At 40.7% G+C, this 72,089-nt stretch overlaps 2 protein-coding genes across 14 annotated transcripts; both read right to left on the reverse strand.

Moving 5' to 3' along the window:
• Positions 1-13,089: 13,089 nt before the first annotated feature.
• On the reverse strand, positions 13,090-39,385 carry MAPK9 (mitogen-activated protein kinase 9). 13 transcript variants are annotated; one of them, XM_053957052.1, is made up of 12 exons: positions 39,309-39,385; positions 35,325-35,499; positions 31,317-31,446; positions 30,183-30,241; positions 29,146-29,284; positions 28,773-28,938; positions 27,450-27,521; positions 23,450-23,632; positions 22,813-22,937; positions 22,242-22,305; positions 20,688-20,759; positions 13,090-19,960 (listed from the first exon to the last, which is right to left on the reverse strand). In XM_053957052.1, exons 2-12 carry the CDS (start codon positions 35,444-35,446, stop codon positions 19,818-19,820), a joined length of 1,275 nt encoding a protein of 424 aa, XP_053813027.1. In that variant the 5' UTR covers positions 35,447-35,499; positions 39,309-39,385; the 3' UTR covers positions 13,090-19,817. The 13 variants fall into 13 exon arrangements, with proteins under 13 accessions (XP_053813027.1, XP_053813029.1, XP_053813026.1 ...); XM_053957054.1 differs by lacking the exon at positions 39,309-39,385 and adding an exon at positions 38,873-38,946; XM_053957051.1 differs by lacking the exon at positions 39,309-39,385 and adding an exon at positions 38,710-38,946.
• Positions 39,386-40,869: 1,484 nt separating this feature from the next.
• Positions 40,870-57,858, reverse strand: GFPT2 (glutamine-fructose-6-phosphate transaminase 2). The gene is made up of 19 exons (XM_053956671.1): positions 57,821-57,858; positions 53,242-53,349; positions 52,533-52,631; positions 51,708-51,833; positions 51,080-51,138; positions 50,437-50,571; positions 48,967-49,028; positions 47,660-47,739; positions 47,273-47,390; positions 46,347-46,510; positions 45,733-45,828; positions 45,537-45,634; positions 45,079-45,199; positions 44,752-44,909; positions 44,500-44,614; positions 43,753-43,880; positions 42,916-43,083; positions 42,324-42,485; positions 40,870-41,729 (listed from the first exon to the last, which is right to left on the reverse strand). Exons 1-19 carry the CDS (start codon positions 57,825-57,827, stop codon positions 41,685-41,687), a joined length of 2,049 nt encoding a protein of 682 aa, XP_053812646.1. The 5' UTR covers positions 57,828-57,858; the 3' UTR covers positions 40,870-41,684.
• Positions 57,859-72,089: the final 14,231 nt, after the last annotated feature.

The following is a 72,089-nucleotide window of genomic DNA, read 5'->3' on the forward strand; positions in this document are numbered from 1 at the left end:
AAACCCTGCAGATCCCAGGTCTGTGGCTGATCTGAGGGAAGAGATCCCAGTGCCATGGGGTGAGCAGTGTCTGGATGAGAGCCAGCAGCTGAGATGGGCAACAAATTACTGTTTCTTGGAAGCTAACCTGGATGAGCTCTGCAAAGAGCTCTAAGATTTAAATCATTATTTGAAGTATTTTCACTTGAAATGACAAAATAAACAGCTCCATGCCTGATGAAACTCTGCAATGTTCATCATTTAAACAGGAATGAAACTGGAAAACCTTTAATTGGTTCTGCCAGCCATTTTTCCTGGAAACATATCCCATCCTACAGACTGCACAGGCACTGCTTGAATTGCTGATGGAAATGGCCTTGGAATCTGATGTACCTGGTGGCTGCTGAGCCATGTCATAGCTTTTCCTTTTTACCCAGATGTTAAGGATGCAAAGAGATGCTAATACCTGCTAATAGGCAATTTTAAAAAAGCTTTCTATAGGAAGTGTAAATTTAAATCTTCATGCTTCAGTATCTTTGAGCCTTTTCTTTATAGCTGCACCCAAAAGTGATGCTCAAAGAGATGAGCTGGAGGCAGATGCTGTGCTCAGGTCAGTCCTCTTAAACAGTTTTCTACAAGTGTTGAGGTAAAGTTTTTGTTAGACAAGTAAGGACTCATCTGGATCAGATTTAGAGGCTGAAGTGCTGGGTTGGGTTTGGCATATGATAATAAAAGGAAGAACACCCTCACACTACACTGATGGGCCCTACACTGAGCCCAGTCTGCCAAGGACTCTCCTTTACCTCCAGTGGGCATGGATGGAGAGCAGGCTGCTGGAGAGGCAGGGGAACTGAGCCACTGCTGGCTTCACATTTGTGGCCCTTTCTTCCCTGCTTTACAGGCAGCTGTCATGTTCCTAAATCCTCTATATTTCTGTTAGAAGGGCACTACACCAATACAGCACATTGTCCACCCAGCTTCTCCAGAAGCTGGGTGAGAATGAGGAGACTTCCTAGGTCCAGAAATCCTGAGAATCTGTTTAAAACCAAGTCCAGTGACACAGGCACCTGCCCACACAGACCTCTCTGTGTCCAGCTCCGTGGGGCTTTTGCAGGAGCTGCTCTATGGGACACACAGAGCTTCGCACAGAAATCGCTGTATCATTGACCTGAGCTTGGCTTTGAACCAGGGCTTGAAGAGTTTATACAAGTAGTAGCTAAAAGGCATTTAATAGTGCACTACAGCCAGTAAGCAATGAATTATTTAGAATATTTTACTAAGAATAATTGCTGGTTTTAAAGAGATTTTTTTTCCCAGTCTTCCCTGGGGCCTAGAAATGCTTTCATGGTAGTAATAGCAAGTAAGGAAAAAAACCCCAAAATACAAAGCCACCTAATAGAAGCTGCCTGGGATCAGCTAAACCATGATGCAGAGGAGGAAGAGTATCTGAAATGTGGTTTCAGCATTTGTTTCTTAATTAAAATAAATGCACAACCACAGACAATAAAGCAAACAGAGTGCCAAGAGCCAGGCTCACAGTTCAGCCAGTCCAGGCAGAATTGTGTACACTCTCACACACTTAAAGTTGTTGTAACTCCCCCAAAATGCCAAGAAAAAATAAATCTGAGGTCCTCACCCTCAGCCTGAGATCCAGTGGGTTCTCCCCAGCACAAAGCCATGGGCAGTCCCTGCCCTGGCGCAGCTTCACCTCGGCATAGCCATGACACAGCTGTCCCTAAACACATTTGCTGCATTTTGTCTTCATTTGAGTTCACACAACTGTCAAAAATAAGCAAAATAACTGGATATTTTGCAGTTAATTGTGTACTTTCCTCACTGCTGATCTATAACTGCTCTTTGCAGAGGGGTCAAGGAGGAGCAGCCAAAGGCCAGAGCACCAACCCTGCCTTGGATTGTGCCATGAGCTGGGGATGGCAGCACATGCCACAGCCTGGGGACAGCTGGGGGACAAGGCTTTTTCCTGGGGGTTATTTCCCCCATTATAACACAACAAGAGTTACTCCAATTGCATGGAAGCCAAGGCTGGTGTTCATTTTACCCACCCAGCCCTGGTCCTGCTCAGGCCAGGGCTGAGGCTTCCAGCAGTACTTGGAGAATGCTCTGCCTGCCCAGAGCCCCCTCTCCTGGAAATCCATCAGCTGCTGTTGCAAAAACAGTAGAAATGTTTGTTATTTATGTGCTACACCAGGCTTTGAGCAGTGCTGGGGGAAAGGGTGCAGGAGAGGAGGATCAGAGGCTCACTGCCCAGTGATTTGAGAGTGGTTAAGCTCGAGCACAGCTGTCCCTGGCTTTTGCTCACATGTTTTGGAAAGTCATCCTTTCCCATAATTCCAGGTGAGAAAACTTTCTTCAAAGCACAGGTGGGAAGGAGATGCTTCACTCAGGACACTGAGGAGTCCAGAAGAGAAAGGGAAAACAAATCCACCTCCAAAAACTCAGTTTAAAAAAATCCAAGGATTTTCCACCTGCCAGTCATTTCCTGTGGACTGCCAATGCTTCCTCTAATTAATAGTACTCTGCTCTGTGAGTGTCTACTAATGATAAGCTCCAGGCAAAAGACCCAGAGCAGGGAGCTCTCCATTGATCGTGGTATTGATTTTTTTATCTTTTTCCCTGTTGTTATTGTACATGCAAATGGCTGGTAATGACTCAACATTACGACCACTCTCTTCAAGTGACATTTAGGAAAAAATGATTGAATCAGAGGCTCTAATATGCTGCTGTCCCTCTCTGTCCCCCAGGCTGGCCCTGCAGTGCTGGCTGTGCCTCAGCCTCCTCCTTCCTGGCAGCCTCAGAGCAGGACAGGACTCACTCACTGTTTATCTTTAGTCTCAGCAAAATTTTGCCCTCATGTGGACTGAACCAGGCACCCCTGGTTCCTCATGCTCCCCTCCAGCCATGAAAACCCTCCATGGAGGGAGGGTGAGGTGAGAGGGAGGCACTGACCCACCCTCAGCATCCCTGACCCTGCAGGCAGGTCCCGAGCTGGGGGGAGAGTCCAACTCTGCAGTGAAGCACAAAGCTCCAGCACTGGGTGCAGAGAAGAGCAAAGTCATGTTCACAGGGCAGTGATTGCACAGGAACCACTTTCAGCCATGTACCTTCACACCAATAAGTTGTCAGGGCTTTTTGGGGCCATAATTTTAAGCACCCTAAAGCAATCACTCGCTGCATTTTTAATATGCATTTTACTTATCAGTTTGAATAAGAACATGGATTTATTCCTTCCACTGCTTTCTGTTACCTGCTTGCTTTGCCTAGGAAAAATAACATGTTAAGTGACATATCTCTCTCTCCTTCCTTCTTTCTTCAGTACCTTTGCTTGGGACTAGTGAATTTTGTGCTGTATTTTCCAAAAATGATAGCAAAGAACTGCTAGTTATCCATAAGCCTTCCCATTTTCTTGCTGCTTTCCCCCCTGTAACATGCAAACAATGAAGCCGTGTATCCAGCCCAACATGCTCCTCTCAACACAAACCAGAAGACTAAAAAACCCAGAAGCACCAAATAAATTTTGTTGAATCTTGTTAAAAGAAGAGCCCTGTGAGAAATGCCAGGTCTGGGTGTTGGAGGAGAGGCAGGACACCTGCAGTCTCTGGTGCTCCTCCATCCCAGACAGCTCTAGAGTTCAGCTGGAAAGTCAAAGACTACAGATATTCTTGGGAAATTCCTGGCATTTTCTCTCTCTGAATGGGCCAGAAGTTATCATGAAAGCTGTCTTTCCTCTGGTGTTTTGGTATTTCTTTTTTGGGAACCTCCTCAGTGCAGACAGAGCCAAGTTTCCCCCGTGGCATCTATCCCACAGCTCAGCTGGTCATGAGGGATGGCAGAAAACCCACTCAGATCCCTGGCTTTGCACTCAAGTAAATTACTTGCTAAAGAGCAAGGCATTGGGTTTTTTTTCCCCAAACTTTTGTAATGTTTTACAAATTGAATCCTGCAACTGGGAGATGGCTTATTCTTACCCCAAAGAGCAGCCTGGCTTGGGAGGTGGTGGGGACACTTGACTGAGAACTGGCAGAATGAGCTGCCCCATCTTGGGGTATCCCAGCACAGCAGTTTTTGGAGGAGATGGAAGAGCAGCTTGTGGCTGGGGGAAATATTGTGAGTGGGGTCAGACCTTGGCTTTGTTCCTTCACCACCCTGAGGAAAGGCCCAGGGCAGGGGACAGTGGAGGTGTCCGACCTCCTAACTGCGTCCCTGAAGCTCCCCCAGCCTCAGCCCTTCCCATGGCCACAGGGCTTGGCCAGAGTGAAGGGACCACAGCCCTGCTCCAGGAGCATTTGCAAAAAGCCCTGAGGTTTGAGCAAAGCGTCAGCGAGGTTAATGACACTAAAAGAAATTCATCATCACACGCTGTGCCTCATTGAAGAGGTGACCCCTGGCACCCCAAGCCGGGCAGGAGAGAAAGCAATGGGTGAGAAGTGGGACAGGGGACAGCAGGAGCCCTGAGGAGCTGTGCCCATCCCTGGAGGAAAGCTCCCTCTTCCCAGCTGTCTTTAAGGCACGCAGAGCTGTAAATGCCTCACGCACATCACATTGGTCTGATGACTCTCCGAGATGTCTAGACTGCTCTTGGAGCTGATAGGAAGCTGGCATCATCTGAGCTCTTTGAGCCTTTCTTGCTTTTTCTTTTTTTAATTTGGTAATAAGATTCTTTTCATATTATGCACTGCTGGAAAGCCCCGTTTGCATGCAGACAGCTGCTGTGTTTACAGACACCATCCAAAATGCAGCTAAACACGACAGCTCGCTTCAAGCCGAGCAGCAGGCATTTGTTACAGTGATCATTTCCAGAGGGATCCCAGGAGCTCTTAGCATTTTCCCTAGTTTAAAGTCAAAGCCTCGTCCTTATGCAAAGACAAAAGTCCCACATGGAAACATGTCTTGGGGAGAACCTGAAAGGGAAATAAAATCCTTAAAACTGAATGACAGCCTGAACACCAGCAGCTCCCATTAGTGTTTATCAGAAATACAAATCCTGAACTAAACAGGCTGTTCCCTGTGAGGGTTTGAGGGTCATTCTGAGAGCACAAGAAAGTCTTGAGCTTGTCTTTAGTGCTGAACAAACCCAATACTTGAAATCCTTCCTTGTGGATCTGTAGAGCTAAAATAAAACTAAAGTAGGGAATTGCATCAAAACTGCCTCCATGAAAAGCCAAGTCCATGAGACAGGCAGTTTGGGAGGGTTCCTTCCAAGCAATTTTCCCCCATTATAACACAACAGGAGTTACTTTACAGAAGAAAACAAAGGATAAGAGAGTTCATTTGAACACACATTTCCAGTGAAACTCCATTTCCCCCAGATGGAAACCCTGCATTAAAGCAAACAGGTAAATTGTGGTTATGGTACAAAACACAGTTCCTGAGAGGGGAACACATCTCAAATTAAAGGTATTTGCATACATTTGGTGAGGATGCTTTTGTTGCAGAGCGATGCAGATGCTGCCTATGATGAAGCCTTGTTTCCCACCTCCCCTTGCTGGCTTTGCCTTCATCCCAGCCCATTCCTTCAGCAGCCCCTCTGCCCCTATAACTCGGCATCAGGTGCAAAGCAGATTTTAACCCAAACCAGCGTGGTGTGGGAAAGAGGAGCAGGAACAGCTCCCGAGCTTTGTCCTCGGAGCGTCTGTCCACGGCACGGGGCTGTCACACCTCGGGGGCAGTGGCCCTGCGGCTGCACAGCTTTCCACCCAAACTGAGCGCATCCCACCTGCACGCTGCCTCGGAATAGCCGAGTACACAGTGCCCTCTCCTGCCAGCAGCCTGTGTTTTTCAGATATTCCCCCACACCTGTCTTTTTGCCCCCTTTTTAAGGAACGAAAATAATTTAATGGCTTGTTTTTATAAGATGTTGGTTACAAACTGTCACAGAGCCTGAAAAAAGGGTGGGATTTTTCCTCTCCGGGCGTTTTGGTTGCGACAGCGCCCGCAGCCGCAGCCCAGCCCCAACCGTGACATCTAGCGGGAGATCGGCTGAGCGCTGCTCTTCTCTGGAGAGGAAAGGAGAGAAAAAAGGTCATTTCCCCCTTCCCACGCACCCGGTAAATGTGACAGCTGTCCCAGCGGGAAGGGCTCCGGGCAGCCGCAGCCCCGCGGGGCCGGTGCGGAGCCGTAACCCGGCACGGGCAGGATGAGGAGGATGCCACCTTCAGCTCCAGCCTGCGACGAGCCAGAGAATCTAAACCTGCCCACGGCTCTTTGCTGGGGTCACAGCAAGGAGACTCCAGCTCTATTTTTCAAGCAGCTTGCAGCTGCCCAAAGGCAAGCACCCTCATTTTCTGTGATGCTGTCTGGCTGCAGCCCTAGACCTTTATTTATGCACAAAAGCATTATGTTATGCAGACGGGCAATCTCCAATATTCCTGACAAGCCCCAAAGCTTTAAAAGATCAGGTCCTTATGGCATCAAGCCACACACACCTGTTCCTTCTCTACTGGAATGGGGCAGCACCTTTGTATAAGAACATGCATCATAAAAAGGCAAACTAAGATTAGAAGTGTAATCAGATTTCAAAATCAAGTTTTGAACTTATGCTTTTTATTACTTTGTTTCTATTTCTTTTTTGGAAGAAGATTGTTATCAAACAATACAAGATTGCAGCCAGGAGTTTAACAGAGGTCAGACTCAGGACATGAGCAGGTGCCTGGGTCCATAGCCTGCCTCAGCCAGGGCTGGTCCATCCTTATTCTCTTTCTGCAGGTGCACAGAGAACATTTTCTTTGCTTCCCTCATATTTAGCACAATAAATAGTTCGTTCAGAGTTAAAGCCCAAGTGGGATTTGAAAAAAAAAAAAAAGCACAGGAAACCATTTTAATTTTTAATTCAGCTGCAAGAGGAAAACAAGTGATGAGGCTATGACATTGATTATTCCAACATCATGGAAGTCCAGGCTGAAAAGAAACCCAGTAAGAACAAAACTTTCAATTCATCAATGGCAAAGCAAGAGAGCATTAAAGACATTCATTCCACACACAGCTCTGACTGCATCCTGCAGAAGAGGGCAGCAGTGTTTCCCCATTCCAGAACGTGTTCTCCAGCCCAGCTGCACAAGGGGCTCATGGAGAGCAGGGTGGTTTGGGAGCACAGTGCTGGGTTCAGGTCATTCCAAGCCATTCCAGTGCACACCTGGAAGTGCATTTTGAGCAGCTCTTGGCTACCTGCACAAACCACGTGGCTACTTTAACAAACTGGAAGAGCTGAGCCTGGTACAAGGAGGTGCCCTGCTGTGCGCAGCTCTCTCAGCTTTCTCCCTTGCTGGCAGCTGAGCAAGCTCTAGCCCCAGGCTGAAGGTGAGAAAGGGCTGATTAACCCAGGTTACAACAACACTCCAGTGGTGTAGCTGAGAGGGACTTGGACAACAGCAGGTGGTGACCAGACAAGAGGGAATTGGGAAAGGGTGGGTAGATTTTACATATTAGGAAGAAATTCTTCCCTGTGAAGGTCGTAAGGCCCTGGCAAAGGCTGCCCCATCCCTGGAAGTGTTTAAAGCCAGGTTGAACCAAGCTTGGACCAACCTGTGAAAGTGGAAGGTGCACAGCCCATGGCAGGGCTTGAAACTGGAAAACCTTCAAAGTACTTTCCAATCCCAACCATTCTATGACTCTCTAACTGTGTCATCAGTTTTTGTGTGCAGGAAGTTGTGAGCTTTTATCTGGACAGTGACCCCAAACATGCACAGTCCCAGGGCTGAGCGATGTCCCTTTTGGAACAGTCATATCTCATCTGTCTGCAAATGAGCTGAGCAAATGATAGCCCACAAAAGGCACAGTGAGGGGACTCTGGTCTCTCTTCTAGAGCTCAGAGGCGATTCCAGGGGGACAGGCAGCTGGCACAGGACCAGAACTGAGGGAGGCTGAGTCCCACAGCTCGCCTGGAGGAACTATTTTAAGCATGTTAAATTTTAACCACACATGGCAGCATCTCTGCGCTCCAGGGAGAGGTCATAGCAGAGAATCACAAGCTCCATCCCAAGTCAGTCCAAAATAAGAAATAATTTTTAAAAACATCCAATTTCTCTGCAAGCTGAGAGTCTGAACAGAGCTCTTCCTCTGCCTTGGGGCAAAAAAACCTAAAACCACAGCTCTTTTAGTTGCTGACCTTTACATTGTCAGGAAACGAATACAAGCAATCTTCTTGGAGAAGCCATAGGGAAGGTGAAAGGAGAACATGGCATATGAATAAATGTAAATCCAGAGGGGTGTGGGGGAGGAAATCAACATTATATGGTGCTGTGCCTCATCAAGATCATAGCTGGGAGAGGAAGCACAGAGTAGATGAGATTCTAGCTGTGACACCCCATTGATGTTGCTCTGGGGTACTTTGAGCTCCCAACCTGGAGCTTGGCAGCCACTGTGTAAAAGAGGCACAGGACTAAGGGCTGCTTGTCCCCAACTCCCAGCCCCACTTGCTGCAAACCTGCTGCCTCCAATGGCTCTCCCCATGTGAATCAGTTCCAGTAATACACAGGCTTGGGGACCAAGAGCAGAGGTCAGCTCTGTGAATTTCCCATTGAACTCCCTGATTTCACCCACACCGTGTTGTTTTAACAGTGTGACTGCAATGGGGACCACGAGGTCGGACTCCTCCCAGTGCCTCAGCTCTCAAATGGGGATCCCTTGGCTGCCCTGCTTCTCCATCCTGCCTTAGCAGAATCACCAGGCCAGCTCCCTCCCTGCCTCCCCACGGCAGCAGTGCCTGGCCAGGCAGGCAGATGTGCCTGTGGAAATCAGGCCTGTGCAAGAGCAGCTGCTGGTCCACACAGCTGTGCCTGTCCTTTGGGACAGGGAGAAAAGAGATTCATCAATGAAACCAAATCTGCTTCATCAGAAACTGCAGCCATCTGTCAGCTTATTAATAGGCACAGAACTCCTGTAAAGCACTGCCATAAATACTCCAGGAAGATCTTTCTTTGGAGGAAAAGTTTAGGTTGTAGCAACTGCAGCATTGGGTGGGGAAGGGTGGTTGATGGTGGAATTTAAACCAGTTTATTATTTCACTTCTGCAAAATCAAATTAGTGGATTCCTCCCCACCTTCCTCCAGTACAGCATCTCCTCCCTCAGACAGCTAAAGCCTTACTTACTTGGCTTTTACATATTACACCCCAGGCCTTCTTTAGATTCCCAAAACACTCACATGCCTGCTCATTTCTAAGGACTCTTCCTACAGAAGGGAGTGCAGGTTAAGGTGGGAAAGCATCTCAATAACCTCCCAAACCCAATTTCTGCCAGGAATACATCCCAGCTTTGTCAGGTGGGCAGAGGGAAACCTGAAAAGGTTTTCAGAGAGACCTGTAAAACATTTACAGAAACACAGTAGCACTTCAAACAGCTCATTTTAATTTCTTATATCATGAGACTGAAGATGTGGGGAGGAGGGAGAGGGAACATGTTTCCAGATTATTTTAAACCATCTCCATTATTTCTGAGGCATGCATTTAAACTGCAAGGGTTGCTCTTCCTTTAGTAATAACCGAGGTATTTTTGTGCTGTGCTTGATTCTCTTGTGAGAACAGGCAGCTAAAATAAACACTCTGTATCTATTCACATCAAAGTTTTTCCAAGAGGAATTGAAATATTGCTGATGTGGCCTATTTTTCCTTAACCTCCAGCTTCTTGTCCTTGAAGCAGCGTGACCGGGGGAGTCGCCCCCCTCGCTGTGATTTGCTCGCTCCGAAGATGAGCAGTGGATGCTCCAGGGATGAGCAGCCTGAGCCATTTCACATCCATGCAATTTTTCTCATGCCTCACCAGCTGGATACAGTGCAGCCAAAACACACGTTACAGGTCTCTCTCCTGAAGTGTGGGAAGGGGAATGCAAGGAGCTGTTTCCCTGATGCCTGCAAAGGGGGCTCCCTGCTCCCCCTGCACAGCCCTGGGACTGGGACACTGCTGCAGGATTCCACTCCCAGCCAGGGAATTGAACCATTTAAGAGTGATCAGCTGTCAACTGAGCCACCTGCAGGTGTCAGACAACCTACAGTCAACAGAGCTGGTGCAGGAAAGCAGCAGTAGCTCCTGGAGATGACAATAAACCAGCCGTGGTGACAATGGGAGTGGGCAGCAGATGGTACAGCAGCTCAAGACCTCAATCTGCTGTACACAAAAAGTAAAGCTGGAGGCTGAAATAAGATCCCAGCTTCGGCAAAATGGACCCTTTCCAAGTACTTGAAAAGCTCCAAACACCTGCAAGGAGGAAGAAAACTCTGAGGACCTGTGGCAAGGCAGAGCAAGGCACACATACAAACAAGGTCCCTTCTCGAGCAGAAGAGACACCGAGCTGGTGACAGTGCTGGAAGGCCTGGGGACAGAAGGCTGGGCAGCTCACAGGCTCCTCCTGAGGAACCACAACTGAGGAAAACTCTCAAGATATCTGACACAACTTGCCTGGCCAGAAGACTCCCAAGAAACCAAGACAGCTCTAAGTCATGTTTTGTGGGATCAGAAAAAGACAGGACAGGTCCCAGGGAATGGCAGTGACAGGTTCCCTTGCCCTGGGGACTTCCCAGCAAACCCTCACAGCACCACCTGGCAGCTCTGAGGATGCTGATGGGCAGATAAAAGGCTCAGTACAAATCTGTACTTGCAAGGTAAAGGATTTTAAACCCTATGAGGCTTCAGGGAAGGGATCCCTTCCCACTGTGTGTAACCAGGAACAGGGTCTGTGGATGCTGCTGCACTCACTGCCTCGCTGTACCAGGATCCAGCATTACAGGATTAGGTAGGCAATTATTCAGTCATCCAAACTCATTTTCATGTAAGGTGCTTGAGGAACTCCAGAGCATCTAAAAGATTTTCTGCAGGACTGCACAGAGCTCTTGAAAAGCCTCTGGTCTATTGTGTATTTTTGCCTTTTTGCCTTAATCCAATATCAAGCATTTCTCCAGGGAATAATGTGCAGGCTGCTCAGCAGCATTAGCAGTAAGTCATTATTCTTTACAAATTGCAAGTCATGAATTTTAACAACTCTGAGGAAAGTGTTCATTAGTATTTTCCCAATTTCTAAGATTAGAAATTGAATGGAGATTTACTCATAGCGTGTTATCAAAGCCAAAAGGCAGCAACATTTCCAGGCTTCACTTTCCAAAGAGTGCTGCTCTGCTATTGTGTAGTTAAAAGGAATGAGTGTTTAAAATATAACATTGTTAATTAGCTAGAAGTTACAAGTATGTCATGCAACTTGACATAAACCAGAAAATACCTCAACATGCTGCATTTCAACAGATGGCAAGTGGGTAACGTCAAATTACACTTTGCCTTGTGTAAAGAAAAAGATCCATTTAATTTCTTGAAGTATTCCTCAATTTCTTCTTAGTAAAGAAACTGTTTGTAGGATTTCAGTCCTTTTTTTTTTTTTTTAATATATTTGCTGTACTCTTCTTCTATTTTCCCCTGCAGTGCAAGGGAACTGCAATTTAAGCAGAATCATCAGTGTCTCCTAAAATATGTTGCATTGCCATTTGCTGTTACACTACTGGAGGATTCCACTACAAAAACAAAACCCTTAAAAAACCAATCAACCCACAAACTGACTCCATTTGCCATATGGTTATTTATACTTATTATAAATTAGGATAACTAAAAATTGCAGCTTTTAATACATAACACTAAAGACTGGAAACGTATTGGGGGTGCCAATACTTGTACTTATGGGAACATATGTTTAAAAAGGCTAACTTTAAAAGATTAGAGCTTTTCTAAGAGGGAAATTAATCTTGTGCTTTACAGCATCTATGTTTCTACTGGCCTGGAGCAGAACAGAGCACTGCAGTTGGAGTTTCAGGGGATGCTTTGGAAACTGGGACAGCAGCCTAAGTGGTACAGGCTGGGGGAGATGGGGATGAGAAATGCAGAGAGAGCAAAGGAAGATGTAGAACCCTTTGTGCCTCCTGACCAACACCTTCCATGCGCTCATGCGTGTGCATCGCTGAACAAGAGCTTGTTTCATTGCCACCTTCACACCAAGCAATCACAAATGAGCAGCGTTTTCATTTGAATTCCAGCATTTGCATTCACTTTTTTAGATGTTATGAGAAAAATCAGATTCCTTAGTCCCATTTTCCTCCAAAAATATTTGAGGCTTGTTTAATCACATCACTCCCTCCTTACTTTTAAAAACTGTCCTGCCAGCATCAAGAACTTGCAGGAAATATAAAGAAAAGGTATTGCGTAAGTGAGGAATGTTCTTAGATAATGCTTTGCAAAGCACTTCCCTGCTCACATATCATCATCCTGCTTAATTTTTTTGTTGCTGTTGGTGTGTATTTAATGGATTAGATCTTCCTTGTAGCTCAAACGGCACCCTGAAAAACATCCCATCATCTAATACAGGGATGTTTGGATGTTTTGGGATGTCCTGGGCATCCCTGCTTTATCCAGATACTCTGTTGCAAAGCCTTGTAAAGAAGAGGTAAAACTTCCACCTTCTCCACACAAGAAAGAAACATTGCTGTAAAAATAATTTCAGACTGTTCCAGGTGAAGCTTTCACAACACCAAAAGCTGGCTGAGAGCCCCTGCCCTGGATGTGGGAAGGCAGCTGTTAATGCTCCCTTTAATATCAGAAACCCTTCATTAAATCCAGTAGATCAAAGCAGCAGTTCAGTTTTAGTTCCCATTCCCTGGAGTCAGAGCAGACAGCTCTGCAAAGTGCCTGGAAACCTCATCACTGTCTTTGCAAAAATACTCAGATCATCCTCAAAAGAAGCATAGTGGAACTGTTTTTTTTCAAGCTTCTGCCATTTAAACAACAACAACCCCCCCCCCCCACCCAAATAAGTTTCAAAACACACTTGGTAGTAAAACCAAGTGCTGTTAACGTGTCCAAATGTGTTCCAGTTGTTCAGGAAAAAGATGCTGCAATCAATTTAAGTTTTATTCATTCATTTTTCATGCCAACACCTACGTTTCCATTAAGTGGAAGCTAAAGTGGTAATTGAAACTTCATGTTTTGAAAGAAGTAATCTATACAAACATATATCATTGGTTACATAAAACATTCTACTTCAACATAGGAAGAACCAAGTAAGTAAGTAAAATATAAGTAAATAAGTAAGAAAAAAATACAATAAATAAGACAGACTGCTCAAATCTTTTATGTATACATATTTATTTGTAATTTTACAGTGGCTTTAGTACTGTTTTACAATAACGTTTTTGGAAAGAAAAAAAAACAAACAACCAAAAAGCTTCAGAACAAGGCTTTAACTAGAACTACAGAACTAGTTATTGACAGTTTTCCTTATGAAATTCTAACTTCCTAAAGAGTATCAGTCCAAAAAAACAATGAAGCATGACTGCTGTCCATAAAAAAAAAACAAAAACAAAACAAACAAACCCAAAAAAACTTTCTAGTCATCCTGAAACCAAAGTCCAGCATCAGACAAAATAGCCACTGCATAGAGAGGAATATGTTCCTATTGCACAAGCACTGAGAATGAGATATGACAATCAAAGCCTAATTCCATAGGCAGAAGAGGCCACATGTATCTATAGTTAGACTTCAAAGCACATCTTCCTTCTGAAATTATAGACCAGACTAGAACTAATGTTAAGGCCATAAAACCAGAACACTGTAACAAGTGGATAGGGCTTGATGCTACTTTTGGTGACATTTGGTAAACAGAAGGTGGGAAAGAGGAGACCAAACCAAAAATTGGTTCTGAGGGGAGTTAAACTTGAAGGCATTCAAAAGAAATTCTCAAAGAACTACATTTTGGAGGGGGTTTGAGTCATTGGATAAAACTGGATTTCATAACTAATCACTTAATGAGCCTCTTACACTCCTTAGTAGCCCATGTTCTATAATATATTAAATAATATATTTTCTGGAATTTACATTTAATTTGTATGAAAACAGTTAATTATTTCTGCTTCTTATTCCCTCTTTAAAATAGATGAAGATTTGTATAAATTACCATAACAACCAGGTAAGGCTTCAATAGACTGAGTTTACTGCACACAGGTATCTCTAATTTGCTCTTAATTAGGCATCTTAAACTGCTAAAACCACCTGGGGAACCACGTTGTGATTTACAGGAAGGGATAGTTAGGTATTGCTGTCTGTTCTAATTGTGTTCATTTGATTAGTGTATAAAACACCTGAAAGCAATGGCTCCAAAGAAGCAGTAGCTACCATGGAAGTTTAAACAATTTACTTTAGGAAAATTTGGGAATCTGATGAAGCTGAAAATGCACATTAGTCATTTTATAAAGTTTGGCTTGCTACCAGTTAAGAAAATATAGGTATCAAAAACAGACAAATACAGTGCTAACCATCTGTTACATTTTCTTTTAAAAAATTAGCACCAATTTAAGCATCTGAATTCATAGAAAATGTGACACACTTGGGTTTTCAAAAAAAGGTTTTTCCCATTAGAAGACAAGACAAGAGCACATGCTCAGGGGTATAAGGAGCTCTGTGATCAGCAACAAACAATCTCTGCTTCAGGCAGCCAGCACCAAACACTCTTGCACCCGACTCCTTCCTCCTCTGCTTTTGTTATCCTAAGGAGCCTGTGGAGTGCTGAGCTACTGCCCACCAGGGAAAGAAACACAGGGCTTGCTCCAGCACACCCCACAAATACCAGGGGTTTGGAGTTTGGAGCACTGCAGAGCAGGGACTGTCTCCCCGTGGCAGTCACAGAGCATCTGCTGCAGGGGAGTCCCACAAAGCGGCTGTCCTGGCCTCACCACAGCACGTGCACCTTCATGATGCATAGCCAAGAGTTAAGAAAAGTTTTTTTGTTTAAAAAAAGAATCCCAGTGCTCACAGCAAGCTGCCCTTGCTACAGGAACTGACATTGCTGTGTCTTTATTTAATAGATGGCCAGGTAGTCACACTGCCAATCAAGTCACCCACTCAGAAGGTATTTCTCAAATGATTCTCTTATCATGTGTTAAATTTCAGCCCCCAAAAGGTTTCTGATTCCTAATCTCTGAAAACAGGTTTAAAGAAACATGCTGATCAAATCTGTCGGAATAGCAAAGGCTAAAACCAAAATTTAAACACATTAAGCATGTTATGTCATTCCTTTTCACACCATATATGGTTGTATTTAGAAGAATCCTAAAGTGCTTCAAACCCAGCAATTAATAAAGTTGATTTATTTTGTGCAAAACTGCAAGCACCTTTTAAAAAAATAAGCAGCAGCATCACTGAATAAACTTAAATAGTTAAATGTATTTTCTCTATTTTGTTTTGAATTCTTGGACCAAAATGATTTGCCATGTTTTCAATAACAAATTGCAGAAGAGTGCATTTTATTAGTTTAATTTTATACCGGACTTGTTATACACATTTGAAATAGCGGACCCAGGAAATTCATATCCACAAAGCAACACTGTGGGATTGAAATCAAACAACTGAAATTTTAGCTGCAAAAATAACCATTTTATAAAACACAAACAGAAAAAAATCGTTCTCTCTCCAATTTCCTCCAAATCTAACATGAGAAAAGATGGTTTACTTAAAACATTATTTTAGCCCCAGACATTATTTTAGCATGCAGAGTGGGCAAAAACCAAAATTGATTTGACAGCTTGTGTAAGAAGCTTTTAGAACATCACTCATGTAAAAGACAATCTAAAATATGTAAAATAATGAACCAGAATACACTTTTTTTGTCATATTTCAACACATAAAAAAAATAATTCAAGACACTCTGGAAAAGCGAAGAAATCACTAGATTCATTATAGAACTCAAGTCCAAATTCTGCATCTGGATGCAGGTGTCCCTGGATCAAAACCAGTTTTGAGCAGGAATGACACAACATACATCCCAGGAAAGAATCTGGTTCCCAGAATATGACCTCACTAGGTTTAGCATCCAGCCCTGCTAGAATCCATATGACACATGTAGAACATGCAGACAAATGCAGCTCAGCACTTACCCCAAACACTCTGTGCTGCTGCAAGGCTGAAGCCACGCTCCCCAAGGACCACAAAGGTCTGTGTGCACCTGGAGCTGTGACCTCCCAGCTGGAGGGTGGCCCTTGTGACAACACAAGGCTCACCCACCGCGTCCTTGGAGACTCCGTACATCAGCTGTGCTTGGAATAGCTAAACCCTACTTCATTCATAAAATTCTAATTTTAAGGAAAGCAATTTAGCATTTAAGGTCCTTCCTTTAAGAAAGAAAAATTAAACATATGGAATAATTTTTTTTCTTTTAATTGATTTGGAATAAACACATATGCTCTGTTAGGATTTAAAAAAAGACAAAACCTCTTTCAAGAGCCCTCTGGTTCCTAACAGCTTTTAAAACTCTCCAACCAACTAGTTAATTTCTAGTCAAGGTTGAGTTTTTCATTGTTTCGACAAGAAAATGCAAGCCCTTGCTGGAAACGTTACAACACTTCAAAGGCTGTTTGCAAACTGTAGTTTCCAGTCCTAAGACTAGTTTAGTTTGTATGATCCGTGCAGACAAAGCCTTAATTTTGACATTCGTTTCTTGTCTTTTTCCATAAAGACCTAGACTTGTCATATCACAGTATTTCCTCAAAGTACACTTACAGGCTGATTACCCAGATTGCAAAATGCCAAGCTTCTATTTCTAAAGGCTTTTTTGAGGAAAAATGATATGAGCACAGATGAAATGAACTGTTTAAAACATACTCCATTTCTGCAATGCCATTCAGCTACTCAGTGTTCAGATGTTTAACAAGTTTTTGGTAAAGTATCTATTGACAGCCAAAGATCCCTTTCTTTTTCAGGTGAGCAGTTAAGATTACAGATTGTATCTACATTGACCACTATTTATTTTAGTCATAGTTCATAAATTGTCTATGTATGCTGCAGTAGTGTTAAGACTATACAAAGTCTCTCAAAGGAAAGTAACATTCATGTTTACAAAACTGAGCTGTTTTCTTAGTATATATGTATACACACAAATATTCTTAATCTTTAAATGCATATAAATATTTATAAATGCCAAAGTGCAAAAACACGGTCAATTGCATCACTTTACATACATAATTTTAGTATTAGGAATAAAAGTGATTATATTGCACACCAAACTCTCTTAATTTTTAAACCCCTGTCAAGTTACATTGGATTTTGTTTTCCACCAGCGAGGAGGTTCTCGTGGCAATGACAACCATGTCACAAACCTGACACTGAATTTCCCCTGCAGTCAGGAGCAGTGACATGGGGAGAAGCTGCATGCAGTGCATTGAGGGCCCACATGAGCACACTGGGATAGCCTGGGAACTGCAGCATGCACCTGGCTGGGTTTGGTGGGTATTGTCTGCATATGTGCATTTGCACTATGGTTTTGAATTAAACTGGAGTCAAAATCCACAATATTCACAGGCATCTCATGCATGCTCTGAAGGCATTCTGTAATTAAGCTTCAATGTATGCCGTAGCAAAGAGACATAAAAATAATTAGGTATGAGACAGCTTTTCCTAGAAGATTTACAAATAAACTCATTTAATCTCAAGGTTAGGGTTTCTTTTCTTGTTCCAAGAGTGTATGTTCAAGCTAACAGTATGTACTAGGAGAAGGACAGACACCAGTTCAAGTCATGAAGACAGGACAGTTTTGTTAAAAACATTAAAAGACAATTTGAATCACAGAATTATTTAGGTTGGAATAGACCTGGAAGTCATCTGGTCCAACCTTCTGTTGTGCTGAGCAGCCCAAGTTCAAAAATTAAACTCTATGAGTATCCAAATCACATAGGGAAAAAAAATAAATCTTCAAGTCTTCTAAAGCAGAAACTGTTAAAAAGAACATAGCATAGTGCAACTTCAGCTGAAAAATTTAGAAGTCTTGAAAAATGAAATTTAGCAGATGACTTCCATAATGAATCACTAATTGGCCATTGCGAATAGGTGAATTCAGCTATTTTAACTTACAAAAATAAAATGGACTAAAAAAGCAAAAGAACACCAAAGTGTATTTTTTGCTATACGCTAAACAGGTATTTTAAACTGTTTTTCCAGTGACAAGAATGCACAAAAAATAGTTCACATATACTGTCAGTATCCAAAGATAAAAAAGTAAGCTATCCATAGGTTGAAAACCAAACAATAAGAAAAAACACAAGCCCCAAGTATCTTGCAGTTCAATTTAAGAGAATTTAAAAAATCAGATATGCCAGAATACAATTCTGAAATTAACAAAGTAGTTAATGTTAATTTTTAAAAATCTTCTGGGACACTAAAATCTTGGTATTTTTACTACAGCAAATTAAGCTATAAAAAAGGGGTGAAATTTTACTATAAAAGCAACATTTGCATAAGGAGAAAGTGCTGCCTTTAGAGTCATAAGGCCTGGAACAATGGACAACTGTGTTTTACATGAGAAGTATGTCAGTAATGCAGTGGCTCTCTGGGTTTTTTTACAGGTTCTATTTATATATTCAAGACAAGAGTATCTGATCAACAGCTAAATATAGTGCCTTTAAGAAAGTGGTGATTTACCTCATCTTGTATATGTCTATTACTCTTACAGTTCTATAGGTCAGTCACACACATGCACACATGAGATCCTGTAGCAAATTTCACACCTGTACACTCCAAAGTGAACGTGCACAAAGGCACAAGTGTGTGTTACAAAGCAATTTAAGCCCTACCCTACTGCAAATGCATTTTCTAATTCCACAGATTGTGCAATGTAACAGGCAATTTTGTATTATCTGATTCTGAAAAATGTATTGATAAATCTGTATGGAAAGAGCAAATAACCTCCTCCTCTTGTCTGACACTGTATTTAGAAAATTTGTATTAAACATGTCTTTCTTCTCACTACAAACAGACTTTCCTAAGGTGAGAATAGAGCTAAGCTCTGTTACCTAAATGCTTAATTTACAAGTGACTCAGAACTACTGTACTTTTATTTCTTTAATTACTCACTAGATCGAATGGCCCCATTAAAAATGGAAAATATTTATGCAGCTTTTTGAGGCTGCAAGTATCTCCAAGTCATCTCTCCTTTTACCCGAGCTTGCAGTGAATGAAGAGCATCACAGATAAAACTTCTATTTATCTTTGTTAAAGGATGAGTATCACAAGCTAGAAAATACAGAACATTTTAGCACACTCTCCTCTTCTAAACAGGCACTGCTTCACAGAAAAGTCACTCATCCTTCCTCAAGATTCATTTAAGCCACTGTGTCTTCTGTCCACATTTAAAAGACTGAAAAAGACACTCAGGTGAAATATAAAGTAATGGTTTTATGCTTTAAACTTCATGTTTATCTCTTCTTGTAGAAGAGAGAATTACTGAAAAGTGAAGATAGAAAGGGTTTGATTAAAAGAAAAAAAAGTGCTATGTGGAAGAAAAATTGCCCTTTAAACACAGTACTGAGAGCATTCCACATGTGAGCTCACACTTACACACAACACTCCAGTCATTAAATAAATCAAACTGCCACAGTCACACAGTAAAACAAACTCCATAGGGACTATACATTCAAAAAACCTACTGATGAGCAATACTGTACTAAATGTAAACAACCACTGTGTCACAGAAGCCTGCCAGCTGGGACTGGAGATTGATGAAGCCACTTAAGAGGAGTTATTGGCTAAAAGTCTATTATAACTGCTCACCTGAAATAGGCTGAAACAAAGAAAAGCCTCTAATAGTGTCTAAATTTAAATTTTTTTTTGATCTTTAGACATTGATTTGCTTCCATTCTACAACATTAAGCAGGCAATTTCATAACAACTGAGTAAAAAAAACAACAGGCATTACTTTAGCAGAACATGCAGAACATGGAGTTTTTCTACTTGGTTCCATTAACGTACAAGCAATTCAGGCCCAATGGAAACTAGAGTTCTTTTCCAAAGTCAAGTCTGCGATCACGGCTGATCATCGACATCCTTCGAGGGGTCCTGTCAAGGCATCCAGGCTGCTGTCTGTGTCTGAGGCCAATGTTTGCTCTGTTGACATGGATGAAATGTCATTGATAGATGATGACTGGGAAGGACTGGTGTTGCTATTCACTGCTGCATCTGTGCTAAGAAAACCAAACATAATAAAATCTGAGGCAAGACAATATTACAGTCACAAATAACCACTCTTCTGGACTGTGAGCAGCACTTTCCCCACAGAAATCCTTAGAAAATAAAGGAATTAATAAAAAAGGAGAAAAGCAAGCACTAAGGGCCCTAGCATTCAAAAGCCAAGGTGACCTTTTAAGAGATTTTTATTTTTCTCCCTCTCTGTGGAGGAAAGGAAGAAAAGACTAATAATGCATAGTGTGAATACTGACTTGAGTGTCAAGAAATCTAACAGATATAGTTAATAAAAGACAGTACAATATTCTGATTACTGAGCTGTGAGAACAGCAGCAAACACAAGGATTCAATCATGGGCACAAACACTTAGCACTGTTAAATACCCTAAGGGAGCCCTAAAGCTGTTTAACCCTGAGGAAAGGGGTTCATGCTGAGCCTCAGAACAGCACTCAGCACAAAGTTACCTGAGCTCCAGGTGAGCTAACTGGTGCTGATAATTTCATTTGATGACTGAGCCCTTTAGGGACAAGGCAGCTCAGGGTGTGGGACATGCAAGACCAAGTTCAGAACAATTAAAAAGCAGAGCACATGGATCTCCAAAGGCAGATCAGTCTCAAGAGTCCCAAATAACAAAAGATTTGCCTACCTGGACTACTGAGGAGATTTCTTCAATCACAGCACTACATGTGACAGTTACAGAACTACTGAAACAATGACTAACCTGAGGGCTGATCTTTTACCACACCATTCTTGCTCCTTTCTTCCCAATCCATAACTTCTTTGTATATTAATTCTTACAAGAGAACAGTGGGACAAAAGAAAAAAGAGACAGAAAAGCACTATAAGATCACAGAGGATTTGTAAATAATTCACATTTGTATCAAGGTACAAGGAAATGGTTAAGGATAAGTCTGGAAGTAGAACTGTAGAGGTATTCATTTGCCATCTTGCCTACAGCAATGATAAGAAAATTACACAGATTTTCTCAAGCATCACAGAAAGACATAAGGACTGTACCAAAATCAACATATTATATAAATAGCATAGCTGTCCACTTAAAAATAACAAATATCTCACCCCCAAAATTTTATGTATACCTACAATGCACTAATATTAACTTTTAAAAATATTTTAAATCAGATTTGGATTCAAAATCTGATTTTATGTAAACCTGACTGGAAATTTTACTTTGATAACAAAATTATACACAAATTTTTATTCTTGAAGAACCATCTTCATGGGTGCACTGAGGAAAGTCTGGATATTTTGAAGAAGGTTAAACAGTTAAAATATTGTATGAAAACCCTCATTTACTAGTCAAGGACAATTAAGGATACAGTCACCTGAACAACACCCAGAAAAATCCAGAGCTGTAACTTAAATCACAGAAGCTTGTGTGTGTACCCATAGTCTTAATGTAACTTAGATAACAATATCTATATAGATTAAGGACTCTTCAATTCTGAGTTTACAAATGCATTCAATTACATTTAGTGGATCCATTTTACTTTTCCACCTTGCAGTAATCAAAGATGATTTGAAGCCTACCTACCTGTGCAGGCATGCCCTAAGGACAACATATGTATAGATCAGCCAGAATCAATATCTGAAGTTTATAATGCTGTTTTACAAAAGCAAGCAGCTTTCAAAGTAGTCATAAAAGATGCCTATTACCCTTGGTCTGTGATGGCAGATGTTAAAATTTTAACTGCCTCACCATTCAATGGTTTTGACTAAAACTGTAAGGTGAAATTGATTTTAATACCACAGTGCTGTTTATTCTTTTGTTTAAGTCAACAGTTCAATCTATTTGGTCAATAAATAAGCAATGAGATAAGGAAAAAAAAAACTACACCAAAGGACTCTCCTGCTATTTAAGATTTCTAGAACAAATGAACTAGTAAATATTGTCAAGAGATATGGCTTAAACAATGCACACTGAGAATAGGCATGTTTCTTTTTCAGAGAACTCTCTATCAAGGAAAAAGCTCTATAGATTACAAGCACTTAAGAACAAAAAGGGAAGAAAAAAAGAAAAATGCAGCATTTTGTAGAACAGACTTCAGAATGTTCCATGTATATATGAGCATTCACACACCTAGGTATGTATTCACTGCACACACAACATGTTTCCATCACTGATTTCTTTTCCTGTTGCCACAGGCAGTAGTGCTTATGTGCAATAAGTCTGTTACACAGCCCAGCACACACTGCAGCCACTCCCTAATAACACAAGATCCTACAATAAATGTAATTTGTCATGCTCACTCCTTACCTTTCCATTCTTCAATTGCATGTTCTCTTTCTTCCAATTGTGCATCATAGATTTGAGGTGGAGGCTACAAAGAAAAGAAAAGTCTATAGTGCCTACTATATCAGGTTAACACACCCAATCTTAACTAAAAAAAATCTAAAAATGGCAACTGTTTTAGCATTTTTTACCTTCATTTTGGCAGTTTATTCCCTATACTTCAAAGACACATTCATTTTACAACTCCAGAATCTGCCTCACACTGAAAGGCTGTTTAAAAGCATCAACCAAAATGAAATTCATTGTAAGGCTTTACAGGGCCTTAGAGAAAGACTCTGTTTCAAAAAGCCAAGGATTGCCACCAAATAGGCACCTCTTTCTGTAAATAAAATGAAATATAAACAACCACTTTCAGTATATCAGCTCCCCACCAGCAGCTGTCCTTCAGGTGATTCTGCCCCTAATGCTCATCTGAAGGCTTCCTGTGTGACTCCTGCTAGCCAGCGAGTTCAAAGCATGCTCTTGACTAAAATTAAAGCTATTTTTAGAGTTATAGAATTGCAATCTTAAAAATTTATTTTAATTGCAAACTTACAGCTTCTGCTTCAGCTGGATCATACCAGACAGTAATATAAGGATGACGTAAGGCTTCATCTACAGAAATTCTCTTGTCTGGGTCTACTACAAGCATTTTTGACAATAAATCTCTAGCTTGGCTGGCTAGAAAGTAAAGGTGAAAAGAACACACATGTAAAAGAGCTGTAGAGTTTAATGTCTGACACAGGAAATAAATACTGGAAACACAGGACATGCACTGGAAGTTTGCACTTCTGTTCTATAAAATATAATAAGGCAGATTGTTGGTTTTGGTTTTATTTTCTCAGTAATTATCTGAAGATAAAGTATAACCCACATGAGCTGTATGCACTTAGAACAAGATGATCAGCAATAATCTCAATAAAAAGTATTACTTTTGGAGAACACTAAATGACAGACATTATTTAATGGATTAAAATTAAGAGAATTAAACAGAATCCTGGGACAGAGAAAGAGTATTTAGTAACTACTACTAAGATCTGAGAATTTGTCATAAATGAAAGAAACAGAAGGTATGCAGCTTTTAATGTTGACACCTACTGCAATAAATATTTTTATTAGGCTTTAAATTAAGTGTGCTGCAGACATTTTAAATTAACTTCATTGGGAAAAAAGAGAGAAAAAACTCGCCTTACTTTTTAACTTGTCCCGATCAGATTCTGATGGAAATATCCAGTCTGGGAAGAGCTCTTCAAACTTAATACCAGGATATTTTGGCCTGTTTTCTACATAATTCCTCACTGTAGGCTGCAGTTTCTTCATGAAGTCTGCTGATGGTGTTCCTAATTGTTCAATAACTTTATTCCATTGATCAATATCTGCACCATATCTTTAGGAAAATCAGCTGAAGAATTTGAAGTCTGCACTCTAAAAAAATACCACTTAAAAATCTGAGAAGTTAGCAGGAACTTGAACAGAGGACACAAAGATGAACTTGACTGTAGCATCAGCAGTATTCTGAGCTGCCATGCAAAAAGCTACAAAATCTGAGTCTTATTTTTGTGTCAGTGTATTCTGAAGGACAGGCTGGAAGTGCTGCACAATGCATTATGCTTAAGTATCTTTTTCTAATTATAATATTTTTCTAGAATCCAAAAGAAGCTTTATTTGGTAGTTGTATCCATAGCAGAATAACTCTAAGGTCAGAAAAGAAAGGCTGCTGTGTAATCTTCTGAAGTGCAATGTAACATCAGGAACACTGAAGATTCTTGAAAGTAGAGAAAAATACACAAAAAACCCTAAAGCACAAATGCATCCCACCCGAAGTAAGGAGCTTTGTGCCTCTCTCCTAAGGAAATGAAACTTTGAGTTGGAGCATTTTGCAGGGGTGTAGTTGGATGGGGGCTCTTTTTGGTTGGTGTTTGGGAGGGGTTGATTTATTTTTCAACTTCATTAAAGATCCAGGGTTTTGAACAGGAAATCCATATTCCAGAAGGTTCTGTAGCAGGTTCTTTTGTTTAAGTGTATCAACCGTCATATTCACAGACAGCTCTGTTATTAAAATTCAAAATTTAAATATTTTATAAGAATAGTATTTACAAGTCACAGATTGAAATTTGGCCTCATGTTTCTTCAGGACTGTCCCTTCTCCCCCTCTCAAGTGAAGGCATTTTCCCCAGCCACGGTGACACTTGTTACAGAGATACCAGAGCCTGCTCTGAACCAGCCCAGCTAGGGAAACAAAGCCCATTTATCACACTCAGGAGACACAGCATTAATATTCCTAACATTTAAGACAACTCAGATCTACACTTGCCAGTTTTCCTGATAAAAAGAATGTGCAATTCCAGCAGAGCCTATCCATTGACCTTGCAAAAAAATTCATAGCTGAATTCACCACCTAGCACTTAAACCTATCCTTTCTCATAGACAGACTATGCAACTAAACAACAAATATGCTGTACTTTGAATTAAGATGTATTTAAAAACCACTGAGGTGCTTCCATTTCAGTTAGTGTGTCAATAATACAATTATGAATATATGAATAGTCACTGCTCCATGCTAAGACTTTAGACTTCTGATACAAAGATTGAAAATTTTATTTCCTTATTGAATGCATTCCAATGGAAAATCTATATTAAAATCAAAATTCAGAACTGATATTGTTAACTGTCATGCTAAAACAAAACACAGACAAAGAGAAAATTAAGATACAACAGGAAATTTTGTTCCTAGCTGAGAAACTGATTTGTGTGATAGCTCCACCAATCTAGATTCAAGGAGATGCTTTTCCTTTAAGAAACAGCAGCTTGGTTAGTCAGGAAATCAAATTAGAGTCCAGTTTATTGAGGCCTCAGAAGACTGCAGGGAAGGGCAGAAAACTTAATGACCCATCCCACTTTAGAGGTAAAACCAGGCAAAAAACAGTATCTCAGTTTCAAAGTGCTTTACAGATGGTGAAAGTTGAAAAAATTCTCAATATAGGACAGACTTAAAATAAGCCTCTTATCAGAAACCCAAGTGGGATTTCAGTCTAAAGCAGGCAGAGTAAGCTCTGTGACTGACCTGGCAGGCTTCACACAAAGCCACTCTCCCCATTCTAGAGACTTCAGGGTCAGAAGGAACCAGGCATTTAATCCGTGCCAAGTCTATTTGCCTTTGGGGACTCTGGAAGAAGAGAAGCTGAAAACAGAGTCCTTCCTACAATCACAACAAAGCATGACTTTTCCCAAGAAAGCACAAATACCCCTCATGCTTTTTGTATTGGTCAGCCATCGGTTTTCTTCTCCATATGAGCAGAAAGAACACCAAAAACACATGGCTGCTGCCAGGCTTTTCCACTATGTCACCTTAGGTGCCTGTATTCCCTGGTTTTTCTCCACTTCTCATTTCCAACAGCAGCTGGCAGTAACTCAGGCCTCCCCAGCACAGTCAGGAGCAGGTTCTGTGCATCCATCACCCTGGCAACACAGAGCATCTCATTCCACCCAGAGCACTGCTGCAAGTATCCCAGAAATTCCAATCCACCAGCTGGGAAAATACAAATTACTGAATCTAGGAGCAGATTTTCCTGAAGATAGTCAAGGGTAAGCGTTGGGCAATATCCTGAACTTAGCTCCCTCCTCTAAAGGCCCAAATATTATGACATCTTAAAATATAAATTTAAAAAAGGAATCAAAAAAAAAAGAAGCCCCAAACATAATCAACAAAAGGAATGCTTCATGGCCATGCACAGCAGCACTGCCCATAAACCACCCTGCCAAGATAATCCTGCAGCTGAAGGTGACAACCCGACCCACGCAGTGACCACCCAGGAAAGGCCTCAACAACACACAATTGTCAGTATCTCACTTTAAAGAGAACTGAAACTCTTACAAGAAGCAAAAATCCCTGTAAGCACAGCCATGCCCTTCCCTATCAGGGGAGGAGACTCCTTGAAACATAGACTGGTAGAGCTTGAGTGGCCCTGAGAGAATCACAAATGATAACTTGTATATTCAACAAGCACGAACAAAATTTCCTTCATTTATTCATGAATAAATCAAAATAGCCCATGCTAACAACATGCAGGTGAAAGACACATAACATCCATGAAGAATTGTGTTAGGTTGGTCTGAAGGCTTCAAAAGGTAAAACAATAAATATAGAAAGGAAGAAAGGTAGAAAAAAATATACTTCTTTAACATTTAATCATTTTACTACTAAATAATGTATGATCAACTGTTGAAGATTAGTGTCATGAAATTTAGCATTAAAAGTGGAAATCCTCCTCTACAAGATACACAAGTATCTGTGAACAAGCACCTGATGTTTTAGTGGTGGTTGCTCCTTGCTGATGAGCAAAAACATTATATTGGCTTCAAAAACTTGGAGCACGATTATGAAGACAGGCTGCCCAGAGAAGCTGGGGCTGCCCCATCCCTGGAAGGGTTCCAGGCCAGGCTGGATGGGTTTGAAAAAGCTGGGATAGTGGAAGGTATAGGGGGGTTGGAATGAGATGGTTTTTAAGGCTCCTTCCAACCCAAATCATTCTGAGATTATGGTTCTATGAAATCTTGGTGAAAAATATTGGAAGGAGAAATGGAAGAACAACTCTCTTGTAGAAGAAGTCAGTCCAAAATCAAGTTTTCATAAAATGGGAAAAAAAAAAAAAACCCTCCAGAAAGTTTTTCTGTTTATGTTAAATAATAATAAAAAAAGATCTCATGCAGTATGCTTGCCATTAGGTCACCTTTGCCCAGCAAGCCCTAATAAATAAGAAAAAAATCTGATTAAAACTCAAAAAATTGTGCAATAAAAAAAAATTAGTCTACTGTTCAAACAAATAATAAGCAAAATCCATGCATAGTTAAGAAGTAACTTTGTAGGCTTTTGCTTAAAACACTTATCTACAAAGAACAAGAGTAAAAAAGCAGTAATTTTCTATTTTTCAAACCTAGCAGTTTCTGTCTTTTAAACTACAAAAGCTGAAGCTTATAACACATTGAATTCAACCACTATAAAATACATGAAATATAGTCTATTAAGAAATTAAAATGGAAAGCTCAACAACTTGGTTAATGACACTAATTTCAAAGAGTACAGTGGATCTAGTAAAACATTATGAAAAATATTGTTTATGCTTCTATACAGATCTAAATAATTGTGTTTCTGTTGAAGTGGAATGGGACTCAAGGATGACTAGGGAAGGATACGATCAGTGCCTTGGAATATCACACAACCTTTCACCAATTCTCCCATGATGCACCCAACTGACCAGATATCAACTGAAAATAAAAGTGAAATGATCAAATTATGGAGTATCATGAACAAATGTGAGGAAAACAAACATAACCATCTGCATCTACAGTAAAACACAACAACATGGAAAACCAAACTGCTCACATGAATTTTCAATCATATCAACACCAACTGACTGTTCCTGAATTTTGTGTTTTGTAAAACATAGTCAGTGTTTACACTTGTGAAACCACCATGAAGAAGGATACAATCTCTTCCTGGGAACAGGACTTTATGGAGGACCATTTCTGCCATAATGCACCCAACAGACCAGATATCCACTATCATATGTTAGGTGCAACAAGGACAAAAGATTAAAGAGATTTTTTTAAAAATACCACAGTTATTTATTTGAAAGCTCACACTGTATTCCTACAGTCCTGCAGATAATTTATTTTTGTTCCAACCAGAACAATCTTTGCTGAAGTTCTGATCCACATCAGCACTTGCTGTACAACAAGCTGCCTTCTGCACTAAATAAAGTGGGTTTATCATTATCAAGGGCCCAGCAAGATGCCACAAATCCCTTCTTTTACACACCCAAAATTACAGGTACTCAAAACCATGGCATCCACAAGTCCTTGTGATAAAGAGCATACAAGTCCTGTGCTAGTAAAAATCAGCAGGTAAAATCCCCAATAATGTGAGGACAATTCCTTGGCAGCGAGTTTGTTGGCTCAATGTTCAATATATTACAGCTGTATTGGTTTTAATAATGTAACACACAGCCTCTTTGAGCACCAAGCAGACTTAAGAAAATATCAGGCATGGTTTATGGTAGGGATCTGCAATGTATTTTAATAATCAGAGAGGCAAAAGGGGATACACTGCAAAAAGAAGATGTTTCAGAATAAAACTACAGTGATTAAAGGGTTTATTATTCATATATTGATTTTTTTGTTTGTATTTTTTAAGACCAGCCACCATCAGTGTCCCAACAGTTTTTCTGAGAATAAAAAACATGGGAAAAAGATAATGGTGAATATATGAGAAGATATAACTATACCAGGGGAGAGGGAGTAGTAAATATTAAATGAAGAAAAGCATACCGAAAACTATTATATTTTCAACAAAAAAATTACACTATAATAACTTTCATTTCCAATACCATGATTAGAATACTTTAACAACAAACTTGACAGGGGGAAAGCAGCCCTCCCTCCTCTTTTTAAAGTAGTTATGTTCCAAGAGAGACATACTTTAGGCAGAAGATTTAAAGCATTACTCCAGCAGCTTACCATTCTCTTTGTATCCCATTCCCAGGATAACCTCTGGTGCTCTGTAGTACCGTGTTACTACATATGGAGTCATCATGAAGTTAGTACATGCTGTTCTTGCCAGTCCAAAATCAAGGATTTTTAGTGTGCAATCTGATTTTACTACTATGTTGCTGGGTTTCAAATCCTAACAAGAAATTACTCCAGTTAAGGAAGTATTAACATACAGAATAATACCCACACACCCCCCTCCACAATCAGGATAAGCCAAAAATTCACTTTACTAACAACTGCATTTTCCTGCCCTGCTTATTTATACAACCCCCTCCCTTCCTCCCTGTTTCATAAAAACCGTGTTCACAAAGAGTATTGTTAATGATCTACTACTACCTACTCTGTGGATGATACCAGCTGAGTGGAGATGCTTGATCCCACATAGCATTTGGTAAAGAAGATAAGACATTCTTTCATGATCCAATTCCATATGAATAACCTGGCACAAATTTGCATCCATCAGCTCCATAACCAAATATCTAAAGCACAAAAAACAAAGTATTAAGAAAACTCAAGTCTTATTTTTCATAGGTTTACGTTTAGCATATAAGATATTTAAGAAAAATCGTTTTACTAACCTAAGTGTCAAAAAACCAATGATAAAAAAACCCCATGCATGATCACAGTTACAAAGAAAAATTATCTGTATCTATTAAAAATTAAGTGTTCAATATTCCATTACAAAATATTAAAATTCCACTAGTTTTATCAACACTAATACAGAGAATAATTCTGTCTTTCTGCATCATGAAAAACTAAGATTGAGTGAAGTTGATGTAGAGATTGCAGATATTGCAACATAAATGCTCTCTTTCGCTGTATTTTACTCTAAATAATAGGAAAATTAGGATAACCACAGTGAAAACTAAGAATCATAAAATAATTTTCAGTTGTCATCTACTTACCCTCTTCAGACACAAACACTCCCTCATTTACCCAAGCAGCCCATCCACAAACCACAACAGCACACTCACTGGAACCTAGGGATATCCCACCAGCCAAACGGCCATGAATCCTTCCTAGACCAATTGATAATGCTTGAATAAAAAAGAAACACATTCAGTTCTGAATTGAGGCCAAAATATTGTTGTGCTGATGTGACTGGTACAGTAAAAAATTGCTCTCACGTTATCCAAACCAAGTTACTATCCTGAGGTGATCCATGGAGCTGAAGGACCATGCACACAAACCAGATGCATGTGCAAGCAAAGTATGGCAGACTGATGAACAAAAGGTAAATATCCCTTTTTCACTGCCCATTCCAGCTTTTAGCTACTCTTGATTTTCAAAGCATGAAGTCTGTAGGATACTGGAAATCCATCTCTAGTGCTCAGGCCAGCATTTGTCAGAGAAAATGAAAAGAAATCTAGTACTTACACATCTTGAAATTCTTCTAGTGACTTCTGTGGTGTAAATACATTTAATAAACTAATAATCTATAAAATAAAAAACAAAACATTAGAAGAAAATTCTGCTTTAATTCATATAAAACTCCTAACACTACTGCAGAAGTTACTATGCAAAATAAAGTGCACACTGTTACTATATACACAATTTGAATGTTACTTGGCTGCACTTAATTCACATATGCTGAAAAACTGCCAATTCAGAAATAGTTCCAAACTGCAGCATGTGTGCCAAGGAAACCAAGACAGGACAAAATCTTTTTTTTTTAAGTTATATGACACCTTCTAGCTCCCTCCCTAGTGTCTGAAATACATCCCATTTTCCCCCATAAATAATAATATCTTATTTTAAATCACATGCTGTGCAAGGAATTTTAACCAAGGCTGTCCAACAACACGTGCACAGAGGTGCCCCACACCATCCCATTAAACTTAGATTATGATGTACTATTTCCAGAACTGCTAAAATTGCTCTACTGCCATCTTTAATAACCACCTTGCTTTTATTCTGCTACATCTGGGCCTCACCAAAAGCTTACGTGAAAAACAACCCTGAAAGGCTACCAGCACACAGCAATCACATAAACCTGATATTCTTGTATTTGAACAATGACGTATTGACATCATGGCTCACTTTAGAGAGTTTAAAGATTTCAAAATTTACAAGTATTGTCCACAGCATTTAAATTTTGTAGACAGTGCTGCACCCCTGAAAATCTCAGCAGTTAAACACTGTATTTAATAAAAATCTTGCCTAAGCTCAGAAGATTTAAATGTGAAGTTACAATGGTCAAACCCACAAACCACCCCAGTGTCAAAAAGGCTTTGCTGCACGTGGCTTAAAAAGGGCAAATGCAACAAAGCAAGGCCTGGTCTCTAACGCTGACACCGATGGCAACAGAAACCTCCACCCCTTGGTACTTCAGACCCCAAGCAGCTCACCCAAAAACTGAGCCATACATTGTGGAGAACAGCATTGCCCACAGCAAATCTTTCCAGCCCATCACTATTTCCATTCCTATGGTTACTAACAGCAAGTAAGAGAGCAAATCCTGAGCTTTTTAGATAAGGCAGAGTAAGGAGAGCAACACAAAGCCCGACTCACATTTTTGTGATTGACACACTTTAAAAGAACGAGCTCTCTGTAGGCCCTTTTGGCGTGGGTTTGGTTCTGAAAAGGACGACTCAGCTTCTTCACAGCAACATTGATTCCAAGCACTGTATCAAATGCAGCACTAGAAGTGTTCAAAGACAAACAAGTTGAAGTCTGTCTGAGGGAGAGGAGGGGGCAAAAGGGAGGCAGAAGTGAGGAAGGAAAGAAATCAAGATTTAAGACAAAGTATATCCGCTAGCCTGTTGGTACTACACCTAATTTTAATTCAGAAAAGAAACATCCTTTAAAAACTACACAATCTTTAATAAATACAAGTAAGTCAAACAGAAGCACTGACATTCATCAGAGGTCTTCCTGCTCTCCTTTTTGTCTTTAGACTTGAAACTGCTGACTCGAGACTCACACCCGAAATTGCAAGATCTAAAAATATTTTAGGCTTGTTTAAAAACAAGAAGCATTGCAGCTGCCTAATCTGTATATTTGGAATATTTTTTGGACACTTTTGCTGACTGACAATTTAGTATTTACAGTAGAAACTTCTCTTAGCTAAAGGAGAGTCACAACCATGTCCCCATGATCCCTTCTGCGGGGATCAATATTCTCCTGTACGTAGATAGTTTGCAATGATAAAAAAATGTAGTGCCTAGCAGAAAATTACATTCATCATCTGCTGGATGGAAAAAAATGTATTGAATTGAGAAATAAGGAAAACTTAGACTGAAGGAAGGAATACAAGAGTTTAAAAGTGATCATGACCATTAAATTTACCCTGTTTTTCACTTGTGTTTCTTCCTTCCCTCTGCAGTTTGAGGTCAAAGTTACACTTACTTTAATAGCTGAAAGAGTCTAAAGCTGAAGTATCTGTATAAACAAAACAAGACTAAAGTGGGAATAGTCTTCATTAGTAACACAGACTATTTGGCAAAATACATGTGAATGCCTAGCTCATGCTACTCAGGAGTTCCAGTCTTTAAACAGTTTCAGTTTTAAATAAGGATTCCCACATTACCCTATTTCCATTTAATGTTACTTTCATAGGGTAGGAAAGAATTCTCATTCACATTTTTTCCAAGCACATTTAAGCTCTTTGTGAGCTCCTTTCCTATCTCATCAAGTTATATGTGACACCAGACTTAAAAGGGCCATCACACTACAGTATTCTAATAAAAAGTACAGCTTCCCTGTGAGTACAACAATACTCAAATTATTGAGTTTCCTAGAGATCAAGTTTCCTAGAATAAAGTCACTGTTTTCCCTCCTGGAAAAAAGCAACATCACCACAAAGCAGGGCTTACCCAGGAGATGTGTTTTCTTGGGACATGCCTCCCAATTAGAACCAACGTGCCACTTACACTAAAGACTTGCTACCATTTATTTCAGCTTACTTCTGTGAAGTGCACGAGTCATTACTGAATGTTACAGTAAGTCTCTGATTTAAACCCTTTATGCCTGTGCAAAAGGAAACACAGAGTGGGAGGAAAGCAACTGGCCAGACAGTTGGAGAAATTGTTTTCCTCCCAAACATGAAAGCACTGATATTTCAGTATTCACCCAAAAGATGTTACATGTAAATTAATTTTTTTATGTTAATGCCTTTAATGGTTAATGACTTCCACATGTTAATGACTATACCTGTGAATTGGTATCAAATCAGTAACCAACAGGGTCTGCATGAATTAGCTGTAAATCATAGGACAGCAGCAGACTGAGGAATAATTTTAGGGGAAGTGTCCCTCCGTGATCTGACAAATCAGATGTATGACAAGCCTCAGTCTAAGCATATATTAAGAACTCCACCTAAATTTCTTATTTTGGAGATTGACTAGAAAATTCAGGAAATTAAGGACAACAAGGAAAAAAAAAAAGATGTCAGGAAGTTAAAGACAAAAGTTATTTTGATTCAGCCCAAAATAGATTATCAGACTTCAGATGTATTAATACTTAGGAACAAAGAAGTGCAGTAAGTTACATATGTGTACTTTGTACATAAAATACAAAAGGTATACCCAGTTTCTCTCCTGGCCTGTGTTCAGTGTGAGCTAGAAATATCCTCTACATAAAAACTGAGTTACTTTTTCATCTTCCTCGAGCTCTCGTTTACCATTTTCCCTAAGTATATATTTTTAAAACTACTTATTTTCCTACATTTTAATATCAAAGTTAAAATTACATGGAACAATACCAGTGGAGTTTCCCATTAACATCATGAGAAAAAAACCACAAATTTAGACCTCTCCTAGCTAAAGTGACACAGGTGGTATTAAGAATGCCTCATAGAATAAATTAAATCCAGACAGAAAACTCCAGAAAAACTTTTCCTATTTTTTTATATTAAACATGGGATGATAAAAAAGCCATCACATCTGTGTGTTACCCTAATGTCTTGACAATTTTTTCAGCCAAACATAGCAGGATAGCATTCATCTTACACTGAGTTTTCTACAAAAAACTAGGAAGCAAAATGTATCTTTCCCTTGCATAAAGATTTCAGGAGAAACTAAGATGTTGCACCTTGTTCAACTTGAGCCATTTCACAGGAAGATGAAAATTCATGCAATGTTTCACTCTGCTGTTCCATAAATCAAGTAGTTTCAAAACAAGTCAATAAATCAAATCATTGCTTCTTCCTCCCAACACGATGACCTTACCACTACCTGCATTTCATTCTGAAGCAGAGATCCAGTCCAAGTAATTTGGCTTAAAAATGCTCTGCTTCTAGTGAAAGGAGACACACTTTGAAGCACTGAGATTCCTGCATGCCATCTCAGCCAAGCATAACTCTGAGAACACCAACACCTGGAAAATGTCAGTACTATACTACATCTTTCCCAAATCCTAATGATCAAGATCTAGGACCCTCCTCATCACTCAACCCACTGAAGAAGAATCAAATATGGTCTTCTCATTTTGACTGTTTGTCACCAATCAGCAGGGAAAGAGGGGTAGATAAAAATTTTTAAAATAAATGCATGGTCTCACAGAAATGCACTCTTTCCCTACTTATATAACTCATTATGGTTATGAAAAGGCCAAGAAGACATGGGCAGGTGCTGCTAAGGAGTTGTTCACAGTACATGAGTCATCACACTTATTCTGCAGATTTTATAGATGAAGACAAACTGCAGGCTGGATTCAGAGCACGAACAGCCCACCATGTGCTGTGATGAAGTCAGTATCACAGAGTCCCTGAGTACATCTGTTTGCTCCCCTGTTTATGGAATGAAAACCCATATCAATAAACATTTCTGCTGTTACCAAGTAAGTTTTGCCCAACAAAATATGGGCTGGCACTAAATTATGCAGAATGGATTGCTGCAGTCTAAAAAACATTTGAAAGTGTTTACCTTTAGCTGGCCCAGAGGTGTGGTGCCATACAAGAGACTAAGGTTCAGGATCAGCCTAAAGACTCCCACGTCCTGGGCCAGTGGAGGCTGGACACAAAGCTGGGGTGACACACCAAGGGAGAGCCGGCCAGCCCAGCCCCTCACACAGCATCCCTTTCTGGTTAATCCATGGAGTGACAATGACACTGATTTGCCTCATCCTGCCAGTTAATGGCAAGGCACTGCATTGATGGCTCCTAGAAATGGACAGGAGTGATTGGGAATAAAAGAGGGGGAAGAAAGGGGGCCATGATGAAGAAACGAGTAAAACCCAGAATCTCTCTCCATTGTCATACCTTACACTGCAATATCACAACTACAAGGGCAATGGGAGAACTAGAAACAGAAAAAGTGATAAATGAGAAAGGAAGAAATTTGTTGACCATTCTAATTTATGCAGTTATCCAAATATTAATTTTCCCTAAAAACAGAACAAAAGATAAGTTTGCACATGAACTATAGCAAGCAATTGGTTTAGAATTTATTTAGTCCATAACCCTGTACCAAGAGAATTTATTATCAGTGTTTTATGTTTTGGTACCTCTATCAGAAATACATGCAAACTTTGCTTTATATTTATAGCTTTTCATATTTAAATAAAGTATTTATTACTTACCAAACAATGCCCTGTGCCCCTGATCCTATGGGCTTCAATTGCTGGTAACGTTTTAGCACAGTGAATGTTGAATCTGCAACTTGAACACTGTAAAACTGACTATCACATTTACTGTCAGTCATGGTGTAGTGTCATGTAGTTTTCTCTCTCAGGGACCTGGCAAAGTTTTCAAGATCTTAAAGAAAAATAAAGAAAACAAATGTTCAGTATCTCACTAATTTCAGGCAGACAAGATGGGAAATATTATACATATTTTAATACATATGAATTTTTTAACAGCACACCATTAAACATTCATTCATAAACAAACACTCTTTCAGTTTTGTGCATTACCACTGCTAATGAAATATACTTGCAGACAGACAGCAATTACAGCTTTCACAGCTTAAAGGGAATGTGTGTTCCTACTCTAATCCCTCAAACAAAAAGCATCAAAGTAAACAACTCTAAAAACAAAACCACCCAAATACAACTCTCTACTCCTGGAAGGCTACTCCATAACTTAGAACCACTGCTATGTGCTAGGATTGTACTAATTTCTGTATTACAGAAAAAAAAAATTGAGAAGTATGTTATTCAAACACTGAGAACACAGATAAAAGTGACAACAGACATCCACGGAGTCCATGGACAGAAGGAAACGGGGTTTTAATAAAAGACTTGATTAAAACAGCAAAACAAGTTTAAAACAAAACTGCCCCCCAAATCCCTGTGGCTGCTGCAATTTCTCCAACATCCCCATCAGCTTTGTTCAGGAGGGCTCTGCCAGGCAACCCTTCCCTGATCCAGACCTATGGCAACACATTCTCCTTCCCATTTTATACACACCACAACACCCTGCACTATCAGTCAGTGTCCTTGTAGTACTATAGAATAAGACTTTGTAGTCCTTGTAGTACTACAGAATAAGACTTTTGTGCTACAGTTTAGAAGAGGCTTTCCTGCCACAATAGAGAATAAGTTAAATTAATCTGTCAAGAATGAATAAGAGGTAAGTAATTACATCAGAGAGCACAGTAATGGACTAAACCTCTTTAGCTCTGAAGTGCTACAGTAACAAGAGCACAGACTAACAGTTTTCCTGGGTGTCCATCCCTCTTTCATACTTTACAAGTAAATTACCCCAGTAATTACTGAAGAGCTCTCTAACAAATTCTCCCCTTCATAATTTCACATTCACTATGACAGATAGTGCCATTAGATCCCAGAGTGATTTGCACAGGCAAATCACTTGAAACTTGTTCCTTAAAACAGGAAATGCAAGCAGCCCCTTCCCCCAGAGCAGCTGTGCTCTGTGCTGTCTGCTTTGGTTACTGAAAGAACAGCTCGTCTCTCTCTTCACAGGCCCCACCGAGTATCTGTGAGCCAATGCAAAACAGAAAAGCCTCGAAGGCAACCCAGACATCCACCCTAGAAGGGCACAAAGCCACATAAATAACTTTTGGTTGCTTCAAGAATTAGAATTTGGATTTCTGTCTTCCTCAGTGCATGTAGGAGGGAGCAGCATCTTTTCCATGTTTTAAGTCAGCTGATGAACTCAAGGAATCTCCAGTAAAACAGGTGGAAGACCTCCAAGTCCTAATAAAGACTGAGTTCAAACCAAACTGTAATAGTCTTAAGAGATTCTCAAGAATGTCTAGAGTCCCTTTTACCTTCTAGTTTCTCAAAATCTATGCAGCATTTTAAGAGGCAGACATTCAACTGGGTCATATCCAGCAGCAATTTAGAGTCATTTCCTCTTAGAAGCTTTAGAAAAAAAGCAGAGGAGAAAGGATCAGCAAAGGGAAAACGTGGGCTACCAACTTTCTGCTCTGTCACAGGGAGAAGAAGGAAGAAAACACAATCTCCTACACAATAATATTAGAGGCAGTCAGATGCAGCTCCATGGCCAGCTAGCACTAATATGAGACCACAGGATGCCTCAAGGGCAGCTCCCAGACTTTCCTGGTACATCCCACTCTTCTTTCCAACCCTTTTCATTACTCCAAAGCTATGCACTCTGAGGTACCAAGTGTTTTGATGAACAGCTCCTGAGCACCTATGGTATTTTCACTGAATCTTCAATATTGTAAGAAAGGTACAGCTGGAAGGTCAAGATCCTCCTCTGCAAGGACGTAGAAACAAAACAAAAAAAGTACAGATTTTGCATAAATGAGGTATCAAGTTAAAGGATATCAACTTGTTAGCTACACAAGATCAGTGCTGTACTTCTTCAGGAGTTAATGAAACACTTTTCTGTAACAGGGATAAAGAAATATGGGAAAACAAAATTATCCTGATCCTGAAAAACCCCTCCCTTTAAGAATCATTGTCTGCACAAAGCCACCTTTCAAAAATCACTTGGAGATGAGCATAAGCTCTTTAGAAAAGCCCCAAAGAGAGAAATGGGGTATCAGAACACACAAGTTTTATGTATTTCAACAAATTTGCAATCCTCTGTGTACAGCTCTCCATGAGTCTTTACATTCACTTGGGCTTCAAGTTGCTTGAACGCATCAGGACATACATTACTTCAGACATAACACTAATGTAAAATTAGGTGCCATGGGATTGTAGCTGTTCACAGGACTTCAGCCAATCCATTCACCAAGAGCCCTAAGCAAAAACAGATTTCCTGTTGTGCAAGTAAGAAATATATCTGTCAAATAAGTTTCTTAGTATTTACCTGTTATTCTCCTACTAGAAAAATAACCAACACACCAAACCTGCCAGTAGTAGGCTTATACACAATTCCAGTGAGAATTTTTTAGAAGCTGAAAGCAACTGCACTAGAGAATACATCCTGCATTAAACAGTCAGTTCTCTAAAATATATTTATTAAAATGGCAACTTATTATTAACCAGATTTGTACTCTGGATATCTTCAAGTCAAAGCTTATGAAAAGACTGGGAACACATTCCCAGGGTTGTTTTGGTTATAAAAAGGTCACACTGACAACAAAACACAAGAACAACACGAAGCTTGGCTAGATTTTTAAGCCTTAAGCTAAAATTCTATTGCTGACAATATTAGCAGTGAATAGATATACACACACACACGTATTTATGAAAACATATGGGAATTCTGTGCAGAAAATCTCCCCCCATTCTCTTATTCACCTTTGCAAAAGCATTTCTAATTCAGGTGTGCCCTTTTAAGGGCTATCATCCAATAATATCAAGGGGTTTTTTTAATCTTTACAGCAGTATATATCAAAACGAAATAGACAAAGTACAAAATCACAGTGAGCTACACCTCACTCCTCTACTGACAACCTTTAGAACCAAAGTGTAACAAAAGCACTATCTGGGTAACCCCGAAGGATTACAGCAATTTCGAGGTAGTTTGCAACTGGAAACTCTTGGAAAGTAGACCTTTTTCTGACCAAACGAATTTCACCACTACCTGTTACAGCCTCATTCAGCTATTACATACAGACGCAAACACTGAAAGGATCTCAGAACTCTGCCAGGGCAAGCCGGTGTAAAGAGAGAAAAAGTTTAAACATGCATGTGCTGCAAGCAATTTCGCTGTTCATGTAAGAAGCGAGCAAGAAGAGTCTTCTCACATCTTCCCTAAAAGTTCTGCTAAGAAATCGCTTCGGCTCCAGAGAGCCCGGGCTCGCCGCGGCCGCAGCGGGACCCGCAGCGCTCGGTCCTGCCGCCCTCCCGGGACGGGGCTCCGGGGCCGCCAGCGCGGGCCGGCCGCAATCGGGCACCGGCGGGGCCGGCACGGAGCGACAGGGCAGCAGGACGAGCACAGGCGGCTCCGCGGGGCCGGCACTGCGGCACGGGGAAGGCGGGGGGTCGGCCGGAGGAGGAAAGGCCCGGCCCTGCCGCTCCCCCGCGTCCCTCCGGCGCGGCCGGGCCCGGGCAGCGGCCCGCGGGGTGCCCCGGCTCTGCCCGCACCGCGGGACGAGCCGAGCTCTCCGTCCGGCCCAGCGCTCGTCCCGCCCCGGCTCCAGCCCGGCCGCCCCAGCACGCCCCTCGCGGCCGCCCCCTCACCTGGGTCGGACGCGGCGGGACCGGCCCCGGCCGCCACCTCCCGCTGCCCCAGCCACAATGGCCTCCCGGTGCTCCGCACGGCGCCGCCCCTGACTGACAGCCGCCCCAGCCAATCGCAGCCCGCGTCGGAGGAGCTCAGCCAATCGGGCTTGGGGGCGGGACTCGCTGGCCGCTAATTAAGGGAGGGCGCTGAAGGCCCGCAGTGACGGGGCAGTTCGGCCCCCGCCCCCGCGGGGTGGCGTTGTGTGACGTCAGCGGTTCTCGACAGTCATGGCTCCATCGCATGACGTCATGGCTCCATCGCATGACGTCATGGCGCCACGGGAGTTATGTCATTGCCTGACGTCAGCCTGTCACGATAGTCGTGATGTCACCTCACAGCAGTACCATGTCACGACGGGCTGCGGCGCCCATCCTGTTGCCGGCTCCTCACAGCTCCGGCAGGCCGGGGGAAGCCCTGGGTGAGGCAAACGCCTGCCCTGGACCAGAGGCCCCACGGCGGCACGGTGACATCACATGGCAGCACGGTGACATCACACTGTGGCACGGTGACATCGCACGGCACAGCCTGGCACCACGGCACAGCACAGCACAGCCGGCCCCGACCCGCCAGTTCTGCCATAGCCCCTGGAGCACAGACCTCCCTCAGCTTTCCAGAGGGATGGCCCGGGAGGGAAGGGATTTATTCCCTCCCTGAGCTATTTTCAACGCCACGCAAAAATCATAAACCTTCTCTCCATTACGTACCTCCCCCCCGACACGAGGACTGCTTGTTTTTAAAACAGGTGCTGCCTAAAAATAAACTCAATTTGCCACCTCTCCTAGGACTGATGAGAGCTTTCATTTCTGTGATTTCTGTTCTCACAGATGATTTTAGAAAAACGCACCTGTAATATTTTTAATAAATCAATTTAATGTCACAAATAGACTAGATGACCTCAATATGCTTCTATAGTTCCACTTTTTAATATGAAGAGAATATTAATTCTAGATCAAGAATAAAAGGGGCCCTTTCATGACTTACCAAAACATGTTCGATACAGAGTTACATATTCTTGGCATTTAGGTCAGATTAGTACTATATTTTTTGTTATGATTTTTGTTTTATTATGTGGTTATAAAAAGTACTAGGGAAAGTATCTCCTATTATAATAAGCTAATGTAACACTTTCAAGCTCTTAAGTAAACATTCAAACACTTCCATTTAGAACCAAGCCTGCAGAGGAATATCATAAACTTCACTAGTGAACTATAAAATGGTTAATAAAATGCAGAAAAATTAAATACTATGCTTTCTGGCCATTTAGAAATAAAAACCAAACAAATGAGCAGAGAACTTCTTGTGTGTATCTGCCTTATTTTTTTTGCACGTTTATAGGTTCTCCCCTACTGCAGGTTGGTTCACAAATATCAAAGTGTGCTTTTGCAAATTTATATGCTACTAAAATAGGACTTCCTTCAGACCTGAGGTAGAAGTCATCAAGTTAAAAAAGAAACCAACAAAAATGAAATAAATAAAAACCCAAACACACATACACACACAAAAAAACCAACCACAAAATAAGAAGAATTATATAATCTTTTAATTGCATTGTCATTTCATTGTACCCTCTTCAAACAAAAATATCATTTGAAAAGACATCCAGTTCCCTTATTCTGTTGCACTATACATGTTATGCAAATAAGAGCTGGGGTGGCATACAAAACAAATGTCGTTCTGACTTTTCAAAACAGTTAAAAGAAGCAGAAATTGAAAACATGGCTGGGAATTTACAGCCACAGAAGTGGCAAATGAGTGTTTAAATATGAAACAGAAATGCAATGGGGGAAGGGAAGCTGGGAAAGAAGAGGGGACAACAAATTTCCAGTTTGAGGCTGAAGGAGGAAAATCCCTAACAACTGTACAGATGTATCAACACGCTCAGTATTTACATTCTGAGCATTACCAATGTTACAGATAAGCAATGTACTAAAAAAATAACTTAAAAAAAGCTATACAAATCGTACTTATAAATACTATATCTTTGAAACTAGTTATGTAGTGTAGGCTAAAAAATGTTCACAGTTACTCTGGAGAGAGCTGTATATATATATATATATTGCACAGTAAAAAAGTTCATTCAGTATACCATGTGTAAACAATTTTTATCTTCTTTGGTAATTCGAGGACTTAAGAGGAGTATTTGCTGTGAGCAAAAGCACTTGGGTACAAGGCACATCAAAAGCTTTTAAAGCTGCAAGATAAATCCTTCTGACACTTTCCAGTTAGAACTATCATTTTCTTTAGAAAAAACATTTACCTATCAATTCAGAACAACACATTCTACAAGTATAACTCAGAGGTCTGGTGACAAGGACATCAGCTGTTCTTGGCTGTTATTCTACAGTAACAGATTTGGCCAAATTCCTTGGGAAGTCCACCTGGAATGAAGAGAGAGGCTTTCAGTATGACAGAGTAACACTGGCATTCTGCATTTGACAGTTCATTTTGTGTGCTTTTTCTGACTACCTAATGAGTTCTGCTTCATTCTAGACACATTAACACACACAACAGGCTATAGGTCTGCAGGTAATGACTTGCAGCTGAATTCATCTGTGCTTCCAAAACCCTCCTAACAAATACATATTTGTTTTGCACAGGATACCTTTCCAAAGCAGTCATCATTGTCAAGCTGACACATCAACAAACCAAGGTGTACAAAGCACTGACCTATTTTAAGTTAAAGTACAATATCACATTTCAAGATTAGGCTCCCTGGAAAAGTCCCATTTGCACTCTTAACTAACCAAACAGCAAAAGAGCTTTATAATTTTTTTAGAAGGATGCTAATAAAAAAAAACAAAACTGAAGAATTGGCACTGAAATGCCACCTCTATAACCACACTCACTATGAGATTCACTAGCTATTTTCATAGCTAGTGAATCTTAGATATGCCATATAACTGGGTCTCTATACTGGCAGGAAGAAGTTCAAAACTGCACTAAAAGAAGTGTTAAATATAGAAAACACTTACATCATATCCTCTGAGAACAGCCAGGTGAAATGAAAGTAACTGAAGAGGAATGACACTCAACACTCCTTGAAGGCAGTCAACTGTATGAGGCAGCTCAATGGTTTTGTAGGCAAATTTTGAGCTTTCAGTGTCTTCTTTAGAACACAGAATGATTGGACGACCCTGAAAATAAATTTTTGCATTGTTAAGTAAAGAGCTAGCCTAGAACTGCTTTGAAATATTGTTCACAGCATGCCTGTATGTGTTTGAAGACATTCAAGTAGCTAACAAAGGCAATGCCAGTATTGCATAATAGCTCTTGACTTTCACTATATTTTAAGATTTGAATGTTTTCACCCTGTAGAGTTTTAACATTATTCCATTTGCTTCAAAACAGACAGACCTCAAAACAAAAAAGCCATATGAAAGCAGTTTTCACTGCTGATATTAACCTGTAATAACAACCTGCGACGCAGATGTAGCATCTTATTTATAACTTAATAATTAACAATAATCAGCAGTACATCCCTTTCCAGGTGCACAGTCAGCAGCAGTGCAGTGGGCACAATCTCTTCCTGTGACACAGGAGAAGTTAATGAGTTGAACACTGTACCTGCCGAGCAGTGACCTGTTGCAGAGCATTCTGGCACTTGGTGAAACAAGGATCCTTCATGATCACCATGATAACAGGCATTTGTTTATCTATTAGGGCCAAAGGCCCATGTTTCAGCTCACCAGCCAGGATACCTTCCGAGTGCATATAGGTGATTTCTTTTATTTTCTAGGAAAAAAAAAATGAAATGCCTCAAATTTTTTACTTTTTTATTTTTTATTTTATTACTAAGTCAGCTGAGAAACAACCGCCACAAGAATCAAAACACCAAGGCTGTACCTCTGCCACTTAAATACATGTACCCAGTGTCAAGCATTAGTGAAAGCACATGGGTGGCTGCTGGGATTTCTAGCAGGCTGTGGGCAGCAGCAGAGCTCACCCATGCACATGGAGTAACCAACAGGAATTTTAGGAACCAAACACCCAGCACAACCTTGGCTACTGCAGTCTACCTTTAACACACCAAATTCCTCTGAGCGATGGGTATGTGTCCATTTTACCAGAATGTTCATAACATAATTAATGAGTTTCATACCCGAGCATCCCTTCTCAACATCAGCACACTGCTTCTGATGTTGTTTTCAAATGGGTCAGCAACTTAAGTTGTTAGTTTCTTGTTTTTAAATAGACTAATTAAACACTGTGTTTATGATGTGAAAGAAACAAGAAATGGCATCACATCCAGGTTCACCTTGTGTATGTGTTTAAATGCTTCTAGTTATACATAGTTTTATTGCAGTAGGATTAAATTGTAATGAAATATTAGAAATCAACTATGTTGCAGAAGCCATAAAAAATATTTTTAAATAGTATCAAAGAATATTGAGAAGTTCCTACCAAAGCTCCTTCCAGACACGTGGCATAATTATACCCACGGCCCATAACCAGCAATGATCTCTGTTTGTACAGTTCAAGAGCCAAATCATGTATCTTCTCATCCAAGGACAAGACTTCTTTAATCATTTCTATTGAGGCACAGAAAAAAAAAATCAATTTTTTTAACTGGAAAAAATAGTTCATTTGTACTGAATGAACAGAATGTACAGAATGTTCTAATTATCTAATAGAACAAATACACTTAATGTAATTCAACCATTAACTTAGCAATTTTGACTGCAGTTTAAGGATATTTTCTCCAGACTTACTAACAGTAATAAATTTAAAACAATTATTGGTTTAAGCAGTGCTCATACATCCCATTTGAATTTCTAAAGGAAGTTGTGAAATATCCATTTAAAAATCACCTTGAATTAGTTTCATTTTATCTATCCTGATTTAAAGTGGGAGGTTTTAAATATTTCAAACCATATATGTAGGAGATGAAGTAATATTTCTCATACAAAACTACCTTATTTTAATTAGAAAACCCAACCCATGAAATTTCCGATCTTCCTGCCAAGTTTCTTGGAAGAGCACTTGTAAAATTGGCAAACAGTGCAGAAATGAACAGTCCATTTTTCTCATATTGTCTGCCTTTCAGGATGAGGGGGAGTGTGAAACTTAAATGAGAAAGAAATATCCCTGAGTAGTATTTTACACTGCAAACATCCCCTATGCCTCCTCAAACCCAAAATATCAATATACCTGGCAATGATTTTAGTCCACTTATGATTTCCTGTCTCCTTTTCTGCAAGGAAATTCTGTCTTCAGACATCATTAGGCCAAACATTACAAGAGACACGAACTGGCTGGTATAGGCCTGCAGACAAAACAAAATCATATAGCAGCTAATTCTTCAGAGAGTGAATATGATCTCAGTTTGAAGTGCTGCAATTAAAATTTGACTTGTATTCCACAGGGCTGAAGGGTGAAAGTCAAACACTGAACAGCAATTACCTTTGTGCTTGCCACACCAATCTCAGGCCCTGCATTGATGTGCACACCACAGTCAGTCTCCCTGGATATTGAACTTCCAACTGTGTTTGTGATGCCGACTGTCAGAGCACGGCGTTCTTTACAATACCTCAAGGCCATGAGTGTATCTGCAGTTTCACCTGGAAAACATTCACACCTTCACTTCAGGTTGGCAGAGATAATAATGATTCCTGAAAAGCATCAAAGTCCACACAAACGTGTTCTAGATGACTGTACCCACACTTACATGATGCAAAGTGCAATGGAAAGCAATCTTAGAGCGCTCACTCAACAGCAAATGCAGCTCACCTGACTGGCTTATAAAAAAGCACACATCATCCCTGAATACAGGTGTGTTTCTATCCAGGAAGTCACTGGCAAGTTCCACCATCACTGGTAATTCAGTTAATTCTTCCAGGACTTGTCGAGTCTATATTCAAGCAGAACACAGTATTTGTTAATATTGCCACCCACTAACATTTGGACATTTTACAGGTCAGAGAAAATCTAAATGAATTCTTATTAGAAAAGCTGGTAAGTACAGCTCACCAGAGTTTTAAAAATCAAGGTGGAAAAATTTAATTTCTAACATAGTAATTAATGGCATTGGAGCATTAATAAAGAATGTGGCAATAAGTAAAGCTAAATAAAAGGGTGAGACCCCTCAATGAAAGACAAAGTCTGAGACAGAAGAAAAAGCAGATGAAAAGCTGTTGTCTGAAAGCCCATAAATTATTTGTGCATTTCATCCAAGGCTGGGAACATACAGCCACTGCAGCATGATAACTTGTCCCACAGCCAATAATGATCAGTCTTCGGCATCTTCTGATTTCTTTCAAATGATCCTTCAGCCCCCCCAGTAGAACTGCAAACAAATAAATACACAATGGTGGTTTTTATTTTCTAGATAGCATATTTACAAATTTCAAACTTAGTGCAGTTTGAAGGGCTGTTCTCCATTACCTGTGCTGCTCTCAAAATTCACCCTGCCCCTCATTGTGTTGACAACTGATTCTGGTTGTTCAAAAATTTCCTTTTGCATGAAGGCACTGAAGTTACCTGTTTATAAAAACATGACATGGCAATGCTTAGGTTTGTTATTTTAAGTCTATTCCAGTTACAAAGAGACCTTTTAAGACTAACTTGACTGTGTTAGCCTAAATAAAAGCTTAGAATAAGCAAGAAGAAAGGAAGGATGGATAGGTCACTTTATTTGGTTGGTTCCATTTCCCAGTACTGACAAGGTAAATAAATTCCTTCATGAGGAAACATCTGTGCTCCCCTTCAATTCTTAATTTATAGCCATCTTTGCCACCAATTCCAGCATGTTAACATTAGTTACATTTTCAGCAGATACTGAAATGAATAGAAGTATCTATGACTTTTCCAAGGCTAAAATGCATAGGGTCCCAGGCTGCCCATTCTCTCTTGGTCTCAAAACTTGGAATTGTCAGCTCCCAGTACAAACAGCTTGCATAAAAGGTAATTGTCACAACAAGCAGTTTTCTGCTTCATCTACTACACAAACAGTAACTATCCATCTTTGATGATACTCATTCACAGATGTTTTAACCCACCCTTCATGATTTGCTGCAATTCCATCTGCAAGGTCTGGATGGCCCGGGAAGGATCATCACTAGCTGAACGCTCCAGACGGTGAATGGAGAGCTTCCCATCAGTTACAGCTGCAATGTCATCATCTTCTAAGAAAATCACTCTGTTGGTGTGCTCAATGATAGCACTACAGAGAAAAAAAACAGAAGCAAGACAAACCTGACACGTCAGAGTTGGTAATAGCAAAGCAATTAAATGCGCCTCAAGAGCACTTCCAGCCCTGCTTCTCTCTTCCTTTTGGGCAGAACTGCAGACAGAGCATCCTAAAGGCAATGGCTCCATCTGCTGCTCCTCCTGCACTCTCACAGCAGCCCACAGCAGGAGGCTCAGCAACCACTGCATCCATTCCTGCTGGTCTGAAGATGCTTCCCAGTGTCCTTGATGGATCCTGCTACGGTCCCGCTCTTGTTCCCAAGATAAACGCGTGCCTGATGTCCAGGTTCCTGCCCAGCTTGGAACCACAGCACTATTTTCCTCCTCCAGTATCTGAATTGAAAACATCACAACCCCAACTAACCTATAGTCTGCCCAAATGCTCAGCTGATGAGTGTCCATTTGTACCCAAATTACTTTTTTACACTGGATGTATTTCACACAGAGGCCAGCAGCTGGCAGATATTGCACTTGTGAAGGTTTGTCAGCAGCATTTGAACTGACAACATTTTTCAAGCACCTGAGCCTGAGGGCTTTCTGATGTTACCTGAATTAAAAGCTCTTCTTTCAGAAAATCATTGTACAAGAGCAAGGCAGCTTAAATTTCCAGAACTATCTTACTTAGTAAAAAAAAAAAAAAAAAAAAAAAAAAAAAAAACAAAAAACACCAAACCAAAACAAAACAAAAAAAAAAAAACCCACAGTATTTTCAGCAAAGTTGAAGTACTTTTACTACCTTGCATCTGAAGCAAAGAAGAATTCTACTGCCTTATCCCCAACAGCATGAAGGCAGGTTGAGCTGTCCAGTCTTTTCATTTGGGAGTTGCAGATGTTCTTCACATTCTCAATGTTGCCTGTTAAAGAAATGAAACATTCTAAATGCAAACCCAGTTCTGTTCAGTTAAGATTACAGACTATACAGCTTTAGGGTATTACAGTTACAGAAATAGGTTGGGGAATGAGACTTTCACAGGAACTACACATTCAGTAGTATAAAAATATCCCCAGCCAAGAAGTTATTTGGGGCATCAGCTGGTAGTTTTATGGTACAAAAACAAATTAACCTAATTTCTAATGGCAATTTTAGTTCTTAAAAATAATGCATTTTGATGTATCAACTTACATGTTCTGTACAAAACTGGAACCTGTTCAGTTGAGAGCTTGTACTTGCTCCTAACCCCAATGAGTAAAGGACTCCCTCTCCTGGAGAAAGGAAAACACTCAAGTTTATAAAGAGAAATGTGCATACAAAGAAGTTACCAGACATCAGTGAAGCTAGTGAAGCTGAAAAGACAATATCCCATCTAGCTTCCTAAATAGGAAGAGCCTCTTTCAACCATGATCCTAAGGCCATTACATGGCAGGAGTTCTATACAATTTGTTCTTCTGTAAGATTCACCAAATATTATTATATAAATAATTACCACGTGCCTTGGTGATTCTTTACCAGTAAACTACATCCAGGTAGAGGAAAATGTATGTGAACCAGCTGTAATCAGAAATCTTTCCAGTAATCAGAAAACATCTTAGTACAGGGCCAAATTTGAACCAAAGCTTGCTTTGCCTCTAAAGTGAGACAACAGTAAGCTCCCATGTTCTTTAGAATTGAACTACTGTTACACTCCTTAGCCTTTCAAACTCAGAAACATCAACCATCCCTACTGTACCTCTGAAACTGTAGAATATTAAGACAATTTTTAATTCTACACAGTGACATTACATGTCACTGAAGACCTTATTAAAAAAATCATCACAGAAATAAAAGAACAAGTCACACTCAGATTACAAGATTAGATTCTCTTAAATCCCTCAGCCCTAAAAACCCAAACCTGAACCACATATAGAATAGTTCATTTCAGAAGATGTTCTCCAGTTGGAGTGATGGTACAGCTGGCTTTTTCAAAATTTTAATGTAGTCTTATTTTAGACTGCCAAAGCAATGGGTTTTTGGGTTGTAATATAAAACAGTCTTTATTCCCATCACTTGCTATTTAAATCATTTGCTATGTCACTTGCTATTTTAATATCTTTACATTTCCTGAAAGTTGTTTTTCAAGTCATAAATAAAAGTAGAACTTAACACAGAAAGACACCATAAATGCTATGACAGCTATAGAACACTATTTCTATAACCTGTTACTATGATGGTCTTTCAGCCAGCATGAATATACTTATTTCAGTCTTTACTCAATAGGAGCTAAAACTGAACAATATCCCTTCCCCCTCCCCTTTTTGATATAGGAAAAATGTCAGCATGCTCTTAATACAAATTTAGAAACACAAGATACACTGAGATTCTTTATTGAGTCACTGATTTTGGTTAATTAAGCACTTTAAGCATCAATATTTTAGTATCTTTAAGAGGTTGGCTATTTTTTTTTTTAACCTAATAAAAAGCATGCATTATGTATAAAATGGACTTTTACTAACCTGGTAGCAACAGCTTCACCTGGGTAATGGATGCTCTTGAAAACCAATGCAAAAGCACCTTCCTGGAAACCATTAATACAAAGGAGAAAAAAAAAAGATCCTAAACAATTTATCTCAAATAGTTGCATCTCATTAAACTGGGGCCCCTCTCTGAAGAGGCACTGAAGGAGCTGCTATCAGGAGACTCTTCCTGTAGGGCAGACTGCACCTTTAAAGGAATTGGCCATGGAGCAGAACAAGCTGACGTGCACACTAACAGTGCAACAGCTAAAAGACCAGGAAGTGAGCACTTACCCTCTCCTTATAAATAAAAACAATAAACTTGAATGCAAAGGTTATGAAAATGTCAGAGATGCTACTCATAATCAGCATGAAGATTGTTAGAAATTTACTTTCAGTAAGACTGAAATAATAATAATAACAATAATAATTTTACTTGTAGTGCATTACCATGCAGTTTCAACTAAAAACCTGAAGTTACTATTTCTAGTTCAAGCAGCAAATTCTCATTAATATATTTAAAAAACAAAATACATTAAAAATCCACCAGAAAAAAAAAAAAAAAAAAACAACAATTTTACAGTACTAACACAGCTGGCAAACTCCTGGAGGAGGATTCCCAAAGCTGGAGCCAAGGCCCCCGACCCTGCCAGCAGGACAGAGATGGTGACATTCCCTCATTCCCTCCTCCCCCAGGGCTCCACTCAGAGCACTCTGCCCTGTTCTGGGGTCAGGTGAAGCCTCCCCTCCCCTCAGCTCTGGGGATGCTCCCTCTTGACCCACACAGGCCTTGCCTTGGTGTGGATTCCAGCCTGCTCCAAGGAATCCTACAGAGCTGCTTTAAAGAGGAGACGGGAGGTGAAAGGAGACGGCAGGAAGGGGAGGGAAAACATCTGCCCGGAGACTGGGGGAGGAAACAAAGCCAGCTTTCTCCCAGTTTGCAATGCATCTATCAAAGTTTTTAAGCATTCACATACTGAGTAACAGTAGATTCCCACTTCACAGTTTGGAAACCAAACTGTGTGATCTATTTCCAAATAGGAGAGCCAAGGCATTGGCCAAACTTGAATCACAGCAGTGTTTCAACACGATCAGAATAACCTTTAGGAACACACTGCCATTTATGAGAGATTTTAACCCCCAGAGGCTCCTATTACTTTTCAAAATTAAACTTCTTCATTAAAAAACTGTGTTAACTTCTTGCTAAAAACAAAACAAGACAAAAACCTCAACAAACAAAACCCACTGCTACTGCAATTTAAAGATTTAACAGTGAAAAGCCTTTGAAGTCTCCAAAATTTTAATCTCATTTCTTGGTCTATTAAGCATTATTTAGAAGCCTAAGAGTGTTATTTTCAGCACCTTCTAAGAACTTCTGCAGAGGATCTAAATGCTAAGGCAGAATGCTAAGGAACCCCACACGCAGCTTATACTGTTGTACAGGGGGAAAAAAAGTAATTTCCCACTTACCAACTGTTGAATAACTCTCTCTACCAAGGCTGAAAAACTGGTGTCTTCGCTCTCTCTGTTGTCATACATGTATTTGATCAATTTGGGGATTGTTTCTGTATCTGTTTCAGATTCAAATTCATATCCTTTGCTCTCCTGAAATATCATATAGAAGAGTAAAAATTGTGTCCATCCTCAGGCAACAAACCCTGAAGAGCCTCTCAGCTGCCTCCCACCAGAAACTTCAGTCAGAGCTCAGAGCACTACATTGGACCAGTGGATATAAATCACTATAGATAAAATGTAAGGACTTATCATGTCATAGATACTCTTTGGGAAATGCTGGAGTAAGACCCATAGTAAGACTTGTTTGGCATCTGTGAAGCAGCAAGAGACAGGAGGGAGCCCACCCCGCACACCCTCTCAGAGAATCTCAGCACAAACTGCTACTCTACTCATAAATACTTTGCATTTAGGATTACAGGAACATATTGCACTTCATCAGCTCCTGAGTATCCTTATTAGGCAGAGCCTTTCACACAGCTTTTTTATAGATGATATCAAGAAACTTGAATTCATGTTCCACCGAAGTCGTGAACGACCTGATGGTAGTTTGGGGGAGTATTAACTTTCTAGTTTTAGAATTGAGCTGCCACAGACTCACCAGAAATTTTCTCAGGTCCTTATAGTTTGTGATGATTCCATTATGGATGACAACAAACTCTAAGAGAAATATATATATATATATTCATGAGCAACAGAAAATTAAGATATTTAATTCAGAACACAAAATTACAAGGGAAAAAAAGCTTAGAAGTACACTTGAAACCACCTGCTATAGCTTTCAGACCTGCAGTTTATCACAACATGGACAACTGCAAGCAGAAGCTTACAAATTCTGAAAGTATGCAAAGGCAGTTCCAAATTATTGAGAGGGTTCTAAACTACACCTAGTAGAGTACCAAGCCATCTAAAGTAAAGAATGATATGAAAGCTCCCTTTTCTGGACCAGGCAATATTGACAGATTCATACTTTCAGTCTTACCTTTCAAAACAAGAATGTTCTACTTCGATTAACTTGCAATTTTCAGAGAACAGATCTCATTAATTTTTAGTGTTACTTTAGCCTGAAAAGAGGCTATTTCATTTTAAAAGTGTCTGAGCTAAACAGAATGGCAACAGCTTAGCCCTACTATAAAAAATAGATACCATAACAATAGTAAGAGCATATGTGCTCTGTGGATTGAATAATTTCAGATTTGTGTGGTTCAAGTGCTGCAGAGATTACGTACCATTCCTTTTATCTGATCTCTGAGGGTGACTGTTAATTGCACTTGGTACTCCGTGGGTCGCCCAGCGAGTATGAGCAATTCCAAAATGGGTTTCAAAATCTGTTTTTGAATCCAGGTCATCTTGTTCTATACAGGAGAAATTCAGTTTACTGAATAATTAATATTGCCTCTCTCCCCTGTCTGTCTCTCTCTCACATACAAATGATTAGTAAAACACAAAGACAATTCCTACAGGCAAAAATCTAAAAGCTATCTTCTGTTTTGTTTTTTTTTTTAACCATTTGCTTTCTTGACATTACACTTCAGAAAGTTCAAGCTACTGTGATTAAAACCTTGTTTGCCAAGACACGAGCATTTTTAGCCAATACTAACAGACAGGCTAACAGACCCCATTACTACAAATTATAATGTAAACGTATTAAAACACAACTTCAGTCTTTCACAGATGGAAGCACTGCATCAAGCAGATTGTGATGACAGCCAGCTGCTTAAATGGTCATAAATTCTGTCAGAGTGCATGTTTCAGCATTTCAGCCACACAGCACAGAAATCACATGAGTAAAGAGCCAAAGGAGCCCAGGCTTTGAACAAAGGAGCAACCAAAAGAAGGGAGAATAGACTGAAATTTCACAGTGCTAGATCTGAAGATCAGCCTGCTTTTTAAGTGCAGATTTGAGGGGTCAAAAAAATTTAGCTGCTTGGATTTCCCAATGCAGTTATTGCTGATGCAAAATCATAACTGCAGTTTTATGGTCTGACTTTCTGCTGAGATGCAATGGTATCTGACTGGGAGGCCAAAGTAAAGGGGTCATTTTTAACACTTACTGTACAACTCTTCTTCCAGGGCCTTTACTTTTCCTCTTTTCTTAACCAGTTTGATGAATCTTTCTTTATCTTCATTATTGTTTCCATCAATTGCCACTCCTACAGCACAGAACACAGTCATAAGTGTTATTTAAAGCATGAAATACATTGGAATGAGGAAAAGGCTGAGAAAATACACACGCCACTGAAATTAGTATTTTTAAATTACCCTTTAAAGGGATATATTTGAAGTCTGTTGTTAGACCTGTGCATGTTCAAATGAAACGACATCAAGTCTACATCCACTGCACAGATTAAAACAGACATGAGCCATCTCAAATTGTATTTGACAACAGACTGAAATATTTTGTCGATAAAATGAGCCAACTCAAATTTAAGACAAGTTTAATCTTCCCTATTCTTCACCGTGATTCACATACACAAAAAAGGCTGAGGTACAAACTACGTGGCCCTGTACAGAGATCTTTTTCCACACCCTGTTTGTTTTGCTTATGTGTACTAACCTCAACCATCTAATTACAGAGCTAAACACCCAATTTTAAGTCCTGAGGAAAGCTGTAGTACTCCAAGAATTGAGCTAATTAGTTCTGATCTGTTAATCTGTAGAATAAAGAAAGAAAAATCCAAGAGGCCAGACACTGAAAGTACCCAGAAGTCATGGAATGAGCTATTGGTTGCTAAAATTAATTCGTTGAGTTGGTTAACATACCTGCAGAGTCATATCCTCTGTATTCCAGTCTCTGTAATCCTTTTATCAGGGTTTCATATATTTCCTTCCTAGTGCGAGGCACTCTGTAGTTTAGATAAGCAAAAATTCCTGTTTAAAGAGAAAGGGGGAAGGAGGGGGGAAAAGAAGCAAAGAGGTTATTTTTAAAATTTGCATCACTTCAGACTCAATTTGAAAGTCTTTAAAACTAGTGTCAGGGAGAAGTCCTAGGGGCACCCAACCTCCTCGTTTAGTACAACTCCTTCTAATGCATTTTGAAATGGAAAGAATTCAAGTACAATAAAGGACTCAGAAGCCTAATTTCAACACAAACTTTACTGGCGAGTTTCACTCTCCTCATGTTACCCACCAAGAATTAAACAGTTAGGAGAGGTTAAAAAAACTCTACTTTTCACGAAAACCACAGCTGAAAATGGGAACATTGTGATCTGTTTCATATCCAGGCATTCAAAGAAGGAATATATTCACCAGTACTAACACAAGGAGACTTTTGTAATCCAAGTCATGGCCTTAAATACCCATGGGTAGGTACGAGGCACAACATCTACTTCTGAAAGGCTCCAGCTTAATCCTGTATGCAGCAGCCACTTCAGCAGAAAGAGAATGGAGAAGCAAACACGAGGAAAGGGCAGAAGTCAATCGGGTAGGACAACAAAGGAAAGAAACAGAAGGTACAAAACGGGGTCACCCACAACACGAGCACTCAGCACAATCCCAAAGCCAGGCGGGCACAAGAGCCCCGGGCGTGCCCCGTCAGCTCCTCCGGGGCATCGCAGCGAGAGCCCTGAACTCACTCCCTGATCCCTCTCCTCTTGAATAGACCAGTCATCGACCAGGTTTTTTTTAGTTTGGGGCTTGGTTCCCCCACCGTAATTTTTTTTTTTTTTTTTTAAGTACACAGGCATTTTTTATTGGTAGGGTGTTGGGGGTGTTGTTTTATCTTTAGAAAACGTGTAAGAAAAGAGTCATCTGCAAAGGAAAACACAGCCATTCCTTTTCTCTGCCTACTGTTCTTCCTGCGACTCTGGTATTTATATGGATACATTGGACTCTTTTATTCACTCTTGCAAATCTGTACCCCAATAAAACAGAAACATTTCTGTTTTATTTCGCATAATTTCGCTGTTTCAACAGTTTCTTCGAGCAAAAAGTCGGGTCTGGAGACTACAGTTAGGAAAAAACCCAGACTTTAAGAGCTCTACAGATAAGCAGTTCAGAAAAGTGTTTTAGATAGAGAAAGCCTTTGTTTGAAATGTAACACCCTCTTCCCCCTCAATTAAGGCTTTTGAACTGTAAATGGCCATAGTGAAGAAGCTGTTATAATGATACACCAATAAATCTCCCTAATAAATATTACTGTGAATTTGGTTACTCCACTGGTTTACTAGACATTAATACTGTTGATTTGACAGTGAGACAAAGAGAGTATTCCATTTGCCTCTGAATATATTTTGGAAAGATTAAAGGGTGGATAATACTTTTCTGCTTCAGAAGTGAGATTCTTGAGGAACTCAGCCTAATTATTTCTAGCACATCCAACATTAACAGAGACATTAAGACAATAGTTGCATTTAAGGAGGTATTCGAGAATTTGAACTGCGTAATACTGTTCTTCATGGATGCTTCGAAAAATAATGCCTCTGGTTGTAAGCAGTCACTTTAGACTGAGAGCCTGTTGATCATTTTTCCAGACAGATATTTACCGTTCTCTGGCACCAACCACGAACCTCAAAAGCAGCATTCTTCAATATGAATTTCTCAACATCATTCCAAAACATTGCCACACCTCGTTTCAGATCCAGCTCTACTTTCTAGGCCAGATTTCACAATGAATTTAAGCCTCAACATCCTTATATGTTCCATGTGGCATCTTTCACTACACAGAGCTCCAGGAAGAACCTTCCTCTGGGACCGTCCTTACAATGCTACCACTGTGCTACAATTGTTAAAAAGATCCTTTTTTCCAGGGAATTGGAGCTGCACTTCCACACACGTGCATTAGAAGATGCAGAAGTCACCAGAGGCCATTTAAAATGAAAACAATAGCTGCAGCCTGACTTCAAAGAACATGTTATAAACTCTTCCAGTTAAGGAAAATAAATCTTACTCTAAGCACTGAGAGTAACACTTTCTCTAGTACGTTTCTGTTTCATGATTTATCCACTCACGGGTTTTTTCCCTCCTCAGTCATTTTGGCCCCATTTAAAGGGCATTACTCAACTCATGTAGAAACAACTTGTGATAAAGACTCCTTGTATCTTAATTCTTCCTGGAAGCACACCAGTATGACTGAATCTCAGTTGAATCATCTTATGATAAGAATTTTGTGATACTAACAAGTTTCTTTATGATGACCTCCCCAAGGTATTAGATGCCATTTCCAGATCTTGCTTCCTTAAGAAGAGTCAAAAACATAAAATCTAGGAAAAGCACCCAAGAATTGTTTTACTAGGACATTGTCCTCTTGATCTAAATATTAAATCTAGTTTATAAATTTCCATAATCACAGCTTGCTTAGAAGGATGAGCTAGGTCAGTTATGTATGGCTTTAGAAGCAGGTACTAAAAACAGAAAGAGAAGGTTGCTAAAACATTACTAAAACCAGTTTCAATCACATGCAGACACTGAAAGCAAGGCTCTCCCTTTACATGTACATCAAGACTTTAGAGCTTCACCTTTCAGGATTACAAGCAGAGCATGAAAAGGAAGAAAAGTAAATTGAGTATTTTTTTGTGGGAAAATTCCACAAGAACTCTTGCAATTGCAAGACTTCACCAAAATCAAGAAGGGGGCAGCCTATACTTGAAGTTTGAGAAAAATTATTTACTTTTTGAAAAATAAAAGGATACCTCTAAGAACATTGTTGATGTCAGAAACTTCGCTTTGAAAAAGTCTCAACTTCATATCCTGATGAAACTAACTTTGATTTAAAAGAGGTCATCAGTTTAAGTGCATCCTGACTGTTTTTTAAACACTGAATGCTTTTGCTTGAACGCTTGGCTATACTGTCTAACATGTGAGAATGATAACATCTCAACTTTGCTTCTTTACAAGCATGTTTATAGCAGAATTTATGACCTGTGTATTTTCAAAACATAAACCAAGGGCTATAAATCTTCACATGCTACCTGAAGCCAAAGAAAACACAATAGGGTCCATTATCAGCACTTAAACCTGGAAAGATATGAAAAAATAAAAACAATAACAAAAAAAGTAATTTTGAAACTACTGGTTGCAGTCTCTAGAACTCCTACACTCCCTACGGATATCAGCATAGCAGGCTGAGGGATATCTTTCATTAAAACAAATGTAATATAAAAGATTTCTAAATGCTGGTGGGAAAAAAACTAGCTCTATTCTCACTTACCCTTCATGAACTGCTGCTCTTTGCCATTTCATACTGAGTCACTTGCTCCACCCCAAGTTGGATGTTCTACCGAACTCCTTGAACACTGTTAACACCCTCACTTCCCAATCAATACACAGCCCAGACATGCAAAGGTTTTGATATTACCATTACGTGTCTCAGGGCTTGCTGTGAATACTCCAGGGTGGCTCAGCACTGAGCCAGGTCTCTCACCTGGAGGGGTTTTGTTTAGAAGGCACCGAGTTTGTCTCATTGATAGGGATCTGTCACGTAGGAGCTCAAACAATAGGAGCTGAAACAGTATCACCTCGTGTTTCCATTCAAGTGAAAGAGGATTCCCGAGCTCCTTGCTCTTTCTGATGTTACAATTAAAAAGGATGTGGAGGCAAGGAAAAGATCCCTAATTCAGAAAGTACAATTTTGGGAGCAGTAACTCAACTCACTTTCAGTCTGCATCCCACAAAAGAGGTTTTGTTGATGACGACTAAGAAGTACAAGTGCAAATTTTTCTACTTTCATCAGACCTGAGAGGAGATGTCAGGGACAGATCGGCAAAGTTTCACTCAACTTTCCACCATAACCAAGTACAATCGCATTAGCAGCTTCTGAACCCACACTTTGATCCGAAGCATATCTAAACAATTGTGTACACGCTGTAGGAATTTTTACCATCTCATCTTAGAAAAAATGAGGTGAATAAACTCACAACAGCTAAGAATTAAGCTCCTTCACTGTCTTTGTTTGAAAACCACAAACTCTCCCTTATCGCTGCGGCTCGGAAGTGAGTCACGATTAATCAATCCTAGTCCCGGATCAGGAAAGACAGAGCCCAGCGCATCCCGTGCATCAGAGGCAGCGGGACCAGGAGCAGAGGTTAACCTCGCACCCCGGGCACCCCTGAGGCAGCCGGGCGGTGGGAACGGGACGATTTCCATCCCAAGACCCGGGGACACGCCGCCAGGCACGGGGGGCTCGGGGAGGGAGGAACGGAACGGCGATCGCCTCTCCTCGGGAGAAGGGGCGGGCGGAGGGGCTTCACCTTCACCTGCCAGGCGCTCCCTGTCCTTCCCACCCCCCCAAAAGGATGCAGCGGGGCCAGTCCCGAGCGAAGCCGCAGCCGCGACACCGCTGGGCTCGGGGACAAAGCCGCCCTTGTCCCTTGCTGGCCGGGCTCAGCCGCGCTCCGTCACTCACCGCACATGGTGGCCGCGCACGGTCCCTCCGCTCCCGGCAAACGCGGCTGCGGCCGGGCCGGCCCCGCTGCCCGCGGCTCTTATAGCCCCGCTTATAGGGCCGGGCCGGGCCTGCCTCCGCCCGCCCCCTGCCCGCGGGGACACAGCCCGGCGGGGCAGAGCCCAGGGAGGGGACAGAGCCCAGGGAGGGGACAGAGCCCGGCGGGGCAGAGCCCAGGGAGGGGACAGAGCCCAGGGAGGGGACAGAGCCCAGGGAGGGAACAGAGCCCGGCGGGACCGCGGTGAATCCCGCCCTGGCCGGCCGTGCCAGCTCCGCGCACGGGAAGTCACAGAGCCATTAAGCTTGGGAAAGACCTCCCAGATCACCAAGTCCAGCCTTTGACCGATCACACCTGGTCAAACAGAGCACTAAAAGTCACATCCAATCATTTCTTCAACACCTCCAGGGATGAGGAAGGACTCCACCACCTCCGGGCTGTTTCCCCCAGCCCAACCTGAGTGAAGAGGGACATTCTTAATTGCAGCTCGGCGTGTTAAGTAGCGTTGCTATTTATATTAAATTACACACATTAAAGGAAAACTTATTTGCTCCTTGTGGAGTATTTTAACTAATGAGTGATGCAGACAGTAGGAAAGAAACACTTTTTTTAAACATCACTGCAATACTAATTGCCAATAATCACGAGTTAGAGCCCAAAATTCCATTCATGCAAGACATTTCATGTTTCCATGTGACATTCCCAGGGAGAAAATTAAACAAAATGAGATTCAACTGCCAGGAAGAACTGCATTAATTAGTGGTTAATGCATCACCTTGATAACTTATCAGTCAACACTTCCCAGACGCATCTGCCTGAGGCCATTTGGCTTTTTAATGACTTTTTGGAAGTGCATTAGAGAATACACTAATTTTTTTTACTGGTGGGTTTCTTTGGCTTGAAGGACACATTTTCTGGCACTCAGATGAGATGATCAAACTGTTCCCATCTCACAACTTCTTAAACTCTAAGAGCCAAAATATCACCTACTGTATTCAACATAATAAGGATCCATAAATTCTGCCATACTCTGGAAAAGTGCTCTTCCCACGAGACCATTAAAAAACCGAAAACAAATGAGAGCAAATGAGAACAAATGAGAGTTTTGACAGAGAGTTTGCAAATTGAAGGTTTCAGTTTTCCTGTCATAAGAGACAGGCAATTGATGAGCAATAAGGAGGTCAAGGGGTGCAACTTCCCACTAAGGTCTGAACACAAACCTGAAGGGGCACCCAAAGGATCAGGAATTTTTGCCCAGCTACATCTTTCACTTTTTTTTTCTGTCTTTACACAAGTGATCAAAAATAGAAGTAGGACACGGTATAGAATGGAGAGCACTGTATCACTGTTTTAGTGTCAGGTAACAAGGAATTTGCCTGGGGCACCAATAGGCAAAGGCGAGGTGTAATGAAAATCATGGAGCATGTGGCTGGAAAGAGGAGGGATTTATGTTTAGGCTCCCTCTGAGCCTAATACAGGTACTAGTTCTCACAGAATTTATGATCTGACCTGAAAAGCAGCCATCAGCATTTTAAGGACAGCTATTTAAAACTGCATTTGCATACTCAAGAGGTCCAGATACGTCTCTGAATACCTTGTTCTGTTCCTTGACACCCTTGGGGACCGAATTTCCTGGTGGGGAGTTTCAGTAAGTTCCCTTGTCCCAGGGAGTGAAAGGACCAAATTCCACTCATTAGTAAATAGGGGCAGGAAAAAAGTAGTGAATGTGAAGTGCAAAAGGGAAGAACTGTGATAAACATCAGGAAAAAATTAGGAGGAGCAGTTGTGCAATGGAACAGCCCCCAGAGCCTGGCTTATGGCCCTTTCCCTGGTGACACCACTGGAAGAGACCCTGTCCTGTGAGTCACCACTGAGTGACCTGTGTGTGGTGTGAAGGACAAGGGGTGACCAAATGGCAGCAACTCCATTCCAACTCCAGCACTTCCATGATTATGACTGGGTTATAAAACTCCTTTTAAATTGCCTTTTTGAGCTGCTGTTTGAGTGGCTACAACATTTTCTGAGAACTAGTAGCCTGTCTCTAGATTCATACTAGAATGCACAGCACAAGTTCTTATATTAACAATGAAATCCATTATTTAGTTTGTATTATATATGTTATTTTATTTTATATTATATATTTATATATTACATATATTTAACATAAATATATTCAACATATATTTTACATATAAATATATACGTAATATATATTTTTATATTACATATTATATATTTATCTATTACATATAATTATCTATTATTTATTTAGAGATTTCTTGCTTCAGAATATGGACTTTGAGAGCCTAAAAGCAGTGACTGTACATTACAGATCATCATTCCCCACAACTAGGCTTCTGCACTTCAGCAATTTTTATGCATTACTCCAAACAAACAATATTTAAACCATGGACAAATTCTGAACATTCTCATCGCCATCACTTTCATTTTAACAAAATGGGACACTGTTATTCCCTACCAAGGCTCTCAAGAATATTTGGGCTGACAGCTTGGTCTGGATCTCTAGGATTTCTTCCCAGTCTGATAACGATGAGTGCTGTTAACCAGGAGTCACTCCAGTGAAGCTGAATTTCACCAACAGAAAATATAAAAATGAAGTGCTGACCTTGCTGGCATATGAAGAAGGTCAGGCTGAGCTTCAGGACACCCTCTGCATCCATCTCAGCTCCACAGCGAGTTTGGAAAACAATCAGCAATGCTTTTGAAGTGGAAACAGCAACACCTTTCTTCTGCTGAGAGGTTCAAAAGAGAGGAAGAAAATGTTTGTAATTTTGATGGTTCTCCCAGTGGAGATGTCAACTAGCTGCTCACCTAGGATCTGTGTAGGGCTAAGGCATTGGTATTTTCAATTTAAAAGTATGAAATAGTAATTAACAGCTTTTAATTTGAGAATGGGGAGAGTTAATTGTCATTTGTCACTGTTGAACAGGGGACTTTGAAATTATAAAAATTATGTGTGGTAGGAGGAGTTACACATAAATGTGAACCGACATCATACCTATGACTGAGGATTAAGTAACCATGATTTAATTCATTGGTGGCTTTTCAGCTGAGAGTCGTGAGAAGCATGTGTAATGTAAAACCAACCCAGCTAATTAACTAGATCTTAAATGCATGAAGGCACATTTAGTAACAATTCATCTAAAGCATTGTGTTTTAAAAAGTATTAAGTGGTTTCCTGAGGTTTTGATGCAAATTCCTCATAACAGGAGCTGCAAATAAATTGATGGCAAGTGTCAGAGAGAAAAATAAATTCTTGGAAAAGTCTGTAGATTTTTCAAGCAAGCCAGCTTTCAGTGCTGGATTAGTTTTCTCAGCATATTGTGTGGTCCTTCAGGTCAAAAGTGAGAAATGCTGACAGACTAAAACAGATATCTGCATACCTGCCCTCCCCTGCCCCATTTGTGGGAACCAGGTCTATCTGCTCATTATTTAGGGATAAATTTGGGATTCTCTCAGCTTACATTGGGTTGGCGGGAGCAAAGCTAGCTACTTGCAATAGTTGCAGAAAGCATGCCCATGTGAGAAGTCAAGAAGCTTAAAATCCAAAGATGAAAAAAGCATTGCAAGAAGAGAATTCTCTTCAGTGATGCACCAAAACATGGCTTGGCTGAAAGTGTTTGAGCAAGGAATTGGTCAGAGAAACAAAAAGCTGCTACAGCTCCTCCCTATGGCCCAAACAGCTCCTTCACACCCCGCACGGGCCACAGCGTCACCTCTTTGTCCTCTGCCGAAGGAAAGCCTCAGTCTCCTTCCCCAGCTCCTGCAGAGCCCTCCTGGCAGCTGCACCCCCCGTGTGCAATAATTCTGCTCTCCCCCAGCTGCTCTGGCTCACTCAGCACCACGGAGCAGAGCAGGGTGAGGTGTAACTCCTGCACTGCTCTGGGTAATTTTATTTCTAAGCATATGAACCTGGCTTGCTATTTTGGTAAGAACTATTTCATTCCATTCTTCTCTCAATTTGTTTTCAGAGCTTTAATGCTTCAAGGATTTATGCTGGCCCTTGAGAACAACACCTCTGCAGCTAGAAAATGGTTTTGCTACTGGCTGCCCTCTGGGTTGCCCTTTAAAGAGCTCTCTGGCAAGAAGCTTCTGATATTGTGAATAAATCCCTGTTGTTTTGCAGAACACATATCTGTACTCTCCCCAAAGCCAAGCTGAGTAACAGTCCAATTTTCTCCAGTCTCACCCCTACCATTGTTTCTGTCACCAGTGCCCAGCAAGAAGCTGCTACAGCAGCAGCTGGAATGAGCTGGAGGGAGGCGAGGTGCTGGCAATGGAAGGTACTTCCAAACAGCTCCAGTTATCAGCAGCTCTAGGCTGAAAGAAAACACATCTGAGTTTCTAAAAGCAGCCCATATAAGAAGATGCATCTGGCTTTATCTCACACATTCAAATCTATTTGTTTTATCTATCCCCGAATCCTAATCCGTCCCTATCCCCAAATCCTAATCTGTCCCTATCACTTCCTTGTAGTTGAGATAGGCATCAAAGGACTACACACTGGGAATTTAAACACCATCTCTTCTCCCTTTTCTCCCATTTGTGATTAAAATAAATAAATGGGGAGAGCCAGATTAATTTTTTTAGGACTGGTGTATTTAACACTGCAGCTTCAGTACTACTATTTATTTTAGAGGAGGGTGAAAGTAAAGTACCTTAAGTCCAAACACAGGTAATCAGGCATTCCCCAGCTTTAATAAATAAAAAAAAATTATGATAGATATGTGATGCTGTTGTTTAGCAACTGATACAGTTTTGAACAAAACTCTTCTCACAGGTGGGTTATTTTCTGTCCCAGAGTCAAAGCTATTCTGATGATGTCTGCCCTTGACTACAGATTCTATATTTCTCTTTCTGAGCTTGACACAAATCACAGCTACAGCTTCTTCAAGTTGTTTTTCTAACAGCTTGTGATCTTGTTCTTTTGGCAGCTTATTCAAAGAAAAATAGCATTAACTCTGCTTAAATAGAAGCAGTCATTTTCTTTCACTGACAATTAATGACTCATCTACATCTCTGTTTCCAGGGGTTTGGGGTTATTAGATCTGCCATAACCTATCAGTTGTCAAAATCAGGTTTGGGCACACAATATTGGTAGAAATATAGATATTGCACACAGGGGATTCCACGATAACTTTTCTATCACCAGCCATATGCAAAACCAGTTCAGTTTTTGTGCAGTTCCTCTGTACTAGAGATTAGGAAGCACCTAAAAAAAACTGCAGAGCATCTGTTTGTTTACTACACACACAGCATTGCTGCAGAACAGGGTGATAGAGACCACAGAGTAGAAGTCATAAGTTGATAATTAACAGAAGCAGTGCTCTACAACCCGTAAAAATGGGCAGGATGTTATCCTTAAATGAGCCTGGAATGGAGGAATAGTTGTGCAGTGAAATGGCAGCTCCCCCACGGTGTCACCTCGAGTGTACATCCCACAGCACCTCCTCTGCTGCCACTGCCCCTCGGGCTGCAGAGTAAATCTGTCCTGACAGCTTCTGCCAGCTACACAGTGAAACAGCTCTCATAACCAAGCTAACTGTTTTACTGCCAGTAAAAATTCCATGTATTTTCTGTTTTTTTGGTTTTTGTGGGTTTTTTTTTTTTCCCTTTTTTGGTTTTAAATATAGTTTTCCTCTATTAAGCACAGGACTTTTGTATTACAGTAAAATTAGAAATCCTCTTTTGGTTTCCCTTATTCAGATGGTCTCTATCTAGTCCTAACAGCTCCAGTTACTAAATGGATTTAGAACATCATGTTTAGAGTATCCCATGAGATGCATGAAAGGATGGCACCCCTGTGGGGGTGTTTATGCTCTTGCACTGCAAAGTTGCCTTTGGCAAATGAAGTTCCTGTGGTATTGTCATTGGGCTCTGGGTACTTTGGTTTGAACATACCAGATGGGGTAAGTTGAGGACGATGTTTTGCTTCAAAACTGAGTTTTCTGCTTTTAGTAAACCTACAGTTTACCTCATCATTTTATCTGGGCAAATGGGAGACAAGATGATGGTTTTGATTCTCCACTTTTAACTGTGCTTCTTTGAGTTGTGTACTGAAACTGAGCATGTACTTCTTAAATGTTTCCTATTGTTTCTGCAATTTAAAGAGGAAAAAATACTAACTCATGGTAACTTGGACAAAATTTAAGGAAGAGTTGGGGGAGCAAGAAAGAGAAATTTGTTAGAAAACTAAAGAGGAATAGATGTTTCTGTTTTCTGTATTTGAGTTACATCTTAAAATGAAGGGATTTACTCTTAAAAATATTCTGCCCTACAATTTCAATTCAAGTCTGAAACCTTTTTTTTTTTTTTATGCTGTACATTTTGACAGCAAAGACAGTCAGTTTTCAATTCAGCTGACCAAAACTGGCTGGCAAACTTGAAACCCAAGCAGCTAAATCCCTTATTTGTACAGCTGCAGGCACTGAGCTCTCCTCCACCCCCTCAGATGATCAAGTTGCAGGACATCAACTCTGCATCAAGGCAATAACCTCGGGGTCCTGCAGCAGGACCTGGAATGGTCACAAGCCTCCTCTGTCCTTACAGCCTACAACAGTTCTGCCCATGTTTTGGAGGGAAGTATTGCTCAAGTCTTCTAACCATAGCAATGGTTTCAGCTGGTGCTTGTACAGCTACAGGCACAGCCTTGCTGCAGCCCAAGGGAGATCTGAATGCAGTCCAGTCAATCCAGGCTCAAAGCTTGGATATGTTGTTATAATACAGCTTGATTATATTTTAAATTAACTCAAACACAGATAGGTGTTGAATTAAATGGGCAACATTTAACATTAATTTCCACATTTATGAATCCACCTATCATGAAAAATTGAAATTGCTTCTAAGCAACCTAAATGAATGCAGTTTTAACTTGGATGTGCTAAAAATATAAGTTCAGGAAAATTTTTCAAATAAGGAACCATTGTATTTTATATCACATATTTTCTGAGTTCATTCACCAAAAGCAGCAGTAAAAGAAGGCAGAAGAAACAGCTTCACAGTCTGTCATGCATCTGCCACTGGAGTTACAACAAGAATTTCCATGTTGGAAACCAACAGGAAGCATGTCAGTTCACAAGAACCAGCATCCTTGGCACCAAGGACCAGAAATTTGCTACTTTTGCAGGGAATTCTGTGGAAGGTCATTTGCTTCCTGAACTGTGTCATGCTAAGAAAATCCCAAAGAGGAACCTTTCCCTTTTCCAAGAAATAGGAGATTATCATCTAGCATAATTACACATCACAGTTTACAGAAAAAAAAATTCCAATTTCCTTGTGTCTTAGTCACATTGTTTACTGGCTGAGTGCGAGGAGCACAGATGTTAAATAACCAGCTGCAGCACCTTCTCTACGTATAAGATGTGAGAGGAGGGCTGCCAGGGGCTTAGCTAGTCCTTAGTCCAACCAGAGAGAGTCATCATCCTGTCTGGACTGGGGCAAAATTTTCTTATGACATCACTTCTGCTTCAAGGCTGCTGTGACACACCAAATCTGCTTCCCTGTCTGCATGGGACGGTAACACTTAAATCAGCTTGGAAATCCAAGAGGCCCAAAAATGAGAAGCAGGAACAGGGATTTTTTAATTTTTTTTTTTTTTAACAACCAATTCCCCCAGTTCCAGAGTTTACCTAACACTTCTGAAGTCCCAGGCAACGCACTTTTGTTATTCTGTATTTACCTAAGGCTTAAAGGCTTTTCCAGACTAAGGTGTGTATAAACCACCTCGTGATTCACAAGCAGCACAGCTTCCAGAAGCTGCTGTTGAAACATCCTTTGCAGCAGATTCCCAGCGTGTGCTGAAAGATTTGGGCAGGAGAGGTTCCCCATGCCTGATTGCTCTCTCCACCTCCGTTTCCTTTTGGAAAGGTGGCTCTCCAAAGCCCCATTATTTGTTATGGTGTTGCTTGTGCTTGTCAGAAAGCTGCTGGCCCTGGAGCAGAGCCCAGGCTCTCCCAGGGTTCAGCATCACGGGAGTGTAACAAGATAGGAAATATTTGCTGTCTCAAGGATAATGGGAAGTAGAATAGCAGGGAAGGGTAGATGTTGGGGCAGCCTTGGAGCACAGGATCTCATGAAAAACACTCCAGAAAAAGCTGCCAGGAGCTGAGACAATGCTATTGTCCCCCTATTGACTCTCCCTAAAGACGGGGAGTCTAGAGCAACAAATCTAGGTGGTGGGAATGGAGGAAAAACCTACAAAGTAGAAGAAACAGGTATGAGACTCTGAGAAGGGAGCTCAAGGCAGAACCTGGCCAAGAGCACTGCCAGACCAGCAGCCAGGCTGGTGCTGCCTCAGGAGGGCTCAGCACTCCTGTGCTTTTACTCAGGCAAAGAATTTTTCACTCCTGCCAAGCAAATTCCACCTCCATCTTCTTCCAGGCAGTTGCAGTATTGAAACGCTGCAGTCTGCTCTCACTAGAAAATAAACTCAAACCAATGTCTCAAGTCAGGATGTCACAGGTTAACATTTGCTGTGCAGTTTCTGTTCCTGAGCAGCAGAAAAAGTTCCTTGGAGGGGAAAAACTGCACAGTCTGAATTCTTCAGTGAATAAATTAACATCACTTCTCTGTCTCCTCCCCTTTCCTTTCTGAGGTTAGTACAAAATGCAGGCTTTAGTTGATGTTCTACAAATAAACCTGAATTCCAGAGCAGCTCCTCTTAACTGGAAGAGAAACTTAACAGCTCCTCTTCTCAGGAAAGGGTTTGCTGTCACAAATAAAGCAAACCAGGAAAAAGTAATTTTCAAGTGATTTTCCTGTTCAGTCACTTCTTTGGTGAAAGAGAGCAAAGAAACTCTTTAGCACCCCTCATGATGAATTTTCAGCTCTGTTTGTTTTGACTTTTTGTAGCTCAGCCAGAAAATAATTAAAAAAAAAAAAAAACTAGAAAAATAACCCATGTCTGAAAATTTCCACTAATGAATTCCAGACTTCTGGACTGCAAAACCATCTGCTTTCTCCCAAGTCATGTTGTCAACAACTAAGCACAGCTGTATGAAGGGTAACAAAATATTGCAGTTACTTGTGTTTCTACACCCCCAGGTTTGCAGGGTTATTGAAGAACAGCAGAGAAACCCACCAGGTCCAGTGCAAGACTTTACCCTTAACTTTGCAAAAATCAGCAGCATTACCCTGATCACATTAAACAGACACATTACATAGGTGAACCATTTTCATTGTTTTGAAAAATTCTTACAGTGAAGAGCTGTGGATGGCAAAGCACACTACCAGGGCTTTCACCAGCCAGCCTGGGAGGCAGGAATTGGGATGCTGCACATTACTGGTGTCCAGTAGCTCAGTTTCTGTTGTTATCCAGGCAGCCCAGCAGCTCCAAGGAGACAGTAACTGTGTGAACTGTGAACTAGAAGGTCCATTGAGCTTATGATGTCTCTCAAACCAAATAATTGCATTAACACTGCAAACAAGACAAATGGTTTTGTCCAGCTCTGCTGCCATCAGGGACATCCAAGCCTGCTCATGGCTGTGTGCAGAGTAAGGGCAATAGCTTGGAGTGCTCCCTGAACGTGCTGCTGGCACCTGGAGCATCCCCTGCAAAAGCAGCAGCAGTCAGCCTCAGCCCCATGGCAGCATTGGTGGGAAGAACCTAATTCAGCATTAGCACTGAGCCCTGTCCTCTTTGGGAAGGCACTGCGGGATCTGCAGTGACTCTGAGAGGTTCAGTCCCACCTTTCTGTGCCCTCCTGCAGACACCAGAAGCTCCAGGAGCACAGGGTTCCTGCTCACACATTGGGCATCATCAGTGGCACTCAACAGCAAAGGCACCAACCTGAGCCAGCCCCTTCCTGCAGATCTTCCCACCACAAACCACAGCAGGCAGCTTGGTGCTCCTCTTGATAGGTCAGGGTTTTATTTTTTGCCTTTGGAAAGTGGTCTCTAACAAAATTTTCTTCAGACAGACACAACTGAAGCAATTGCTTCTTACCTTCAGCCCATTAAACACATCCTCATCAGCTGCAGAGGCAAATATTGTGAAGTAAATAAAGTTTTGGCAAGTCTGATTCTGATATCTTTGAGAGCTCCATCCTTAATGCCAACTTCTTCCTTAAAAAGTCCTAGAAGCATTTATCATTTTAAAAGAAACACAAACTAATTGATCAAGGGAATTAATATAGGAAAATCAATACATTAATTAGGGGTCAAGGAGGGTTGATACACTGCAAGGCTTCCTACATGCTGCTAGAATGTTTTTAATTTTCAAGTTTTCTCACTTCCTTTCTTACAGTCTTTTTTTTTTTTTTTTAATAAGGCACAGGGGAAAGAGAGGCTTTGAGATAGACATTTAGAAACTGAAACCAGATATTTAATATAGAGCCTGTCAAATATTTCAAGTCAGAAATACCCATCAATGCATAAATAGCTTGTGCTTCCATTGTTACAGCCTACATGAAGATATTTTTTCCAGATAGGCTGGGAAAAAGCACAACTCTGAATCGAGCACATCTTTCCTCTTAGGGACAGAGCTCCTATAAATTTCCATGAACAGAAATAAATATTATTTTGGTTATATTTCTGATTAGCAAAATACATACCCCAATACTAAATCTTCTGCTCTGTACTGTGTTAATGGTGTAAATCACAGCTTATTCACTGCTCTGAACCTGGTGTCTGCTGATACTTAACCAACTTAAGCTTTTTTTCTTATCCTTTAAATGGATGGATTTTAAATTTACAAAGAAACACACAAAACCAAACAACAAAAGAAATATTTGTCCTTCATAGGCATAATCAGTCAGGTAAAATTGGTGATGACTACATAAATAAATAAAATATAGCTAAGGGTCACCCATGAATAAGAGAAGTTCAGCCACAGAGCAGAGTGATTTATCTGATCTACAGTAGCTGAGTTAATTCACAGGTGGAGACTGCCAGCTTTTCAAGGAGAGATCCCAAATACACAGCTGCTTTGGGAACCTTAGTTCTATTTGTCACAGAGATGGTTTGAGGAGCTAGGATGAGATCTGAGCTTTTGGAAGCATGAAGTGCATTTGTGAACGTTGCATCCATCAGGCCTTTCAGCCAGCTGGCTCAGAAGGGAGCAGCTCTCGTGGCACATGGGCTGTGCCTGCTGCACCACCTGGGTGTGGCTTTGCAGGTCCTGAGCCTGGCCCCAGGGGTACCCTCTGGATTATCCCTTGATTTAAAATAAGTGAGGATAAATAGATGAAGCCTATTTCTTCCTTTCTTATTCCGACTGGTGCATTCTTGGGTTTAACTGCTTCTTATCAGCTCTGGGCCAGGCTATATCCAAGCCTAACTGTTGGCCTCAGGGAATCTTTTCCTACTGATAATTTACATCCAGTACCTGTGTGTCTGCTTATGCTCATACCTGTCACTTTTCCTTAGATAAGCAACCAGCTGCTAGGAGAATTCCTAAGAAAGCAAGTCTTTATTGCTAGAAGTTCCCAAGCACAGAAGGATAATGCTGGGGGCAGTAAATGTACTTTGAGGTTGGGGCAAGGGCTGTCTCTTACAGCTGCAATCTCAGATCTGTGCCTGTGGCTATTAATGAGCAGAGCTGTATGCAAAACAGATTATTCACAGCACCTACAAGTCAACATTTGAATTTGGTTTAAAGAGGGCAAAACATCTGCTGAGGAGATAAATAGATATTCTTATTCCTTCTCATGGGATAAATGACCTATCCAAGGACCCAAAGAAAGCCAGAGGCAGTGTGTGATGCTGAGGATGGAGCATCTGTAGAGTCTCTGTCCCAATCACAAGAGTTCTTCTCTCACCTCACAGATCACATTTGAAAACCAAAGGTAATGAAGTATTTCGTTTTTCCATACAAGAATGCTGTCAGATCATCTAGTCAGGTAGGACTTGCTCTTTACAAATTTTGCTTTTGAAGACTCTTCTTAATTCGCAATTCTTGCTGGCGTGTTATTCTACACTTGAGAAAACACATCCAAGAGGAGGCTGAATGCTTTTTTTGCAGCCAACAAAAATAAAGGAGCAGTTCCAGTATCCATTTCTTCTTTACCTGTTCCTACTGAACTGCAATGTGCATTGCTAGTGAAACAGTGCCAAAAGGCAGTAAAAGCTTTGGCTTCTTGGCAACAGAAAGAACTAAGAAGTATCCCCGGGTAAGCTACATCCAGTTCTTGTTCCTTTTTTATTAAAGGACCACCTCTCACAAATAGCATTTACTGGCAGCTTAGAGGAGGTTTCAGAAATGGCTGATACAGTCCATCTTTTAATGGATCTGAGCAGTGTTTACTGGGCAGAAAATTAAAAGGAATGGCTGCAAAATTAGCAGGAAATGTATCCTTTTCTGGTCTGCAAAAATACAATTTCTTTCTATTAAATTTGGCTGAGATTTAACAAAACATATTACACAGATGGAGATTTCTTTCAAAAGCAAATTAACCATTCTAAGCTAACCAGGATTTAATGGTTCTGGTAGAACAGTCAGTTACAAAATAAACTATTAACCAATATTAGTTACACTTTTTCTTTTAGATTGATATATTGTTTGCCAGTAGATTGTCTTTTATTTGGGCATAATTGTTAGAGTAATAACACTATAAGGCAAAGTTCAGACTCTGATTTTATGAAAATGTTTATTTCCAGTATTTGTGGTTCCTCTGCTTTCCATGTTTTGATTCAGGAAAAGAAAGAAGCTGGATTTTAATCCTGCTCAAAATGAAACTAAACCAACAGACATTTTGCCAGGTCTTTTGTGGTAAAGCAGTATCCTCACTGTTTGCAACCAGCCTTTCTGCTTCCTTCCACAAAGTGAGCAATCAGAAGAACACTGTTGGGAGAGAAGGCATCAAAAGGGAGGTATCTTCAGGGAAAATAATTTCCTTCTCCAGACTGAATTTAGATATCTAAAAAGCTTCCAAGAAAATGGCTTAGCACATGCATTATATCCCCCAGCATCCCACTGTTAGCAGCTGCATGCAGAGTTTCAGCAGTCATCTCATAGAAATACAGCAGCAATTTTCACTGAGACAAGAAGTATCAATGGATGCAGAGTAGGAGCCCAATTTTACAAGAGACCCCCCATCCCTCATGACTTTCCTTTGAAGCACAATCCCCCTAGCCCAGATGCTGGAGTTCCCAGTCTGCAAACTGTTCAGAACAGGCTCTGAGCAGCTGATTTCCTGACCTTCACAAAGGGCTGTGAAAGCACAATGTACCCCTTCAGGGACATGAAATATCTATTGAGTCTGCTTTCTGCTTTGGGGTGTCTCCAAGGTGAACCCTAGAAATAAGCTTGTGGTATTTTCCTTTAGCTCTAAAGCACCAGTTAGGCCAGGGGAAGATGGTTCGAGGGTTAAAAGGGCTTTAGCAGATCCTATTTAAATCTCATGCCCCATCATTGATTTTTTAAATAAATGTAGGAAAGTCACTTAAATCCAGATTATTAAAAATACTCAAGTACCAGTTTCCTTGGTTTTATAATGCCTTGTCTTTTGGCAACCTGTGAATTTAAGTCCTGAGCCTCTAAAAACACCTCAGCAACACTTTCAGCCCTTGGTAGCCAAATTCCAAGTTACATATGGGAAGAGCACAGTTAAGGAGGAAAAAATGTCCTTTGGGAAATAAACCCCACTGAAACATCAAATCTACCCATGAATGACCTGATATGGGAGATGATCAGATGATAAAGCAGTTGCCCAATATATCTCTCTGACCTGATATGTGTATCTGAGACAAGGAAGAATCCCCTTTGCCACGACAATACCTGTGAACTCTCTCCCAGATGTGTGTACATGACATATCCACCCCCTATCAGCCAAACCCATCCCACATCCTCCTCAAGTGCCCAGTTGCTCTCCAGCTCTTCCTTTTGTGGTGCTCTGTCTCTTTCTTTCTTGATGTAGGAGAACAGATTCAACTTTCTGGTCCCCACCAGTGACCATTTCCCTGAGACCTTCTGCAGGAGCCATATGAGTTCAGATAATAAGGATCCATTTGCACAAAATGGGCTTTATTCTACTTTTGTTGGAGTTTCTTCAGCTCAAATGCAAGGCTGAATTAATCTGTTCCTTGCAAAATCATCTAAATATTAAAGTCGTGTCCTTAAGCTGCTTTGAAGCCTTTTGGTGAAATCTAGTCTGGAAAACACTCCACATGACTATGCCAATAACGTCTCTAAACGTTCTCTCCAGTGAAGGGAGTGACATAAAAATTGTAATTCCTTCCTTACTACTCACTCTGCTGTCTGCCTTGTGTGTAGAA

Source organism: Vidua chalybeata, chromosome 15 (genome assembly GCF_026979565.1).
Source record: "Vidua chalybeata isolate OUT-0048 chromosome 15, bVidCha1 merged haplotype, whole genome shotgun sequence".
NCBI classification, from domain to species: domain Eukaryota; kingdom Metazoa; phylum Chordata; class Aves; order Passeriformes; family Viduidae; genus Vidua; species Vidua chalybeata.

What these genes read in the sequence shown, in the direction of transcription:
- MAPK9 (XM_053957052.1), bottom strand. Translation starts at nt 35,446, where the DNA reads ATGACTGACAGTAAATGTGATAGTCAGTTTTACAGTGTTCAAGTTGCA. An exon ending in GGGGCACAGGGCATTGTTTG is followed by an intron (nt 31,447 to 35,324) that starts GTAAGTAATAAA and finishes GAACACTTCTAG; the next exon opens with TGCTGCATTTGATACAGTGC. An exon ending in AGTGTGTCAATCACAAAAAT is followed by an intron (nt 30,242 to 31,316) that starts GTGAGTCGGGCT and finishes TTTATTTTATAG; the next exon opens with ATTATTAGTTTATTAAATGT.
- GFPT2 (XM_053956671.1), bottom strand. An exon ending in AGGACCTGAGAAAATTTCTG is followed by an intron (nt 50,572 to 51,079) that starts GTGAGTCTGTGG and finishes ATGATATTTCAG; the next exon opens with GAGAGCAAAGGATATGAATT. An exon ending in CGTGTCTGGAAGGAGCTTTG is followed by an intron (nt 43,084 to 43,752) that starts GTAGGAACTTCT and finishes TTTTTTTCCTAG; the next exon opens with AAAATAAAAGAAATCACCTA.